Source organism: Piliocolobus tephrosceles, chromosome 7 (assembly GCF_002776525.5).
Source record: "Piliocolobus tephrosceles isolate RC106 chromosome 7, ASM277652v3, whole genome shotgun sequence".
Taxonomy (NCBI): domain Eukaryota; kingdom Metazoa; phylum Chordata; class Mammalia; order Primates; family Cercopithecidae; genus Piliocolobus; species Piliocolobus tephrosceles.
The window spans coordinates 126,750,242-126,820,992 of record NC_045440.1 but is presented as its reverse complement, the minus strand read 5'-3'; the positions used below and the strand labels follow the sequence as shown (position 1 = coordinate 126,820,992).

General features: G+C 43.1%; 3 protein-coding genes, 2 non-coding genes and 1 pseudogene across 10 annotated transcripts in view; 3 read left to right on the top strand and 3 right to left on the bottom strand.

Moving 5' to 3' along the window:
* Nucleotides 1-25,119, top strand: part of ZHX1 (zinc fingers and homeoboxes 1) — a 27,021-nt gene extending 1,902 nt beyond the window's left edge. Inside the window, exons 2-4 of the mRNA XM_023224421.2 lie at nt 5,718-5,830; nt 17,380-20,229; nt 23,252-25,119. Coding sequence (XP_023080189.1) covers nt 17,605-20,226 — 2,622 coding nt within the window. The 5' untranslated portion in view covers nt 5,718-5,830; nt 17,380-17,604 and the 3' untranslated portion in view covers nt 20,227-20,229; nt 23,252-25,119. The remainder of the gene's footprint in view (nt 1-5,717; nt 5,831-17,379; nt 20,230-23,251) is intronic.
* On the top strand, nt 6,357-6,459 carry LOC111551737. The gene has a single exon (XR_002734447.1). It is a non-coding gene; the product is annotated as a small nucleolar RNA U13 (small nucleolar RNA).
* LOC111551689 lies at nt 10,209-10,315 on the bottom strand. The gene has a single exon (XR_002734437.1). It is a non-coding gene; the product is annotated as a U6 spliceosomal RNA (small nuclear RNA).
* Nucleotides 25,120-32,446: 7,327 nt separating the features above from the next.
* On the top strand, nt 32,447-55,770 carry C7H8orf76 (chromosome 7 C8orf76 homolog). 4 transcript variants are annotated; one of them, XM_023224435.1, is made up of 6 exons: nt 32,447-32,609; nt 36,497-36,592; nt 37,716-37,859; nt 43,933-44,390; nt 49,086-49,218; nt 55,442-55,770. In XM_023224435.1, the coding sequence occupies exons 1-6, from the start codon at nt 32,493-32,495 to the stop codon at nt 55,634-55,636; spliced, it is 1,143 nt and encodes a 380-aa protein (XP_023080203.1). In that variant the 5' UTR covers nt 32,447-32,492; the 3' UTR covers nt 55,637-55,770. The 4 variants fall into 4 exon arrangements, with proteins under 4 accessions (XP_023080203.1, XP_023080218.1, XP_023080223.1 ...); XM_023224450.1 differs by lacking the exon at nt 55,442-55,770 and adding an exon at nt 49,361-49,523; XM_023224455.1 differs by lacking the exon at nt 55,442-55,770 and adding an exon at nt 49,300-49,519.
* On the bottom strand, nt 38,370-38,845 carry LOC111550826 (annotated as a pseudogene).
* Nucleotides 55,771-66,295: 10,525 nt separating the features above from the next.
* The window catches only part of FAM83A (family with sequence similarity 83 member A), a 35,141-nt gene continuing 30,685 nt past the window's right edge, over nt 66,296-70,751 (bottom strand). Inside the window, exons 5-6 of one of the 3 annotated variants that reach the window (XM_023224481.1) lie at nt 68,992-69,251; nt 66,296-66,940 (exon numbers count right to left, since the gene is read on the bottom strand). In XM_023224481.1, coding sequence (XP_023080249.1) covers nt 66,861-66,940; nt 68,992-69,251 — 340 coding nt within the window. In that variant the 3' untranslated portion in view covers nt 66,296-66,860. Of the gene's footprint in view, nt 66,941-67,617; nt 69,252-70,751 lie in introns of those variants that run through there. The other 2 variants (XM_023224486.2, XM_023224472.1) reach the window with 2 other exon arrangements.

The window sequence follows — 70,751 nt, the reverse complement described above, 5'->3', positions numbered from 1 at the left end:
ATTGACAGTAATGCGGTAACAGGACGTAAAAGAGAAAGGACTTTCATGAATATTTTTTTTCCTTTTAGTTTTTCTCTCCTTTCTCAAAGCATTTGAGGGCTAAGCAGACTAATTTTATACAAAGTAAAATGTATAATCGTGGACCTTTTCGATACAAAATGATAGCATTTCAGTTACCAGTGAATCTTTTTTGTTGAAGTACCTCTTCAGATTCCTTATTTAACAATCAGGATTAAAATGAGAAATAAAGAGTAATACTTGGGTAACTGATGATAGTGATGATTCATAGAGATTTCTTGAACCATTCTTATAATTTCAAAACAGCTTTAACATCTTCAGTGGAAATGTTTTAAAGATAGAGTTCAAGTATAAACTAGTTTAGAACTTCACATTTGGAACATTGTATGCATGTTTGCTGTTCTTTGGTTTCCTCAGTGTGCAGGTAGCTCTAGATTTATATTCAATTCTGAACAGATTAGGCTGGGTGAACCAGAGAGGCATTAATGCCAGATGGTTTGAAAATATGCTAAAGCCGAAAACATAAATGTGTCTGTGCTAGTGAGCACTCATTAGTACATTTCTTTCCTTTATAGCTAAGCTTATTATTTCACTGGATTTGGGAGGTAGTTCATGCATGATGTAGCAATTATTTCACCTTTAATGATAATTGTAAGTTCTTTTTTTTTTTTCAATAAATGGGGACAAAGTTTTACAGTTATTAGCGAAATTAATAGCATAGGAGAGGTGGTTAATTTTGAGGATTTTTCTCCCTTTTCTATTATTTTATATTAAGATGGAAAGGTTATATTATGATGTATTATATTTCTTATGCTAATTAAGCATAAAATGTGATATTTGAGACTTAGTTTGCTGTAAATTATAACAATACTTAAATGAAAATGCTTTTAAAATTATTAAAATGATCACAAACGTAGCTGAGGAAATAACCCTTTTATTTGTGTTTACAGCTTGTGAATTTGGGCCCAAAAGACTTAAATTAACAGTGTTGAAAGTTCAGCACCTAGTTTTTAATCTAATATCATAGCCAATGCAATTATTCAGAGAGATTTTTAGAATTATCTATTGTACTGTTTATGGTGCTAGCCAGTAATACACATTTTTTAAACCATTGTAAGTATTTATTTATGTTGTGATAAGCACATTTACTGTTAAGACTAAATTTTTTCAACTTAAAATCCTTTTAAATAATCATACATATTTTCAAAAGTAAGTTATATTTCTGTTTTTGAAACTGCTACTGTCTTTAGAATAAGAGTCAATGTTTCTATACTACTACTGATACATTTTATTGTATCCTTGTTGCTCTGATACATTTGTAGTCATGAATAACCAGATTTGCATGACTGAAGTTGCTGACTTAGTCGATTATTAATCAGAATATACATTGAGTTTACATTCTGGAGATCTGCATTTTATACAGGATATTCTTAAAGTAAATAGTAATATGTAAATTTTTATGTAGTTGCCAGGTTTTGATCTTAAAAGATACTTAATCTTGGCATTTTATACAGTTGGTTTCCAATTTAAGAGGTAAGACTGTATACCTTTGGTATAAACAAATATGATCATATACTTTGGAAAATAAGTATACATGAGCAGTGGCCGGGCGCAGTGGCTCACGCCTGTAATCCCAGCATTTTGGGAGGCCGAGGCGGGCGAATCACAAGGTCAGGAGATCGAGACCACGGTGAAACCCCATCTCTACTAAAAATACAAAAAACTAGCCGGGCGCGGTGGTGGGCGCCTGTAGTCCCAGCTACTTGGGAGGCTGAGGCAGGAGAATGGTGTGAACCCGGGAGGCGGAGCTTACAGTGAGCCAAGATCGTGCCACTGCGCTCCAGCCAGGGGGACAGAGCGAGACTCCGTCTCAAAAAAAAATAAAAATAAATAAAAATAAAAGTAAAGTATACATGAGCAGTTTAAGAATGATGTTTAGTCAAGGGAGCCAATTGAATCCTTTTTTTTTTTGAGACAGGGTCTCATTCTGTGGCCCAGGCTGGAATGCAGTGGCATAATCATGGCTCACTGCACCCTCAATGTCCTGTGCTCAAGCAATCCTCTCTCCTCAGCCTCTCGAGTAGCTAGGATTACAGTCGTGTGTCACCCATTCCCGGCTAATTTTTAATTTTTTTTTTTGTAGAGATAAGGCCTTGCTGTGTTGCCCCAGCTGGTCTCAAACTCCTGGCCTCAAGCAGTCCTCCGCCTTGGCCTCCCAAAATACTGGGATTACAGGCGTGAGCCACTGCACTCAGCTAAATAAATAATTTTTAATGCAAGATTTTAATTTTCAGTTCTTAGTTTTAGATTTTAAAAAATAATATCAGAATTTATCTTAACAAAATTAAAATATTGAAGTCATAGCCATATCATGTATTATTGTAAATAAAATAACTCTTTCATTAAATTTTGGTGATTTCCTATTTCTCAAGATTTCTAATCCTTTTTCCCCTTCTTAAAAATCTTTCTTTTCCTTTTTTGTTTTTTAGTGAGAAATGAAAGAAGATAGGAGGTTCTGATATTTCTAAGCACTTAACTCATAATTATGTTTTTCTTCTATCCTAAGTTTATTCTCTTTTACAATCCAATATTCTTAAAAAGAAGTTTGTTAAAACTTTGCTAGACATGGGCTGTACTTGGGAGCGGGGAGGATCATGAGAACAATTTCTGCTCGTTACTTCGTTACTATGATAAAATTACTTATATCAGATGTTTGCTAGTTCTATGAAATACCCCTTAAATATGTGATACAGTAATGATTCATTTTGAAGCTAAGGTCAGAAAATGTTTGTGGGGGAGAGGTTAAATTTGATTGATTAATACCTGCCTATTGAAGCCAACTTGTTCCAGCATGATTTAATATGCTCAAAGGTACGAAATGGCAAATACATTTTGCTGGTTGGTTGTTACCCAGATTCTTAAAGTATTTTATCACTTGTCAACAGTTAGCAAATTTTAAACAAAGATTTCTTTGCTAACATTCATTGTGTTCTAAGCACCAAGAAGTATTCCAGAAACTTTACATGTGTTACCTATTTCAATCCTCACAACAACCCTATTAAGTAAGTAGTATCCTATTAATATTACTAGCCCCATTTGTAGATGACAGGGCTGAGGCACAAAAAGGCTAAGCCATTTGTCTAAAGTCACACAGCTAGTAAGTGGCAGTGCTGGATTTGAACCCAGTCTGTTCCAAATTTTTCAAGCTCTTGGTCTTTTTTTGTAATCCATCTACTACCAGAACAGCTTGTTCTGTTTTATTATATAATGTATATAGCTGAGATGAGCTCTTTAATTTTTGGAATTCACTCATACTAAATTAAGAAAAATACTTTGAATTAGATAGAAATGTTCTGAAGTAATCCCAGTATCAGGAACTTAACATCAAGCAACTAGGATTTTCATTCAAAAGCACCGATGAGCTCATTTTTGCTCCTCTGGTATCCTTGTGCCTTTACATGTCTTGGCAGCTCTTCTTAAGAGACTCATTCGGTAAAATATCTTGCAATTACTGTGTGATTTTAAGAATGGATTGAAATAGGTTACCAGTTTCCTACAGTATTAATAATTCATTTTGGAAAATAACCTTCCCTCTTTGGCAGCTGTTTCCTATCTTCTCTTCTAGTCCACATCCTGTAGATTGATGGCTAACGAGTGGCAGAACAAGGAGATACCAGGAAATGAAACTGTAGAGTCCCAGGCTACAGAGATAACAAGATGCTTCACTGGGCCTACCAGGAAAATGCTCTTTTGCTTTTCATGAGAATAGTGTACTTATTCAACCTAAGTTTTAACTTAATCTAGAGGTATTTTACTAGGGGACTGGTGTATTTACATTATTTCTTGATGTGAGAAGTTTCTTCATAAACCTGTAGTAGTAGCAGGAATCAAAAAATAAGGTTAACTGGGAAAATAATCCTCCTTAATATTTATTCATTATAGTTTACAGAGAATAGTGCTTAAAGAATACAACAAAAGGCCAGTTAGGGATCACGCCTGTAATCCTAGCACTTTGGGAGGCCAAGGCGGGTAGATCACTTGAGCTCAGGAGATCGAGACCATCCTGGCCAACATGGTGAAACCCTGTCTCTACTAAAAATACAAAAATTAGTTGGGCGTGGTGGTGCGTGCCTGTAAACCCAGCTACTCGGGAGGCTGAGGCAGGAGAATCGCTTGAACCAGGGAGTCAGAGGTTGCAGTGAGCCGAGATTACGCCACTGCACTCCAGCCTGGCGACACAGCGAGACTCCGTCTCAAAAAAAAAAAAAAAAAGGGCCGGGCACGGTGGCTCAAGCCTGTAATCCCAGCACTTTGGGAGGCCGAGACGGGCGGATCACGAGGTCAGGAGATCGAGACCATCCTGGCTAACACGGTGAAACCCCGTCTCTACTAAAAAATACAAAAAGTAGCCGGGCGAGGCAGTGGGTGCCTGTAGTCCCAGCTACTTGGGAGGCTGAGGCAGGAGAATGGTGTGAACCCGGGAGGCGGAGCTTGCAGTGAGCTGAGATCCGGCCACTGCACTCCAGCCTGGGGGACAGAGCGAGACTCCGTCTCAAAAAAAAAAAACAAAAAACAAAACAAAACAAAAAAAAAGAATACAACCAAAATGCTTTAACCCTTCAAAAGTGTTATTTATGACTGTTCTAGTAAGAGAAGCAATTGTAGCTTTATTAAACTTTTCTGATTGGTTTAACTGCTCTAGGTTATATACTACAACATATTTGTACAGTAATTGAATTTTCAGAGAATTATTTTCTATTTATTTGATTGCGTGATATTAATGCTTCACAGTGCACTGATTGTAAAGCCATTTGGTAGTAGCTTTCATGCAAAAACGACATGGCTAAACCCCAGTCATTCTGTTAGATAACCCCATGTTTACAGATCAAGTACTACTAGTTTGTTTAACTTGTTTTGGCTTGTGTTGTCAGCATGAATAATCCTCTCCATTCTGATTAACGTAATAAATTAGGATACAAATGTCACTAGGTTTATGTACAAACACATAAACATATACAAGTACTTCCATTTCTTAGTTTAACTAAATTGTCTTCATAACCTTTGTATACTTATTTATTTATTTTGAGTCAGAGTTTCACTCTTGTTGCCCAGACCGGGGTGCAATGGTGCGATCTTGGCTCACTGACACCTCTGCCTCCCCAGTTCAAGTGATTCTCCTGCCTCAGCCTCCTGAGTAGCTGGGATTACAGGCATGCGCCACCATGCCTGGCCAATTTTGTATTTTTAGTAGAGACGGGGTTTCTCCTTGTTGGTCAAGCTGGTCTCGAACTCCCAACCTCAGGTGATCTGCCCGCCTTGGCCTCCCAGAGTGCTGGGATTACAGGCATGAGCCACTGCGCTGGCTTATGTACTCATTTTAAAGAACTCCCAATTTCTACATCTCAATTTTCACTTTACAGATGGCATATATTCACATTTTGAAATTTTATTGAAAATGGTGTAGTGGTTATTTGGTTGTTCTGTATAATACAAATAGAATTTTTTAATGTGTAGTTTTTGTGTTTCCTACCAATATTAGGATTGGTATTTAAATGGTTCTTTTAAAGTTTTGATGAGGGAATAAACTTTTTTTTTTTTTGAAATTACACTTATTTATTAAAAACTAAGCCATAAATTGTAGAAACTTCCTGACTAAGGCTAAATTATATCTAGAATAATAAAATATGAATTTTTTGTAGGAGAAGACAGACAGCTACTTTGGACCTGTTGGTGATGATGGCCTGAGCTAAACATCTAACTAGAAGGGATACCCTTCCATTTCAAGAACAGAATGCTAAGGAAGCTGTGGCAAGTATGTGTTTCATTGTTTTGGTATGGTAAAACTCAGATACTGAATGTACTCACTTTAGATTCCATGATACTATATTTGGCTAAAGTTTTTAAAAGCTTTCCTTAAAAAGCAGCAGACATATGTTAACACTTTTTTTAATATACTTTCAAATTTTAAGAGCTATAACTATAGGACTGCTTTAATTTCAAAAGAGACAGCATCACACTTCATAATAAAGCTTATATGGTATATTTATAATTGATTTTAAAATTAGTATTTGATGAAATCTGCTGTGTCAGGCACTATACCAAGTGCTGTGATAACAGAGGTAAACAAGACAAAATGTACCTTTGGTGTGGGGAAATTTATCTAGAAATTTTGCTATGCTTTTACCTGTATCCAGAAAAATGCTTCAGGATGTTCAAGAACAAATCCTGAAACTATATTTTCAAAACGTAGGCTACTAATAATAGTTAATTATAAGAGTCAGAATATTAAATACTCTTACTTGTATTAACCATACCAAAACTTAAATATTTGAATATTGATCCTTTTGTAGTTCATAAGTGTGATGATTGGGTTTCATGCTCATGTGTGAAATGTGCCTTTCTCAAACCTTGTTACGACACTGGCACATTACCTGTGTGACGTTAAAAAAAAATACATATATATATATATTCGAATATATTTGTATGTAATTACTTTTATATTTTATCTGATTAATTAATTGGCTTTTATAAGAAGCATTTATCCAATTGTTATTTTAGATGATTCCAGAAAATACTAGGAAAGATTTGATAAACATTAATGTGGTAGTTTTCATTTTTAAAAAATTGATAACAGAGTTCTTTTAAGTTGATATTACCAATACTGATTACTATTATCTTTCAAAGTATTTTGAAAAATCTAATTATTATGTCCTCAGTGAAGTGGGTAACAGTTACCTTACTTTTATAAATAGAGAAGATAATGACCAGATGAATGGTTTTTCAGTCTTCAGAGATAATCTCACTTGGAACTGAGAATAGCATTCTTGTGTTAGACTGACTGTAAAAGACTTAACACACCTTCTTGAGAGAAGTAGGGAAAAATTGTTTTCGGCAGAAAATTACTTTTTGATCACATTCACAAACTCTTCACAAGATAAGATATTTCATGATACTGCTAGTTTATATATCACTTTCAATGTATTACATACCTACCTACCTACCTGCCAGCTGTGCAGAGAAAACTAGAATGTTAGTGTCCTAGGGAGAGACCTTTCAAAAAGACATTTCACTCCTCCAGTCTGTGGTTGGAGCTTGCCAGAAAAAATCTGTCCAGTTTGGATTCTTCTTTTAATCTTTAGTGTCATTAAGGTCTGCTTTCTCAGATGGAAAAAACAGGTAGAGAGGATAGGGTTTCCTACCTTTCAGCCTTAATTAGCATTAGCAAAGGTATCCTCTGACATTTGGTTATCTTTGACCACAATTTCTTAGATGCTTTCACTTTTATTATTTTTATTCCTGTTTGTATATTCACTTTAATACTTGATTTTCTGTTGTCTTGAGACTATTTTTTGGCAGTTTTCTTGAGATTTATCTCTCAGATAGTGATTCTAGGTTACCAGCAATCGTTAAGAACATCTGCTGTGGATATAAATTTGTGTTGTCAAATTCCTAATTTAATTTTTTAAGAACTTGATGTTTCTAAATATTTTAACATTTTATTTTTATTTTTACATTTTAACTTTGAAAATACCTTAATTGTGTAAAAGTAACCTTTATTTTTTTTAACACAGTGGGTACCTTTTGTTTTAATCTGACCTCATTCTTTGTTCATACTGTTTAGGCATTCCGTGATTTTTGTGTATTTGTAACTTTTAGTTTAAAACAAACGTGTTAAAGTATTTTCAACTGGCTAAACAGAACTCTTGATTCAGAGAGAGAGAAGTGACACTAAATAGAATACAGAGTCCTAAACATTCTCAGTATATATACAAATGCAGATTCCGAGGGATTCTCCATGTGCATATTTTTGCTACCTAAGAACAGTTTTAGTTTTGATGCTACATCAAAATTAACATGATCCCTAAAAACTATAGTATCTTCTAAATGCTCTTTTTTTTTTTTTTTTTGAGACAGAGTTTTGCTCTTCGTAATTACCCAGGATGGAGTGTAATGGCATGATCTCGGCTCACTGCAACCTTCTTCTCCCAGGTTCAAGTGATTCTCCTGCCTCAACCTCCCGAGTAGCTGGGATTACAAGTGCATGCCACGATGCCTGGCTGATTTTTGTATTTTTAGTAGAGACAGGGTCTCACCATGTTGGCCAGGCTGGTCTTGAACTCCTGACCTCAGGTGATCCACCCGCCTTGGCCTCCCAAAGTGCTGGGATAACATGCATGAGCCGCCTCGCCCAGCTCTGAATGCTCTTATTTGACCCAGAATTGGTATAAAAAACAAAGTTAGTGGCCAGGCACAGTGGCTCACGCCTGCAATTCCAGCACTTTGGGAGGCCGAGGCCGGCGGATAACGATGTCAGGAGTTCAAGACCAGCATGGCCAACATGGTGAAACCCCATCTCTACTAAAAAAATACAAAAATTAGCCAGGAGTGGTGGCAGTCACCTGTAATCCCAACTACTTGGGAGGCTGAGGCAGAGAATTGCTTGAACCTGGGAGGCAGAGGTTGCAGTGAGCCAAGATCGCAACACTGCACTCCAGCCTGGGCAACAGAGTGAGACTCCGTCTCAAGAAAAAAAAAAAAAAGTTTGTTTTTATTCGCATAAAATCTTACCAAATAACATGCTTTTGTGGCTAACTAGGCCAACATACTGTTATCTGTTAATCATTTAATTTGAAGTCCAAGACAGCCAGAAAAACCAGAAGCTTGCAAATTCAGTGCAGTTGTGGCTCTGCTTAATTATAAAATATTTTAGACTTTTTTTAGTAGTAGTAAGCATAGAATTTGAAACAGTCCACTAACTTCTTAGTGTATTACATTGAGGACTTTTTAATTTTTTTAACAATGTAGTAGAAGACTATTAAAGTATAGTTTTCTCATAAAACAGAGAAGTAATGATTCTAAGTACAAATTTGCGTTTGCTGTCTTTATAGTAACTATACGCTTTTCTCCTGAATTTCACTGCCAAAATCATTCTTTGAATATTTGCTCTCCCTTGTTTTACTCTTAAGTAATCCATAAATTTAAATATACTCAATTTGTATATAAAACTGATGTATTACAATAACATTTTAGATGTTAGTAAATGTTTATTAAATGTTCATTGCTGTACTTTAATAGAATGTTTTAGATTCAAGGATGTTTTAATATTCTTGACTAAGGCAATTTTTATTAAGAATTTTACCATCGGAAGTAATCTATGGTAAATCAAGCACAATTGTTTTTATAGCTCTTCTATAAATGAGTGTTTAATGAAGTAAAATGTATGTAATAATACATAGTATAGCTATATTTACATTTTTTTTTTTTTTTGAGATGGAGTCTCGCTCTGTCACCCAGACTGGAGTACAGTGGAGCGATCTCGGCTCACTGTAACCTCTGCCTCCCGGGTTCAAGTGATTCTCCTGCCTCAGCCTCCCAAGTAGCTGGGATTACAGGCACCCATCACCACACTCTGCTAATTTTTGTATTTTTTTAGTAGAGACGGGGTTTCACCATGTTGACCAAGTTGGTCTCGAACTCCTGACCTCAATTAATCTGCCCACTTTGGCCTCCCCAAGTGCTGGGATTACAGAGGTGAGCCACCACGCCTGGCCTAAAGATATTTTTTTAGCAAACATTATTGGGGTCCTAGTAAATATTTTGTTGGGCCCTGGGAATATAGTAGATAGCTAAATAGATATTCTTTCTGATCTAAAAGAAGAACTTGGATAAGAACTCTCAAACTTTTTAGATTGTGATGAAACACATTTTGCTTTACTAAAATGCTTTTCTGTAGAGAAATATTAATTGTAAAATTGTACAAATTTTAATTGTTTTGATGAGTTCAGAATCATAAGTTGATTGAAGGGTATCCTACCCTCAGGAGAAGATCCAGTATACAGATAGATATATGGTAACTGGCTAGTCTAGATCTACACCCTGGAGATTGTGTTTGGGTGGTCTTGAGGGCTCTTAGAGCCAGTCTGACTTCTCAGAGCTCCAAAAACTATACCTGAATGCTACATACTGAGGGATTCCTGCTTCCCTGGAAAATCCTTTTTTTTTTTTTTTTTTTTTTGTTGTTTCCTTCCTTTCTCCCCTCCCTTCCCCTCTCTTCCCCTCCCTTCCCCTCCCCTCCTCTCACCTCCCCTCCCCTGTCCTTCCCTTCTCTTCCTTCTCTTCCTTGTCTTTCTTTCTTCCTTTCTTCCTTCCTCCCTTCTTTCCTCTCTTCCTCCCTCCCTCCCTCCCTTTTCTTTTTTTTAATTTTTTTAAACAAATTTGCTGTCATCCTTGCCCAAGGGCCATGCTAATCTTCTCTGCATGGTTCCAATTTTAGTATTTGTGCTGTGGAAGCCAGCACTGGAAAATCCTTTATGTAGCCATGTTTTTTGCCTTAATAATAGAAAAGAAACTTTCTTTCCAGCTTGACCATAGAAATATTGGTCATACATTGGCCATAGAAATATTTTAGTCTATTTGCATTTTTAGGGTCTTGAAAGTATTGTTTATGGTACTTTATAATAAAGCAATGTGCTAACAATATTAAAGAAAATGTGTAGGCTAGGCAGGGTAGCTCATGCCTGTAATCCCAACACAGGGAGGCAGAGGTGGGAGGATTACTTGAACCCAAGAGTTCAAGACCAGCCTGGGCAACATAACAGGAGTCTGTTCTCCACAAAAAGGAAAAAAACACAAAAGAAAAAGAAAGCTTGTGAATATCACACATAAAATTGTCACCCATAATCTCATGTGAAATTTTCATTTTTTAAATATTCTCATCTCATCTTTGTTCACCTGCATACATATTTCCTCACAGTTATTATAATTAATATGCAAATTTTCTGAGTTTTAAAAAATTTAATAGTAAATGGGTAATTTTTTCCATATTCCTTACTCTTAAGATTATCGATTTTAGTGGCAGTATAGCAATTAATTAATTTGATCAATTTTCTAAAAACACTTCCCCTACTAAAAAGTTAACTGAAAGCAGTTTTGTAAAGTAATTACATTCACAGTGCTGGATGCATTTACAGCATACTTTTTTTTATTGGCAGACTTAATTTTAATTGTGTTTTAATTGCAGAGTCACCTAGCTACTGAGTTGTGCAACTGACCTGTAACCTCTTTTTATAGGTAAATAGTGCAAGCTTCCCCAAATTGATTTTGAGCCCTGTTTTTAGTTGACCTTCAAATAGAGAATGTGATGCCTTCAGCTAATAGTGATTTCTATACAGCAATTTTCCTGTCCCAGTCCCATTGCACTTTAATGATAAAGGGAGATGAATAGGAACAACATCCTAGAAATTCTTATTCTGTATTTTTACTCCTACTTTTTCATCCAATTTTTGTGCATTTTCAGCTGATTAAGTTGCTTAAAAAAAAGGTGAGAGAACTTATAATATTAAATAAATGGTGTTTCTTTTTTTCCCGGAAATAATTTTTCAGGGACTCAAGATAGCAACAATTAGGCACCTACTTTGTGTCAAAGTAAGTGAAGGAAGCATTTTTACTTCCTCTGATGTGGATACTACTATTTCTGTTTCCCCCAGGGAGGCCTTCTCTGCTTCTTTTCTAGAAGCCTCCTGCAGTGTGCTCATATAGTTCCTGATACTTCCTGTCTTACTGCACTAATCATAGTTATTCTCAGCTTGCTTTCCTTGCTTCACTGCTAGTACCTGAAAAACCAGAGACTGCCTGTCTTGTCACCATTGCATCATTACTGCCTAACACAGTACCTTTCACATGGTTGACATTCAACAAATAGTTGTTGAATAGAATTTGTTGAATTGAAGAATCTTGGTTTTATACGTGAGAAAATTGAGGTTGAATTGAATAGCTTTTCCAGGCACCTAACTGCTAATTGACAAAGGTAACTGCAAAACCTGTGGTTTTACCCTATCCACAATGCCTTTATGGATTAATTACTCTGGGCTTGGGATTCTTCTTCCATAAAAATGGGGCAGTTGTACTAAGATCCTTGTTTCCTCCAAACTTATGACTTTATAATAAGAATTCCAAGGATACCTTTGTTTGCTCTTTGGTCTATTTTTAGACTATAACACATTATGCGGAATTGAGCTTTTGGACCAAATCTTGAAACTCTTTTGGGACTTCTCAGTCTCTTTTTAGAAATACATTAAATAATACATTGACCTTACTTTTGTTAGCAAAATCATGGGGGTCTGACAGTAGATTATAGCAAGGAAATAGTCTTTTTTTTCTTTTTTTTTTGTTTTGAGATAGAGTCTCTCTCTGACGCCCGGGCTGGAATGCAGTGGTGCAACCTTGGCTCACTGCATCCTCCACCTCGCGGATTCAAGTGATTCTCGTGCCTCAGCTTCCCAAGTAGCTGGGATTACAGGCGCCCACTACCACGCCCAGCTAATTTTTGTATTTTTAGTAGAGATGGGGTTTCAACATGTTGGCCAGGCTAGTCTCGAACCCCTGACCTCAAGTGACCCAGCCCCCCCCCCCCGCCCCCAGCCTCCCTAAGTGCTAGGGTTACAGGCATGAGCCACTGCACCTGGCCTCTCTAGATGAGTTTTTGAATTTCATGGCTGAGCAATGGCTCAATGAGAGGAGGATTTTTGATGAAACTGATATATTGTCTTGATATATATATATGTATACATACACACACACACACACACACACATATATATATATATTTTTTTTGTGAGATGGAGTGTGGCTCTATCGCCCAGGCTGGAGTGCAATGTCTGGATCTTGGCTCACTGCAACCTCCACCTCCTGAGTTCAAGTGATTCTCCTGCCTCAGCCTCCCAAGTAGCAGGATTACAGGTGTACACCACCACACCCAGCTAACTTTTATATTTTCAGTAGAGATGGGGTTTCACCATGTTGGCAAGGCTGGTCTCAAACTCCTGACCTCAAGTGATCCGTCCTCCTCAGCCTCCCAAAGTGCTGGGATTACAGGTGCACCCAGCCAGTATGTTTTAAGTTTTAAGCCAAAGGCTTTTATTTATTTTAATTAATTAATTAATTAATTAATTAACTTTTTGAGACGGAGTCTTGCTCTGTCGCCCGGGCTGGAGTGCAGTGGTGTGATCTCAGCTCACTGCAAGCTCTGCCTCCCAAGTTCACGCAATTCTCCTGCCTCAGCCTCCCAAGTAGCTGGGACTACAGGCTCCTGCCACCATGCCCGGCTAGTTTTTTGTATTTTTAGTAGAGGCAGGGTTTCACCATGTTAGCCAGGATGGTCTCGATCTCCTGCCCTCGAGTTCCACCCGCGTCGGCCTTCCAAAGTGCTGGGATTATGGAAGTGAGCCACCGCTCCCGGCCAAGCCAAAGGCTTTTAAACACAGCTCAGGATCCCTGAAAGGTGGAAGTGGGGATTGTAAGATTCATGGAATTTGGTCAGAGAGTAGTTTAACCTCTGCCTCCTCCAACCAGATAGCTCCTCTTTTTTCTTTTCTTTTTTTTGAGACAGAGTCTCGCTCTGTCACCCAGGCTGGAGTGCAGTGGTGCAATCTCGGCTCACTGCAACCTCCACCTCCCGAGTTCAAGTGATTCTCCTGCCTCAGCCTCCTGAGTAGCTGGGATATTACAGGTGCACGCCACCACGCCTGGCTAATTTCTGTATTTTTAGTAGAGACAGGGTTTCAGTGTTGGCTAGGATGATTGATCTTCTGACCCTGTGATCCGCAGGCCTCAGCCTCCCAAAGTGCTGGGATTGCAGAAGTGAGCCACCGCACCTGGCTGATGGCTCCTCTTTTATGTTTTGACCTGGGATTTCTCATAGCATTTTGTTTGAAGAAAGGGCTCCCTTGCTTAAAACAAAAAGTTTGAAAACCACCACTTTGAGGAAAAAGTTTCAGAAAGAAACCCTCTTGCCTTCCAACTATTATTATATCCCAATTAAATATAGTCTCTCTCAGATTCCAGGAAAGTAACAGTCACAAAATAGCTTACTCCTCTGCCTTTCAACAATTCTCTTTACTGTTCAAAATACGAGTGCTGCTCATTTATTACTCTTCCACTTACAATTTTTTTAGAAACAGTATCTTCCCATGTTGCCCAGTCTTGAACTCGTAGACTCAAGGAATCTTCCTGCCTTGGCTTCTTGAATAGCTGGATTACAGATGTGTACCACCATGTCTGGACCACTTATTTAGAGCCATTTAAGGAATTCCCTGTTTCTAATGAGAAAAAGTGATCAAACATCTGTGTTGATACTTGAAAAAAAATAATGGCAACCCCTATTTGATTAAAAGATAACATTGGCTTAGTTTATAACATGTGGTTAAGAAATAGTTGTAAATATTAGTGATTTCTTTATAATATCTTAGAAATCAAGAATGTTTTAAAGAAGAAAAGAATGACACTGTTGAGAGTAGGGATCTGGATTATTAATACCACTATTATTTTTAAACTGATGCTCTTTATTTGGTAATATGGGAAATTAGGGAACAAAGGACATTTAGTCCAACTTTCCTTCTGCTGCTTGGACGTGTAGTCTGTATTTGAATAATTCCAATGAGGAGGATTTTTACCATCCTTCAAAATCGGGGTATTCTCTCTTGGGACTGCTCTCTTTCCTAAAGATGTCTCTCCATTTACTGACTAGATGTATTGTCTCATGGGGACCTGGTTTTGCTTTATAATTTTTGAAGCAGTCTCTTCTCTTCCATTTAGCTAGTGTGCCAGTAAATTAAAAATAGCTCTAATTTGTGGTGGAGAATAAATGAAATTACTTACCCATTTCATTCATTTTCATTTGGATTAGACTTCAGAAATGCAAACTTTAGCATTAAACTTTTTATTTTACAAATTTTAGGTATAAAATTTATTTAAATATATTTGTATGATCCTAATTCATGTTTTCTTGATGATTTAGTTATTGTGAATTTCAGATACTGTTCTCTATGGTGGTGCCTCCTGCAGGTCTTGTTGAGTTTTGTAGGACTATTTTCCTGTTCGTTCTAGTGAATTTAATAAACATTGTGTGATTACCTCCTTGAATTCAGGCTTCTTGTATGCACTTGGGAATGCAACATTAATGAGATGTCAGCCAAAATAGCTCAGCTGGGAGAGCATTAGGTTGAAGATACAAAGTTTCTTGGCTCAATCCAGAGTTTTAGGGACTTTGTTTTATCTCAAAAAAATTGTGTCTCAGTCTCTTCGTGTTCCTATAAAGGAATACCCAGAGCTAGGTACTTTAGAAAGATGAAGGGTTTATTTGTTTCACAGTTCTGCAGACTGTTCAAGAAGCATGGCTCCAGCATCTGCTTCTGGTGATGGCCTCAGGCAGCTTCCACTCATGACAGAAGATGATGGGGAATCCATGTGTGCAGAGATCACATGGCAAGAAAGGAAGCAAGAGAGACAGGGGAGCGGTGCCAGGCTTTTCCTAACAATCAGCTCTTGTAGGAACTGATAGAGTGAGAACCACATGGACAGCACCACACTGTTCACGAGGGATCTGACCCCATGACCCAGACACCTTCTGTTAGGCTCTACCTCCAACATTGGGGATTGAGTTTCAACATGAGATTTGGAGGGATCAAACATCCAAATTATAGCAAGCTGTTATTTAAAAAAAGAGAGAGACACAATATCTATAGTAAGGAGACCACAGATAGGGATGGGGGTGCAGGGACAGAAATGTAATATTACTCTGCCATGTACAGTATGGTAAGTACTAGACTAGAAAGTAAACAGGGGAGGAAATGAGATCAAGTGAAAGGGAGAAAGAAGGTGGTCTTTAGTAGGGCTCCCCAACCCCTGTACCACGGACCAGTACCAATCCATGACCTGTTAGGAACTGGGCCGCACAGCAGAAAGTGAGAGGTAGGCAAGCAAGCATTACTGCCTGAACTCTGCCTTCTGTTAGATGAGTGGCGGCATTAGATTCTCATAGAAGCACAACCCTATTGTGACTGCACATGCGAGGGCTCTAGGTTGCACACTCCCTGTGAGAATCTAATGCCTGATCTGAGGTGGAACAGTTTCATCCCAAAACCATCTCATCCCCCGGCAGTGTGGTATGTGGAAAAATGGTCTTCCATGAAACCGGTCCCTGGTGCCAAAAAGGTTGGGGACTGCTGTCCTGGAGGGCACAGAGAGAGATCAATGCATCCAGTGTCCTAACCTAAGGAAGCACCTGAGCAAGGGTCTGAAAGTGCATTGAATGTCTGTGAATTGTCAGTCATTTCTAGTGTACCTAAAGCATAAGGAAATAGGAGGAAGGAAAGCGAGGTTAGACTAGGTTGTGAAAGGGATTATATGTCCCACAAGGAGTTTGAACTTTATTCTTTCAACATTGGGGACCTGCATCAGGAGACTGATGTGATTGGATATGCTTTATAACTTTTGGTAGCATTGTGGCAAGTGCTAAGAATAATGTTTCTGGTAGACCAGGCACGGTGGCTCATGCCTGTAATCCTAGCACTTTTGGAGGCCAAAGTGGACAGATTACCTGAGGTCAGGAGTTCGAGTCCAGCCTGGCCAATGTGGTGAAACCCTGTCCCTACTAAAACTACAAAAATTAGCCAGGCATGGTGGCAGGCACCTGTAATCCCAGCTACTCTGGAGGCTGAGGTAAGAGAATCGTTTGAACCCAGGAGGTAGAGGTTGCAGTGAGCCGAGATTGCGCCACTGCACTCCAGCCTGGGTGGCAGAGTGAGACTCTGTCTTAAAAAAAAAGAAAAGAAAAAGAATAATGTTTCTGAAACTTTGATTATTCATCCTCCATCTTTGCTATTTTTGCCATACTTGAAGCATGCTTTTGGCTGATGAGTTACACCAGTAGGAAGAAGAGGACATACTAATGAACTAATGGATTAAATTTCTTGTCTTTTTTTTTTTTGAAACGGAGTCTCACTCTGTTGCCCAGGCTGGAATGTAGTGGCGTGATCTTGGCTTACAGCAATTTCTGCCTCCTGGGTTCAAGTGATTCTCCTACCTCAGCCTCCGGACAAGCTGGGACTACAGGCACCTGCCACTGCAACTGGCTAATTTTTGTATTTTTAGTAGAGATGGAGTTTCACTATGTTGGCCAGGCTGAATTTCTTACACACTTAATGGCCATAATATTTTAGTAGCTGTGAATGTTTTTTATAGTGTTAAAGTTCCTCCCTTGTTAACATTGCCATTTCACATTAATAATAGTGTGCTTGCCAAAGCAGGCCCTTTCCCCCTTGTCTTCTAATATATAGCTGGCTAAAAAATTCAAATGAATAAGCTTGTGTCTGACCCAAGGTAAAGTACTTAACGTTCAGTAAGTTAGTTGGCTTGGAGACATTTATTTTGATCTTCAGAGGATATTTTTTCTGATTCTTATCTTATTCTAGATCTTTATAACTGAGCTATCCAGCCACTTCATATAAGCGAACTATAACTATAATTTGTTTAAAAGATCATAGTTACTTGTTTTTAAACATGTTTAAATTTATTTTAATGTAGGTGATTGGAGTTGTGCTTCAAAAATTTCAGAAATTCAACAGTATTTTATCTGCCAACAATAAGCTCTTTACTTGATTGCACCATGAGAAAGCTGCTAATGAGACTTGTTGAGCACAAAAATGGACTTGAAGAACGAAAAGCCATTATTTTCAAATGAAGAACACTGAACAGTTTTAAGCCTCGATGCTTTTTAATCACCACTGAGCTTTTCCTCGTAACATCAGAATGGCAAGCAGGCGAAAATCAACAACACCTTGCATGGTCCTTGCCAGTGAACAAGATCCAGACCTTGAGTTGATATCAGATTTGGATGAAGGTCCTCCTGTACTTACACCTGTAGAAAACACCAGAGCAGAGAGTATCTCAAGTGATGAAGAAGTTAATGAATCTGTGGATTCAGACAATCAGCAAAATAAAAAAGTTGAAGGTGGATATGAATGTAAATATTGTACTTTTCAAACTCCAGATCTAAATATGTTTACTTTTCATGTGGATTCAGAACATCCCAATGTAGTGCTAAATTCATCCTATGTTTGTGTCGAATGCAATTTTCTTACCAAAAGGTATGATGCACTTTCTGAGCATAATCTGAAATATCACCCAGGAGAAGAGAATTTTAAGTTGACTATGGTGAAACGTAATAACCAGACAATCTTTGAACAAACAATAAATGATCTGACTTTTGATGGTAGTTTTGTTAAAGAGGAGAATTTAGAGCAAGCAGAACCTACAGAAGTTTCTTCTTCAGGAATATCTATCAGTAAAACTCCTATCATGAAAATGATGAAAAATAAAGTGGAAAACAAACGGATTGCAGTTCATCATAACTCAGTTGAGGACGTTCCTGAAGAGAAAGAGAATGAAATCAAACCAGACCGTGAAGAAATTGTAGAAAACCCAAGTTCTTCAGCTTCTGAATCTAATACAAGTACTTCCATTGTAAACAGAATACATCCAAGTACTGCCAGCACGGTAGTGACACCGGCAGCAGTTCTTCCTGGATTGGCACAGGTGATAACTGCTGTATCTGCTCAGCAGAATTCTAATTTGATTCCCAAAGTCTTAATCCCTGTTAATAGCATTCCCACCTACAATGCTGCATTGGATAACAATCCCCTTTTACTTAACACCTACAACAAATTCCCTTATCCAACAATGTCAGAAATTACAGTTCTTTCTGCTCAAGCAAAATATACAGAGGAACAGATCAAGATATGGTTTTCAGCCCAACGTTTAAAACATGGTGTTAGTTGGACTCCCGAGGAAGTAGAGGAGGCAAGAAGGAAACAATTCAATGGAACAGTGCATACTGTACCTCAGACCATAACTGTTATTCCTACACACATTTCCACAGGGAGTAATGGTTTACCATCTATTTTACAGACATGCCAAATAGTTGGTCAGCCTGGTCTGGTCCTTACTCAAGTAGCTGGCACAAACAGCTTGCCAGTTACAGCACCTATAGCCTTGACAGTGGCAGGCGTTCCAAGTCAAAATAATGTACAGAAAAGTCAGGTACCTGCTGCTCAGCCTACTGCAGAAACAAAGCCAGCAACAGCAGCAGTTCCAGCTTCTCAAAGTGTCAAACATGAAACTGCATTGGTAAACCCTGATTCATTTGGCATTCGGGCAAAAAAGACAAAAGAGCAACTGGCAGAATTAAAAGTTAGCTACCTTAAAAATCAGTTTCCCCATGATTCAGAAATTATCAGACTTATGAAAATAACAGGCCTGACAAAAGGAGAGATTAAAAAATGGTTTAGTGACACAAGGTACAACCAGAGAAATTCAAAGAGTAATCAGTGCTTACATCTCAACAATGATTCCTCTACCACCATTATTATAGACTCCAGTGATGAAACCACAGAATCCCCATCTGTTGGTACTGCACAGCCTAAGCAATCCTGGAATCCTTTTCCTGACTTTACTCCCCAAAAATTTAAAGAGAAAACTGCAGAGCAGCTTCGTGTCCTTCAGGCAAGTTTTCTCAACAGCTCTGTACTTACAGATGAAGAATTAAATAGGTTAAGGGCACAAACCAAACTTACCAGAAGAGAAATCGATGCTTGGTTTACAGAGAAGAAGAAATCAAAAGCTTTAAAGGAAGAGAAAATGGAGATAGATGAAAGTAATGCAGGTAGTTCCAAAGAAGAAGCTGGAGAAACTTCTCCTGGAGATGAATCTGGTGCACCTAAGTCAGGGAGTACAGGCAAGATATGTAAAAAAACACCTGAGCAGCTGCACATGCTTAAGAGTGCATTTGTCCGGACACAGTGGCCATCACCAGAAGAATATGACAAGTTGGCCAAAGAAAGCGGGCTTGCTAGAACAGACATAGTTAGTTGGTTTGGGGACACCCGTTATGCTTGGAAGAATGGAAACTTGAAATGGTACTACTACTATCAGAGCGCCAATTCAAGTAGTATGAATGGTCTGTCTTCCCTTAGGAAAAGAGGGAGAGGGAGACCCAAAGGACGGGGAAGAGGAAGACCGCGTGGGCGGCCTAGAGGAAGCAAAAGAATTAACAACTGGGACAGGGGACCATCACTCATAAAATTTAAAACTGGAACTGCAATACTTAAGGATTATTACCTGAAGCACAAGTTTCTTAATGAGCAAGACCTTGATGAACTTGTTAACAAATCACATATGGGCTATGAGCAGGTCAGAGAGTGGTTTGCAGAAAGACAGAGAAGATCAGAATTAGGTATAGAATTATTTGAGGAAAATGAGGAGGAAGATGAAGTTATTGATGACCAGGAAGAGGATGAAGAAGAAACAGATGATAGTGACACTTGGGAACCTCCACGACATGTGAAACGGAAGCTTTCTAAATCAGATGACTGAAATGTAAGTTATGTAAATTTTTAATCTGTGTATATGTTCATCAGCCACATACATTTTGAACAGTCACCTTGTTGTATCAGTCATCTTCATTTTTGACAGTTTTTTCTGAAGTAGTTTTTCTTTTCCCTAATAAGTCTAGGTACCACTAGTATAGCCAAGAGATAAATGATTATCATGTGTAGTTTTATTATTATTATGTAGAGTTTAATGTCTTAATTATTAGTTTTCATATGAATTGGGGTTTTTTTACTTTGTTTTGAAGGAAAGTTACCCAGTCTCTATGAAGGGAGACTGGCGGGCGGGTTGAGGGGATTCACAAACAAATACTAAAGATAACTAAAATGTATTTATTGCAACGCCCCCTTCACTAAAGCTTCATTTTTTGCCTATTTAAGGAAAGAATTCAAAAATGAAAACTAAAAGGAAGGGGAAAAGTACACCAAAGGAAAGACTTATCACAGGGTTGAGGATTGCACAGTTTTAGGAAACTAGGTGAAAATTGGTATCTTTTTTTCTTCATTGCATTGCTCTCAAAACTTTATTAGATTTTTAACTAGAGTTTAAAATGTTTTATGTATTTATGAAATTACTTGGTATCTTTTTAGTAATTTATAGAATTACTCAATATCTTTTTCTGTTAAAAGTCAAAGGTCTGTTTTAGGCCATATATAAATTCATGTTTGCTTAGGTAGCATCTGTCTTTGAAAACTGTGGTATAAATTATTTCTGTTTTAGAAATCAAAAGGCAAATAACAGATTTGATATTAACCCCATTGCTTAAAATATCTTTTCATTCTTTGGTATAAAACAAACCTGCTACCAGCACTAACATTGTATTTGATTTAAAGTATATCTCTGTAGTCTTAAAAATGCAAATAAATATGGCTTAAATTTGAAAGGTTTTGGCATGTTCCTTAAATCTTAGTTATTTTATAAATTGGATTAATTAAAGTTGTACTGTAGTTGCAAATCAGATACCTGCTTTGGAGTTAGGAATTGAATTCTTAATACTTCTGGAATTTAATAACATAGTTTTATTCTTCGCTATTCTTTGTTTTGGAGTGTTCCAGGGTAAAAGTACACTGTTTTGAAAACAATGCAGTTGTCATGAAATGTTTGTGTATGTCTGTCAGTAGTCCAGATAGCATCTTGCTATCAGAAATGACTGCAGTGTTCTCAAACAGTAAGAAAGGAAATGAGATGTTGACCCTCATTATTATTTTACACGTGAGCATGCTTGCTTATTTCCTTGGCTTTTTGCATCGATATCCCATCCCCTAATTCTCTGCTCTCTTATTCTGTGCAGTTTTTCCTTAATTCCCTTATATCTTCTCTCTGGTTTTATTTATTTTAACAATTATTTATAGAGAGCTTAATGTGTGCCAGGCACTATTCTTACTATCTGGCAATCCTTTCTCAGGTTTTCTCCTTGTTAATATTTTTTAAGGGATAACAGATGAAACTAAAAATATACCTATTTTAATAAGCAGTATAAATATCATTCCAGGTTATAGGGTATAATGTAATCATTTTAAGTTATAAGAATTTAAACAGTTTCGTACAGCTTTATCCTGAAGTGCAGCCCTCCATTTCCTAATGTCAGAAATCTTCAGAGCAGGCTTTCTTCTGACCTAGATACATAAAATATTTTTAACGGCCTTTTTTTTTTTTTATTGCTAAACACAAGAATGTGCACTCAGCCAAGATTAAATCAACAAATTTGTTGCAGCAGTAAATGTTGTTGTTGTAACCTCTGCAATGATTTTTTTGGGGACTTGCAGTCTTTCAAAAATAATGCAGATTTTTTAGTACAATTTAGTTTGACCTTTAAGTTTGTGTAGATAATTCTTACGTTATATATTAACACTGTAATGGATACTAATTCTGGTCAGAAAATTCACCTAAAGCTACAGTTTTCAAAAAATGATATGATGTATGCTATACATGCACAGTATTAGTCCATTTTCACACTGCTATAAAAAACTACCTGAGACTGGGTAATTTATGAAGAAAAGAGGTTTAGTTGACTCACAGTTCTGCCAGCTTAACAAGAAGCATGACTGGGAGGCCCCAAGAAACTTACAATCATGGCAGAAGGCGAAGGGGAAGAAGGGTAAGCAAGCACATCTCACCATGACCGAACAGGAGAGAGAGCAAAAGGGGATGTTCCATACAACTTTCAAACAGCCAGATCTCATGAGAACTCACTCACTATCATGAGAACAGCCAGAGGGGAAGTCTGCCCCCATGATTCAGTCACCTCCCACCAGGCTCCCTCCCCCGACACTCCCTGAGTAGAAGTTATGTATGGGCTTATACAATTTCAAATGTAAAAACAGCCTGTTTACATATGTTGAAACAATAAGATTTTGTGGTATCACTGTCCCTTAATAATTACAATTCAAGGTAAGATTTGGGTGGGGACCCCGAGCCAAACTATATTATATACGTTTGTGGTGGCATAGAAGCATGCCTTGCTTTTAAAATAACGCAAAAGTCTAAATTTATAAAACATCAAGTTATCATTGGCTTAGTAAAATAATTTTTCAGTTATAAGAGGATTCACCATAGCCTTCTCGAAACAGTTATTTCTTCATTTAAATATTCTTCAGTTTACGAAAAAAGTTACCAAAACCTTCCCAAAATAGTTATTACAGGAAGTGAGGTACATATATCTTTTGTACCTTATATAGAAATAGAAAAAAGTACAAGTCTTTAGATTTCATAGTCTGCTTATTACAGATACTGACAATGAAATATATACTCCCTGCTAATACAATTTTAAATCAATTATTACATAAAGGTGATAAATGTTTATCAGCAAATCTAGCATATGAAGAACATATACATAGATGAGTTGCACACAAAGTCTAGTGTATTGTGTGAGACATGTGGCAGGTGATTTCAAGAGAATACAAAAGATGTATTTTCATGCATAATTGATACTTTTATTTCTAAAAGTAGTAAAAATTAAAATACGGTTTTCTTTAAATTTTCAGTTTTTTATGATGTTTTTCTTTTATAGCTGCCTAAAACGTTGAAGGAGAATCAATTCTTCAACTCAAGATGTCTGATTTACTGTGAATTGGCCCAATCTTTGATGACATTGAAAACGTTTTGGGGCATACACACTCAAAACACAGGATCCAATACCCAAAAGAAATGGAACTTAATGTTGTGCCAAAGTTAAACTACTGCAGTTGGTGGAAGTTCTGCAATGTAAATAGAACACTAATTAAAAAACAACTTGTAAAAATTCAATTTAAATTTTAATACAGTACATTTTTATTCTAATATGATGGAGACATTCTGAATCTTAGACTTTCTGAGGGGGTTTAATGACCACTAGAGCTTGTCCTCATATTCAGTCCAGCTTAATACTGTGTGTCTAGTAAGATGGGCTATATTGCCTCTATTCTTTGAGATGTGATTAAGCTTAGAACTTTGACCAAAAATTTTACAGTAAAAATTGTTAGGAATGGGTAAAAAAACCAAACCCTGATTTATTACTATGTCTTATTTATCAGACCCTGCACTAAGATTAAAAGTTGTGCATGGGCTTATACAATTTCAAATGTAAAAACAGCCTATTTATATATGTTGAAACAATAAGATTTTATGGCTTCACTGGCCCTTAATAATTGGATCCTTCATTAAACACATTCATGGATACCACTGTTTCTACTGTTACTTGTTCCATTAGAAACTGATTTTCTTTTCTTAAACTGAAGGTAATTAATTCTGAAGAAGGAAAAGAAACTGGCATAATTTTGGATAGGGAGAAACTTTGAAATAAATACTGCACCAAAAAATGTGGAAAATAATCATGTAGTAAATATATACTTAGTGTTTTCTTACAATCGTGGGAATCAGAAATGTTTATACAGGTGTCAGATCAGAATTTTTAAGAGTTATCTTTCAGTGAAATTCTACTTTTATAACAATTTCAGTGAATAGAGAAAAAATTCTGAACTGATCATAATGAGTTAAAAGTTAGCTTTTCACTTACGAATCATGGGAGTGTTAACTGTTAACTCTTGCCGTATCAGGAGACTGAAAGTTCATACTAACTTACAAACTTTGTAAAGACTGGTGCTGTTCATTCATGTTGGGAAGAACCCTTTCTTTTGTGACCATAGGACCATTTTTCAAAACCCGCTTTCTTCATAGAAGAAATGTTCAGTTTAAATTAGCTTTGGATTTTAACATGTTTTTCTGAATGACCAGATGTAGGCTTGGCCAGTTTATTTTCTCTAATTTAATGAATAATAAATATTAAGCTCTTGGTTAAATGTTTTTCAGCCATTGAAAATGTTATGAAAAAGCCTTGAATATGCATGCTGCTTTCATTTTTATAAACTTTTTATTTTTTAACTATAGCTTTATTAGTAATTCCAAAATGCTGCAATGTAGCTGATTTCCTCACTCAGACAGCTGGCTTTGTGGGTGGCTTTTTTCATACTATTGTTAACTTTTTTAAAAAAGAAGCAATGTAAAGACTGTAATGCACTAAGCTTTTTTTCTTTTACACGTTTAAAACTTCTTAAAGCACTCTGTAATATAATGATTAAATTGCTCCCTTTTATAAACCATTGCTAATGTGGTCTGAGTTTTGTTTGACAATAATTTTAATGTTCTCAAAATTTGAAATGTCAAGTATTAGAAATGAAGCCTTTGAATATATTTGTTTCCCTTGCAATATGTTAACTCCGTGTAGCTGTAAATAACTATTAATAAATTTCCCTCATCTCTTTTATAGGCCTGATAAAAGTCTTCTCTGACGTTTGCTAGCTTTTAAATATATTTATTTGACAGAGCAAAAGAACCCTCTTCTGGTTGATTGTGACCTTGAATACAAAATAAAAGTTAGTAGTGATTAGTAGTTTACAGTGACCTTTTTTTCATTTTATTAACGAAGTCAATTTTTAAAACATTGTGGTAAAGCATATATCACATACTATTTGCCATTATACCAGTTTTTAAGTATAAATTCAATGGCATTAATTATATTCACAATGCTGTACCACCTTCACCACTATTTCCAAAAGTTTTTCATCACTCCAAACAGAAACTCGGAACCATTAAGCAATAACTCCCCATTCCTCCCAGCCCCTGGTAACCTCTGATCTACTTTTTGTCTCTATGAATTTGTGTACTCTTGATATTTCAAAGAAGTAGAATCCTACAATATTTGCCCTTTTTTGTCTGGCTTATTTCACTTACAGTGTTTTCAAGGTTCATCCATGTTGTAGCATATATCAAGACTTTGTTTCTTTTCATGGCTGAATTATGTTTTATTATGTGTGTGTGTGTGTGTGTGTGTGTGTCTATACACATGTGCACTTCCCCCCACACACATTTTGTTTATACATGTATCTGTTGATGGAAACTTGTTTTTTTCCCACCTTTTGGCAATTGTGAATAATGCTGCAGTGAACATTGGCATACAAGGATCTGAGTACCCGTTTTCAGTTCTTTTGAGTATATCAAGGAGTAGTATTCCTGAATCATGTGGTATTCTGTGTTTAATTTGTTGAGGAACCACCAAACTCTTCCACAGTGCCAGAATGTTCTCTGAAGCGTCTGTACCATTTTACATTCCACTAGCAATATACAAGCATTCCAGTTTCTCCACATTTTTGCCAACACCTTTCATTTTCAGTTTTAAAAAGTCATTATAAGCCCAGTGTGATGGTCTGTGTCTGTAGTCCCAGCTACCAGGGAGGCTGAGGTGGGAGGATCACTTGAGCCTAGGTGTTTGAGGCCAGTGAGAGCAATATAGTGAGACCCCATTTCTAAAAATAAAAAAATAAAAATTATAGCCATCCTAGTAAGTATGAAGTAGTGTCTCACTGTAGTTTTGATTTGCATTTCCCTAATGATGAGTGATAATGTCATTAGGAAAATGCAAATCAAAACCACATCTTTTCACATAATTATTTATATATCTTCCTTTGAATATATTGAAAGTCTGTTCAATCCTTTGCCCAGTTTTTAATTGGGTTGCCTTTTTGTCGTTCAGTTTTAGTTCTTTATATGTTCTGGATGTTACAGCTTTATCAGATACAGATGCTTCTTGACTTAGAATGGAGTTCGTCCTGATAAACCCATTGTAAGTTAAAATTTTTGTAAGTTGAAAATGCACTTAATACCCTGATGAACTCACCATAAACTTGAACTGTCATAAATTATTATTATTTTTTGAGACGGAGTCTCACTCTGTCAGCCAGGCTGGAGTGCAACCTCTGCCTCCTGGTTTCAAGCGATTCTCATGCCTCAGCCTCCCAAGTATCTGGGATTACAGGTGCCTGCCACCATGCCCAGCTAATTTTTATATTTTCAGTAGTGACGGGGTTTCACCATGTTGGCCAGACTGGTCTCAAACTCCTGACCTCAGGTAATCCACCTTGGCCTCCCAAAGTGCTGGGATTACAAGCATGAGCCACTGCACCCAGCCACAATCATAAATTATAAATCCACGTGTTCCTCAGTTTACCATGGGGTTAGGTTACCATGGGATTATGTGTTAGTAAATCCATCTTAGGTTCATCATCATTTGGGGACTGTCTGTATTACGATTTGCAAATAAGTTGATCTGCATTATGGATTCTGTATATGCAAATTTGCCTACACATTAAAATGTATTTGTAACCCCCAAATTAGTACTCATAGTACTTTCTTGGTCATTCCTGCACATATACAGAATGGAAAAAAAAAAAAATTGTGTTGCTCAGTGCACATGTTCCCAGCAAAGGTCAACCAAAGAGATGCTTTGCCTTGTTTCAGGTCTCATACTGTAGAGACCTGAGTGTGTGTGTGTGTACATAGGAATGAAAAAGCATCCTTTTTGTAGTCTATTTATTGCTGTGTTTTCCATATTTTTCTGCTTTCTGCAGTTTAAAATGGTCCCAAGTGTAGTGCTGAAGTGCTGTCAGTGTTTCTAAATATCAGAAGGCTGTCATGTGCCCTATGGAGAAAATATGTGTTAGATAAGCTTCATTCAGGCATGAGTTACAGTGCTGTTGGTCATGAGTTCAGTGTTAATGAATCAACAGTATTAAATAAGGTGTCTTTAGGCTGGGCGCGGTGGCTTATGCCTGTAATCCCAGCACTTTGGGAGGCCGAGGCAGGTGGATCACAAGGTCAGGAGATCAAGACCATCCTGGCTAACACGGTGAAACCCCGTCTCTACTAAAAAGTTACAAAAAAATTAGCTGGGCGTGGTGGTGGGCACCTGTAGTCCCAGCTACTGGGGAGGCTGAGGCAGGAGAATGGCAAGAAACCAGGAGGCAGAGCTTTCAGTGAGCCAAGATCGAGCCACTGCACTCCAGCTTGGGCAACAGAGCGAGACTCTGTCTCAAAAAAAAAATAAAAGGTGTCTTTAAACAGAAAAATACAAAACATGGTGATGTTTTGATTGTTTGATAAATATATTGTGACCAGAGGCTCACAGGACCCTAACCCTCGGAGCGTGTATTCAGGATTTGCTAATTCAGTGTGACTTTATAGAATGTAATAACTGAATAATGAGAATTAACTATTTTTCCCATTCTGTAGGCTGTATTTTCACTTTCTTGATAATGTCCTTTGATACACAAAAAGTTTTAAGTTTTCTGGAGCCCAGTTTATCTATTTTTGTTGTAGTTGCTTGTGCTTTTGGTGTCCTATCTAAGAATCTATTACCAGGCTGGGCACGGTGGCTCACACCTATAGTCCCAACGCTTTGGGAGGCCAAGGCAGGTGGATCACCTGAGGTCAGGAGTTCAAGACCAGCCTGGCCAACATGGCAAAACCCCATCTCTACAAATATAAAAAAATTAGCTGGGTGTGATGGCACACTCCTGTAATCCCAGATACTCAGTAGGCTAAGGCAGGAGAAACACTTGAACCCAGGAGGTAGAGGTTGCAGTGAGCTGAGATCACCACTGCACTCCAGCCTGGGTGATAAACCGAGACTCTGTATCAGAAAAAAATAAAAAATTTTTTAAAAAAGAGTCTATTACCAAATTCAAGGTCATGAATAATTTTCTTCTAAGGGTTTTATGATTTTAGCTCTTATATTTAGGTCATTAATCCATTTTGAGTTAATTTCTTAATATGGTGTGAGGCAGGGGTCCAACTTCATTCTTTCGCATGTGGTAATCCAGTCGTCCCAGCATCATCTGTTGAAGCAATTATTCTTTCCCCCATTGAATGGACTTGGGACCGTTGTCAAAAACCAATTGGCTATAAATGTGTGAAGGTTTACCTCTGAACTCTTAGTTCTTTTCCATTGGTTGATATTTCTATCCTTATGCCAGTACCACATTGTTTTAATTAATGTAGCTCTATGGTAAGCCCAAGCTGAAGAGGCCGTGTTTGGGACGTGTACAAACAAGGCAGAGAAAGTCACTCTGCCTAGACACACAGAAGAAATGAGAGTACCTAAGGCGCTAGAATATGGGGCAGGCAGAACCAGCCAGTGACAGACATGGTTCTCCACGTCTTCATGAAGCTCTGCCATTTTGTTTTCAGGGGATATTTAACAACATGTCAAATAAAGTTGACTTTGAACTGATCTACTCACTACCTGGGACTTTGGACAAGTTACTGCTCAGATCCTATTAATATTTCCTTATCTGTAAAAATGGGAATAATAACATCTAAACTCAGAGAGATTATGAGAATAAATAAAAATAATAGGGTGCCCATAGCATGACCTCATTATAGATGCTCAATAAATGTTGGTTCTTTCCCTCCCCTACTTGTAGATAGGACATGAACATCTGATTTAGAACTGAGAAGTGCTCCTCTGCTCCTTTTGCCATTTCCTGGTTCTCGCTCTCTCTTTTTTTGAGACATAGTTTCGCTCTTGTTTCCTAGGCTGGAGTGCAATGGTGCGATCTCAGCTCACCACAACCTCCACCTCCCGGGTTCAAGCGATTATCTGCCTAAGCCTCCCAAGAAGCTGGGATTACAGGCATGCGCCACCACACCTGGCTAATTTTGTATTTTTAGTAGAGACAAGGTTTCTCCATGTTGGTTACACTGGTCTCGAACTCCCTATCTCAGGTGATTCGCCCACCTCAGCCACCCAAAAAGTGCTGGCATTACAGGCATGAGCCACCTTTCCCAGCTCCTTTTATTTACCCATTCACCCATCCATTCAACAGGATTTGGATCTCCATAAATCAAACACATTTATTGTAGTGGTCTGAGCTAATCCCTGACTGGGGGCTGAGTTGACAAGATTGAAAAAGATACCACCTCTAACCTCCAACAGTCCACAGAGTGCTAAATGCCACCGTGGATAGATAGAAGCATGGAAGAATTACAGGAAAGAAGGATGGCTGCCTGGAGGAGCTGGTCGTTACCTTGTGATAGGGAACTCAGTCACCTCAATAAAAAATCAGATTTTTATAGATCAAAGTCTACAGAAACAGGTTTTAATCACAACCACACAATTTTAGATACTTGCAGAAATCTAGTTTCCTAACACTGCCTAACACTTGGCATTTCCTTAGTGTATAAGGTGGATTTAACCGTTACAGAGCATATAATGCCCTTCTATTTTATTGGTTTACTTTTTTAAAATGACATTACCCTAGCGCCTCTCTATCAAATGAGGCAATGTTGTGTAACTTGGGGTCCCAGACCCCGGGTCCTCAGTAGTGATAGGAGTCTTTGAAGTGTTTTCATTATTGCCAGAGGTCCGATGCTAATCATATCTTACCTTTCTTCAGGCTTACCAGGGCCCCAACAGCTGCTGCTTTGCTTTCAAGTGGAATTCTAATGTACAATGAGGCAATGCTGGTAGACTTAGGCTGGATAGAAGTTTGGATTGGCTGTTATATAGGATCTGGATTCTATTTTTTAAAGGAAAAATAAAACAATTATTAGTTAATAAATGCAGTTTTATACAGAAATCCTCCACAACTTTCAGGGAGAAACTGAAAGGGTCATTAGTGATAAAAAGGCTGGAAACACCCGAGCCCAGGAATCCTGAGTCTAAAGGACAAAGAACTACCTTTTATCCGTAAGCACCCTAACACTTCCTGTTTCAGCAGAAATATTTTTTTTTTTCTTTGTATTTGAGACAGAGTTTCGCTCTGGTTGCCCAGGCTGGAGTGCAATGGTGTGATCTCGGCTCACCGCAATTTCAACCCCCCCGAGTTCAAGGGATTCTCCTGCCTCAGCCTTCCAAATAGCTGGGATTACAGGCATGCGCCACCACACCCTGCAAATTTTGTATTTTTAGTAGAGAAGGGGTTTCTCCACGTTGGCCAGGCTGGTCTCGAACTCCCGACCTCAGGTGATACGCCAGCCTCAGCCTCCCAAAGTGCTGGGATTACAGGCATGAGCCACCACTCCCGGCCAGAAAAAATTTTTAAATGGATCTTGATGAATTAATTCATCAGTAGCTAATGCCTGGAGGCTGTTCAGGTGTGGAGCCTCCCACCCCAGGCTGCTGGATAAATGAGCTGGTTTTAGGTTTTGGCAATAATTAGCAGAGAGATGGATTCTGACACCTGGGGGAGTGGATTAGGTGAGTTTGTGGAGGAAAAAGTTGGGTTGAAGAAAGAAGGATGGACCTGGTCAACATGAAAGAACCTCTCTCTACTGAAAATACAAAAAAGTAGCCGGGTGTGGTGGCCTGCGGGAGGCTGAGGTGGGAGGATGGCTTGAGCCCAGGAGGTTGAGGATGTAGTGAGCCGAAATTGCGCTTCTGCACTCCAGCGTGGGCGACAGAACAAGGCCCTGTCTCAGAAATAAATAAACAAATAAAATAAAAAATTAAAAAAGAACCCTGAAAGACAGATAAATGGTGGAAGAGAGACTGGTGAGAGTGAAGAGGAATAGGAAAAAAATAGGGGAAAACCTGTGTGTTTATTACTTACCGTGTAATATGGCACAATATTGTGCTGTACGATACTGGCCAGTATTTTGTCAACAATCTCTGCCTTCTAGAGTCAAAAGTATAAGAATTGTAGTAAATTGTCGTAAATGTTAGTCTTAGAATTTTGAGATTTGGTGTTCTCCAGGGTCGAATGAATGCTCCCTGATCTAGCCTCCCACGGTATATTTCTGTGTTTTTTCTTTCATAAATGCATGAATGACTCCGGTCTTTGTTATTGGTGGTAGTGTCGCTTGTCCGGAAGCACGGAGAGTACGAACTCATTTCTGTATTTCCCAACTTTCAGCCGCGTAATGACTGAAACTTAACAAGTTACTTAACCTCTCCAAACTCCAGTATCTTCAAAATAGGATTTGCAAAATGGGAATCACTGTGGCTTTCATAAGGTGGTCGTTAGCCGAAAAGAGAAAATGTGCTTAACACAGTGCCAGGAATGCACAGTAGTTAAAAATTGGTACTTGCACCCGGCGCAGTGGCTCACTCCTGTAATCCCAGCACTTTGGGAGGACGAGGTGGGCGGATCGCTTTAGATGAGGAGTTGAAGACCATCCTGGGCAACGTAATGAAACCCAGTCTCCACAAAAAGTACAAAAGTTAGCCAGGCGTGGTGGCGCGCGCCTGTAGCCCCAGCTACTTAAGGGACTGAGGCGGGATGATCGGTTGAGCCCGGGAGTTCGAGGCTGCAGTGAGCCATGATCTCGCCATTGCACTCCAACCTGGGTGACAGAGTGAGACCCTGTCTCAAAATTGTTTTATTTTATTTTATTTTTTATTTTGAGACAGAGTTTCACTCTTGTTGCCCAGGCTGGAGTGCAATGATGCAATCTCGGCCCACCGCAATCTCCGCCTCCCGGGTTCAAGCGATTCTCTTGCCTCAGCCTCCCAAGTAGCTTGGATTACAGGCACGCGCCACCATGCCCGGCTACTTTTTGTATTTTCAGTAGAGCCTGGGTTACTCCATGTTGGTCAGGCTGGTCTCGAACTCCCGACCTCAGGTGATCCGCCCACCTTGGCCTCCCAAAGTGCTGGGATTACAGGCGTGAGCCACTGCGCCCGGCCTTTTGTATTAATTTTTAAAAAGGTACCTGCGAGTTTTAAACAGCTACTCTGGGGCCAGCGTGCTTTTTGAGGCGTGCCGGTAAGGATCGTTCTGTCCATCTCCTGACAAGAAGTCAAAATCTCCGTCCTGGGGTTCGGTCAGTTAGTGGGTCAGATAATCATCTCAGCTCAACCACTACTCCCAGCCAGTAGCGGCCACGTCCCCGCGTCGCCCTCAAAGACTACAAGTCCCAGCGTGCCGCGCTCTGGGCCGTGGAAGCCCCGCCTTTTCCGGCGGGCCCCGCCTCCTCGTTGCCCCGGCCGCGGGCGCGCGATGGATACCGGGTGCTGGTTATTCGGCGGCGAGTTCGAGGACTCGGTGTTCGAGGAGAGGCGGGAGCGGCGGTCAGGACCGCCCGCGTCCTACTGCGCCAAGCTCTGTGAGCCGCAGGTGAGAAGCTGGGGCCTCTTTGACTCATCCCGCACCCCAGGCCTCGCCCTCCGGGGGGCCCCGGCCCCTCCGCCCGCGCGAACGCAAACCCTGGCCCGCTCCAGCGCCCGCCGCCTCCCCCGCCGTCCCTCACCCTCCACGGGGAAGCGGACTTCCCAGCCCCCATTCCGGGTCCATGGGCGAGAATCCCCGCGTTGTCGGCAGCTTGACTCCCACCTGGCATTTGGCCGGCCTGGCTGCTGCCGGCTGGACTCACGCCCCTGCCCTGAAATCTCCGGTACCTTCCATTTGCCTTCACTACTCCTACAGCCGGGGCGGTCAGGCTCCCCAAAACGGTGACGTCCGGCAGACCCACTCGCCCCTCCCTCTTCAGCGAGCTCCCCCTGCCCATACCAACCCCGCGCTATTTCATTCGTTTTTCAAGGCACATCTTAAATGTCACCTCCTCCAGAAAGTCTTTTCCGATTTCGTCTTCCAGCCAAATATTTTTGTCTTTGGCTCCCTTCCCTCTATTTAGCTTCTACTTAAAGCACTTGTCAGTATTCTCATACAGTCCTGAGACCCGGAGTGCTAAATGATCGCACCAGCATGGGTTCTTGATGCCCTTGGCAGTGCCTAACAGTTTTTATTCATAATAGGGACTCCGCGAATATTTTTGAATTAGTAGAGTATTACTTCCTATTCTTTCATGAGTGTAAATAGTTCATCAGTCAAAACTAATGTTTATGGAAAATACGGAAGTGTTCCGGGCACAGTGGTGGGTTCCTGCGCATATATTGTCTCATTCGCTCCTCACAATTGTACTGACAAGATGCCAGGCCCTCGATAATTACCGAATTATCTTTTTGGTTATTTCAGTTACATTTTCTCCTTATCACATACGTTCTTTCAAAGTTACCTTCAGCCCTGGATCATGTAGACTCAAAACCGGGAATGGGCTTGGAAATCACGTGGCAGAACTTTATTAAAAAACTGGTTATGAGATAGGACTCTTGAATTCCAGTATTGGCTTTATCACTTGCCTTGAAGGTGTCGGCTCCTTATTTGTCCCTTCAGAAAAATAATACATGCTGCCTCACAGAGTTATTGTGAGAATGGAATGAGACGATGTATATGAAAATACTTTTGTCAGGTCTGATGTGCTGTACAGGTGCATAGAATTTAACACAAATTCTAAAGTCAAGTGATTTTTTTCTTTTTTCTTTCTTTTTTTTTTTTTTTTGAGGCGGAGTTTGTCGCCCAGGCTGGAGTGCAATGGCGCGATCTTGGCTCACCGCAACCTGCGCCTCCCGGGTTCAAGCGATTCTCCTGCCTCAGCCTCGGAACTAGCTGGGATTACAGACGTGTGCCACCATGCTGGCCTAATTTTGTATTTTTAGTAGAGACAGGGTTTCTCTACTGTTGTTAGCCAGGCTGGTCTTGAACTCCTAACCTCAAGTGATCTGCCCGCCTCGGCCTCCCAGAGTGCTGAGATTATAGGTGTAAGCCACTGCCTTTACGTATATTATTTATTCAATAGTCAAACAATCTCAGTCTCACTTTCCTTTTTATCCATAGGATTTAAATCAGTAGAAAAGCAAATAAAGGCTGGGCGCGGTGCCTCAAGCCTGTAATCCCAGCACTTTGGGAGGCGGAGATGGGCGGATCACGAGGTCAGGAGATGGAGACCATCCTGGCTAACACGGTGAAACCCCGTCTCTACTAAAAAATACAAAAAACTAGGCGGGCGAGGTGGCGGGTGCCTGTAGTCCCAGCTACTCGGAAGGCTGAGGCAGGAGAATGCCGTAAACCCGGGAGCTTGCAGTGAGCTGAGATCGGGCCACTGCACTCCAACCTGGGTGACAGAGCGAGACTCCGTCTCAAAAAGAAAAGCAAATAAAGTATCCCAGATGGGCATTTCCTCAGACTTCTCTCCTACAGGTTTTTGGTATTTCGTTGCATTGGAGCCTCCGTCTAGCCTTAATTTCTGTCTCCTTTGCTGAAATTCTAGTTTTTGGCCATTATGACATTTTCATAATTGCACCATATCTATAATTCTTCTTTCCTATGTCCTTTCAGTAAAGAATTGTCAATCCCTATTCCAGTCACACTAAAATTTCTCCACAAGAAAGCATGTCTCATTTTATTTTTTTTTTATTTTTTTATTTTTTATTTATTTATTTATTTTTGAGACGGAGTCTTGCTCTGTCGCCCAGGCTGGAGTGCAGTGGCTGGATCTCAGCTCACTGCAAGCTCCGCCTCCCGGGTTCACGCCATTCTCCTGCCTCAGCCTCCCGAGTAGCTGGGACCACAGGCGCCGGCCACCTCGCCCGGCTAATTTTTTTTTTTTTTTTTGTATTTTTAGTAGAGACGGGGTTTCACCGTGTTAGCCAGGATGGTCTCCATCTCCTGACCTCGTGATCCGCCCGTCTCGGCCTCCCAAAGTGCTGGGATTACAGGCTTGAGCCACCGCGCCCGGCCATGTCTCATTTTAAAGAACCAATGTGGCCTGGATGCGGTGGCTCACACACTTTGGAAGGCCAAGGTGGGCTGGATCACTTGTGCTCACAAGTTCGAGACCAACCTGGCCAACATGGTGAAACCCTATCTCTACAAAAATAAAAATACAAAAATTAACTGGGTGTGGTGGCACGCACCTGTAATACCAGCTACTTGGGAGGCCCAGGCATGAGAATTGCTTGAACCCAGGAAGTAGAAGTTGAGCTGAGATCGTACCACTGCACTCCAGCCTGGGCAACAGGGTGAGACTCTCTCAAAAAAGTAAATACATAAATAAAGTAAAGAACTAGTGTGAAGTATGCTAGATAAATGTAGGTTCCCAGGCACCACAGCCCTATGTATTGAAAATGCTGTAGATAAAACCATACAGTTGTGTGCTGCTTTTCTAGAGAGGTATCATATTATTGTTGCACTTATTACCTGTGATAATTTTTTTTTTTTACTTATTAAATATATTTTTAATTGAGACAAGGTCTCATTCTGTTGCCCTGGCTGGAGTGCTGTGACCTGAACACAGCTTACCATAGTCTCCGAGTCCCAGACTCCCATGCAGTTCTCCCACCTCAGCCTCCCAAGCAACCACATCCCACATCCGGCTCCTTCTTTTTTTTTTTTTTTTTTTTTTTTTGTAGAAATGAGGTCTCCCTCTGTTGCCCAGGCTGGTCTTAGACTCCTGGACTCAAGCAATCCTCCCACCTCAGCTTCCCGAGCAGCTGGGACTACAGGTGCATGCCACCATGCCCAGCTAATTGTTTTTTTTTTTTTTTTTTTTTTAGACAGTCTTGCTCTGTCACCTAAGCTGGGGTATAGTGGGATGATTTCTGCTCACCGCAACCTCCACCTCCCAGGTTCAAGCAATTCTCCTGCCTCAGCCTCCCAAGTAGCTGGGATTACAGGTGTGTGCCACCACGCCTAGCTAATTTTTGTATTTGCAGTAGAGACAGGGTTTTGCCATGTCCATGCTGGTCTTGAACTCCTGGGCTTAAGCTATCCACCAGCCTCGCCCTCCAAAAGCGCTAGGATTATAGGTGTGAGCCACTGTACCTGGCCTACCCAGCTAATTTTTAAATATTTTGTAGAGATAGGGTCTTTCTCTCGCTATGTTGCCCAGACTGGTGTCAGACTCCTGGCATCAAGCAGCCTACCCACCTGGGCCTCCCAAAGTGCTAGGATTGCAGGTGTAAGCCACTGCACCTGAGCAGCTTGTGATCATTTTAATAAAAATGGAGCCCTAATTAAAATGTTCATTCTTTGTCAGCGTGTTTCTCCTGAGTCTCATCTTGAAGAAGTCTTTGAGGTTTAATCAATTATATTATGGGAAATTGCTTCTGATATGAGGTGGAAAAGCATAGCTTCACTCCCTAATAGACTGTTTTCATGATTTCAAGTGGTTTTATGAAGAAACAGAAAGTAGTGATGATGTTGAAGTGCTGACTCTCAAGAAATTCAAAGGCGACCTGGCCTACAGACGACGAGAGTATCAGGTAGAATTCAACATATAGAAGATGGCGGTGCTTGAAGTAGGCTCTTGTTTGATTGATTATGGCATATGCAAATAACAGTGTGCCAAGTTAGTGTGGTGTTTATGAAGATGAATTTAACCTTTTGTGATGTGTGTTTGTAATCTGAGGTGCACAAGTTTCTGTCCTTTTCTGCTTGGCTCTGTATGATTTGTTTCCTGTAACTCCAACAAAAGGATCTATTTTGGGTCCTTGTAGGTTTATTCCCCAAGGTTTTGTATCTCCTCATTACTTAGGACCCTCTAGCACAGATATTTCACAGTGCCACAGGAGCAAATCACCCCAAGATGTGTAGGAAAAAGGAAGAACTAACAACTAGATGTTAGATTGCGTTACACATGTATCTCATTTCATCTTCATGAGAATCCTGTTTTTATTTTGCTCATGAAAAGGTTATAAAGTAAGTTAGTGGCAAAACCAGAATTCAAAGCCTGGTATATTTGGTCTCAGAATGTTCTTTCCACTATGTCATGATTCTTTCCATAGTAGTAGTGATTATTTTCTCTAGCAATTCCTTCTCTACCTTTTAGGAAAATAGGATTGACTAGATGTATTAGTCCATTTTCATTCTGCTGTGAAGAAATACCCAAGACTAGGTAATTTATTTAAAAAAAAAAAAAGAGAGATTTAATGCACTCACAGTTCCACATGGCTGAGGAGGCCTCACAATCATGGCAGAAGGTGAAGGAGGAGCAAAGTCATGTCTTACATGGCAGCAGGCAAAGAGAGCATGTGCAGGGGAACTGCCTTGCATAAAACCATCAGATCTCTTGAGACTTACTAACTACCATGAGAACAGCATGGGAAAAACCCACCCCATGATTCAGTTACCTCCTACCAGGTCCCTCCCACGACATGTGGGAACGGTTATGGGAGCTGCAATTTAAGATGAGATTTGGGTGGGGACACAGCCAAACCATATCACTAGAATGCTGAAATCTTCTTTCATTCATTGAAATATTCATTTAATTCATTGGTCAGTTATAACATTACTTTCCACCTACGAAAAAAAATCACCCCTATTCTGAATCCTTTTTTCTGTTGTGTTTTCCTCCTTTCATTCCTTTATTTAACAAATAATTTCCAGAAAGCACTGCAGGAGTATTCCAGTATCTCTGAAAAATTGTCACCAACCAATTTTGCCATGAAAAGGGATGTCCAGGAAGGTCAGGCTCGGTGTCTGGCTCACCTGGGTAGGCATATGGAAGCGCTGGAGATTGCTGCAAACTTGGTGAGTGATTTTATTGCTGATTTTCACACATATTTCTATAAGGGTAGTCGAATGGTGTATTTTTTGAAAACAAAACAAACTTCTTGCTAGTAGCAAAATCTATGGGTTTGGATAAGCAGAAGAAAATTGTCAGGGGTGTGAGAGTTTTATTATGATGACCAGCTTGGAACCTAGGCATAATCATTTTCTTGTAATACTTTTCTTGTGTCATTCTCAAAATTCTTTATTGCCTGAAAATCTCCTTTGCAGAGGTTTTTCTCTTGTTAGGAGCAACATTCAGTGTGGAAGGACTATGAGTGATCTGTTTTCTTCATTAGATTGTTTTTAGACTTTGTTCTCCAAAATTTCTACAATGAACATATATTTTTCTAAGCACAAAAAAGGTCCCCCCTACAAAAATGACTAAATACTCATACCAAGCCACACTTAATAGTCCTTTTTATTTTTAAGTGGAATTTGCAGAATTTTTTTTTTTCTTTTTTCTTTTCCCCAATCAACAAAAGGGACACTTTATTGAGGCCCCAGGGCCATGGGGCCTGGGCAGGAAGCTGCTGTTTGGGGGAAAGAAGAGCCTTCTTTGGCCTTCTTCTTGGGGCACAGGTTGTTGGTTTGGCTGCCCTTCTTGTGGCAGTTGACAGCACAGCGGGGTGCAGGCGGGCACAGCACTCGTGGCAGATCATGTTGTTGCGGTTGTATTTCTGGGCGAACTGGCGGAGGGAAGGCTCAGTAATGCCACCTTGCAGGTGCAGCACCAGGTGCAGAGTGGACTCTTTCTGGATGGCGTAGTCTGAGAGAGTGCAGCCATCCTCCAGCTGTTTGCCCGCAAGTATCAGATGCTGCTGGTCAAGTGGGATGCCCTCCTTGTCTTGAATGTTAGCGTTGACATTCTCAGTGGTGTCACTGGGCTCGACCTCAAAGGTCTTGCCTGTGAGGGTCTTCACAAAGGTCTGCATCTCTGCGTCTGGAGCTTGGCAGCTTCGCTGAAGAAAAAGAGCGAATTTTCTTTCTTTTTTATTGATTTTTTTGAGGCAGAGCCTCACTCTGTTGCCCAGGCTGGAGTGCAGTGGCGCGATCTTGGCTCACCACAACCTCCGCCTCCTGATTAAGGCAATTCTCCTGCCTCAGCCTCCTGAGTAGCTGGGATTACAGGCACCCGCCACCACGCCTAGCTAATTTTTGTATTTTTAGTAGAGAAGGGGTTTCACCATGTTAGGCTGGTCTCGAACTCCTGATCTTGTGATCCGCCCGCCTCGGCCTCCCAAAGTGCTGGGATTATAGGTGTGAGCCACTGCACTCGGCATTTTTTTTTTCTTTAAAAAAAGTTTTATTGCCTTTTTCCACACGTTCTGAAGTGGAATTTTCTTTTTAAGGGATAAAGAAAGGCAGTTCTTTCCAATTCTAGATTCTATTGCTTTTGTTTCTAGGTTAAGGCATTATTTGTATTGATTTTTGTGTAAATTTTATATGGGAATTAGTCTAAATGGACTAGTTTTCTTCCTCGGAGGGAATTAAGGAGACACTGTGGCACTGATTTTGAGCTCTGTGGATGTACCGCCCAGCGATCAACCTAACATATGCACACAATTGAGCTGACATCTGCCGTCTCATTAACTAAGAGAAATCCCTAACCTTTGCTTGCTTAGGGCTGCACAGCATAGGACCTCAGCCTCTTGCAAGGAAACTTTGGCAGTAATTGTTCTAAGAACAAGGGAAACAGCTGTGTTTTGTTCTTCCTTTTCTGTTCTCTACTAATTGGGGGTTAATGCTTAAGCTGAAAGATACATCACTTGTTAAGGAAGCATTTGCATGAGCAGTTAACTTGATGGGATTTAACTGTGTTCATTTCTAGTCTCCCCAGTCTGCAAATTAACAGTGCTCTTGGCCTTCCCGGTGCCTTTCTCTAGCCTTCATTACTGTCCTGCTCTCTCCGCTTTCTTGCACGTCACTGTTGTGTTTCCTTCTCTTTGCCTTGATCTGAAGGTAGTGGCAGCTGGATTCCTGGCAGGGGTTGAGTCATCTCTGGTTCCTTCTAGCTTAGGGAATCTGTTTTGGTGGCTCAGAGAAGGATCTGTTGCCAGTCAGCCGATGCCAGGTCTCCGGTGCTGGGGATGGTTACTAGACAGGAGAAACACCAGTCAGAGAATCCTGGACTTTCAGAACTGTGCATCAGGCGTCCCAGCAATCTAGTTGGCAGGACTGTCAGGTGGAAAGTGGGCTCCTGGGGTTCGCCCCTTTCTGTGGGCTTTTCACATGATCTCAGTGGACCCTGCCTGTCTGCATGGCATTCTCATTTTCTGGTAAGCTGTGTTTTGTTTTGTTTTTTCAAATTTCTTCTCTACGTGAGGACCCTTGCCTTTTGTTATTAGCTCTGACCCATATCTGTTTTTTGTGACAGTAGTTACTGTCTTTTCACATTCTGTAGGGGACCTGTCACAGTATGTAACATTGAACAAAATAGTCCCAAGGTGCCCATCAAGATACAAACATTTTCTGTTCACAATTTCTGCTGAAATTCATTCACCTCTTTTCATGATTTTTGGATAAAATTTATAATAGGACTTATTTCTTAAATACTTAGAACATTTTCTTATAGTGGTTGGTATGCTTACGTGGTAACTGTGGTAAGAAAACGGCTTTCTGGTAGTAAGTGACTCCTTTTCATTTATCCGCTCAGCACTCAACAAACATTTCAGTCCTGTTTTCCTGGTTCTGGGTTCGATGCTAAGGAGACAAACAATACATCGTGTACATGCAGTGCTCATGCAGTGTCTGGTGGGTTTACCAGCGCACGTATATATATCAGCTCTTTTTTTTTCTTTCTGAGATGGAGTCTTGCTCTGTTGCCCAGGCTGGAGCGCAGTGGTACGATCTTGGCTCACTGCAGCCTCCACCTCCTGGGTTCAAGCAGTTCTCCCGTCTCAGCCTCCCAAGTAGCTGGGATTACAGGCACGTGTCACCACGCCCAGCTAATTTTTTTTGTTGTTTTTTTAGATGGAGTCTCCCGCTGTCAGCCAGGCTGGAGTGCAGTGACGTGATCTCAGCTCACTGCAACCTCCGTCTTCTGGGTTCAAGCTATTCCCTGTCTCAGCCTCCCAAGTAGCTGGGATTACAGGTGCCCGCTACCATGCCTGGCTAATTTTTTTTATTTTAGTAGAGACGGGGTTTCACCATATTGCCCAGGCTGGTCTCGAACTCCTGAACTCAGGCAGTCCACCCGCCTCAGCCTCCCAAAGTACTAGGATTATAGGCATGAGCCACTGTGCCCGGCCTTTTTTGTATTTTTAATAGAGACGGGGTTTCACTATGTTGGCCAGGCTGGTCTCAAACTCCTGACCTCAAGTGATCTGCCCACCTCAGCTTCCCAAAGTGCTAGGATTACAGGCGTGAGCCACCTTGCCCGGTCATATCACCTCTTCTTAAGTACCTTTTGTTCCTTGACTTTTAGTATAACTGACTGTAGCTCTCCTGCTTACCAGCCATATTATGCCAGGCAAGTTATCTAACCTCTCTGTGACCCAGTTGCCTTATCTATAACATAAGGAAAATTATTGAATCTATTTTAAAGAATTGTCAGGAGGATTAAATGAGGGAAACACTTAGAATAGTGCCTGGCACTGGGTAAGCACTCAGTAAATGTTAACCGTCATCATCATGTTATTGTTACAGAAGGAGTTGCAGTATTCTGGAAAATCACTCAAACTCATTTAAATATATGTATGTATGTATGTATGTGTGTGTGTGTGTATATATATATATATATATATTTTTTTTTTTTTTTGAGATGGAGTCTCGCTCTGTCACCAAGGCTGGAATGCAGTGGCACGATCGCAGCTCACTGCAGGCTCCGCTTCCTGGGTTCATGCCATTCTCCTGCCTCAGCTTCCCAAGTAGCTGGGACTACAGGTGCCCGCCACCACACCTGGCTAATTTTTTGTATTTTTAGTAGAGATGGGGTTTCACCATATTAGCCAGGATGGTCTTGATCTCCTGACCTCGTGATCCGCCCGCCTCGGCCTCCCAAAGTGCTGGGATTATAGGCGTGAGCCACCGTGCCCAGCCTAAATATAATTTAATTTCCAGAAAGGAGTTTACTAATCCAGCTCTCAAAACCATACCATTTTTAATACAGGGCATGGTGGCTCACGCCTGTATTCCCAGCACTTTGGGAGGCTGAGGTGGGTAGAGGTCTAGAGTTCGAGACCAGCCTGGCCAACATGGTAAAACCCCATCCGTAATGACAATTTTAAGAAACTTGCTGGGCCTGGTGGTGGGCGCCTGTAGTCCCAGCTACTTGGGAGGCTGAGGTGGGAGGACTGCTTGAACCTGGGAGGCGGAGGTTGCAGTGAGTCGAGATCACGCCACTGCACTCTAGCCTGGGCAAAAGAACAAGACTCCATCTCAAACAGACAGACAGACAAAGAAACAAAAACCCTGTCATCAGAGTCATAGTTTGTGAGTAACAGCCTCCACCTTAACATATGCTTGCTTTCCCAGTATTAAAATGTGTTTGAGGCTGGGCACAGTGGTTCATGCCTGTAACCCCAGCACTTTCGGAGACCGAGGCGGATGGATCACTTGAGGTTAGGCGTTTGAGACCAGCCTGGCCAACATGGCAAAACTCTATCTCTACTTTATGCAAAAATTAGCCGGTGTGGTGGCAGCCGCCCGTCATCCCAGCTACTCCAGAGACTGAGGCAGGAGGATTGCTTGAACCAGGGAGGCAGAGGTTGCAGTGAGCCGAGATCGCACCATTGCACTGCAGCCTGGGCGATGAGAGCGAAACTCTGTTTCAAAAAAAAAAAAAAAAAAGTTTCTGAACAATATAAAGCCCTATAGACTGATTACAGAAGAAGGGTAGCATTTGTTACAGCTGTAGTCTATACACGTTGTTTTCCTTATAAATAAAAGACATGATTTGACTTTAGAAAAGCCATTACTCAAACGTGATTTAACATCTGTGATGGCCGAGGAGCTGTGCTCTGTACTAGGAATTTACATTGAACAAAAGCTCTTATGGAGCTAAATGGTCTGTTGGGAAGGACAGATGCTAAACAGTAGTAACAATAAAACGAGATGTGTTCTGTCTTTGGGAAGGTACAGTGTCACCACATCAGTTGTATGGGGCTTTATCTCCTATCTTTTCACTCAGTGTGGGAATATTTAGAGCTGCCCACAGGCCTTCACTTGCTGGTGTATAGTTTCCAGGGCCGTACACCAGGTAGTTTTGCTCATGTTTCATGCTCAGTGTGATTCTATGAGGGAGCCTGATCTGGACGCTCGCAGGCCAGGCTTTCCTTAGACCTCACATCAACTTGAAGGTAATTTGAGTCTGCCATCTGCTCTCCGCAAACTTTAACTTACAAAAAGCAGACCTGGTTTTACTAACCCAGAGGACATTTGCCATATGGCAGGTTAGGCAAGAGATGGTGGTGCTGGTTAAGGAGATTTGAAAAGGATTTTCTGATCAGAAGGAAACTAAGCAACCCCTTTTGGCCAAAAATAATTGACCTTGGTAATGGTTACCAGGGAAGGCATTTGGATTCCATTAGAATGCGTCATGAAGCGTGGAGAGCTTCAGGGCTATCCTGTTTAAAATGTCTAAGCCAAATAAAATTTGGAAGTGGAATTTGTTCAAATCCTCAAGGAAATTACCATTTGAATTTTTAGAAAGCCTTGAATATTACAATGGAATCATTAGGCCAGGATCTAAGAAAATTGGCTGGGTCTTTCAGATATCTGGCTGAAGACAGTAAAGATTATAATAAAAATAGGACATAAATGGATATTTATGTTTTTGATGCCGAACTTTTGGCAGGCCACCATATATGAATTGTTAAGTTATTATGACATTAGGATGTTTGAGAATGGCTGGCGACTATTTCTCTAGATAGCATGTATCTCTCTAGGTTTATGGTTTCAAACATGAGGTGTATTGAAATATATTTAGGTCACTCGTATAGCTACTGAAAGATAACTGATTTATAACATATACAACTTGGGTTTTTAGGCATTCTCATTTTATATGCAAAATGCTTTGAAGTTTAAACTTTTTAACCTTTTTTTTTCTCCTTAGGAAAATAAAGCAACCAACACAGACCATTTAACCACGGTACTCTACCTCCAGCTTGCTATTTTTTCAAGTTTGCAGAACTTGGAGAAAACAATTTTCTGCCTGCAGAAACTGATTTCTTTGCATCCTTTTAATCCTTGGAACTGGGGCAAATTGGCCGAGGCTTACCTGAATCTGGGGCCAGCTCTTTCAGCAGCACTTGCGTCATCTCAGAAACAGCGCAGTTTCACCTCAAGTGACAAAACTATCAAATCCTCCTTTCCACACGCAGGAAAAGACTGTCTTTTGAATTTTCCTGAAACCTTGCCTGAGAGCTCTTTATTTCCTGTGGAAGCAAATAGCAGTAATAGCCAGAAAAATGAGAAAGCTATTACAAACATCCAAAACTGTATGGCAGAAAAGACAGAAACAGTGTTAATAGAGACTCAGCTGAAAGCGTGTGCCTCTTTTATACGAACGAGGTAAGCTGAGAGTCACTTAAGCACCACTTGGCAATGAGCTCAGAGTAAAGGTTTTATTTTCTAATTTTAAGCTTCAAAAAGTTCTAGGCTAGACGTTTGGTGTATATTTTTGAATTTTTCCTATGGTTGTGTTGAACATTTGTCGTTCTAGTATGTAATACTTGGAAACAAAACTACATTTGTTTAAGAATACAACCTGTGGTGGCTGGGTGTGGTAGCACATGCCTGTAATCCCAGCATTTTGGGAGGCTGAGGCAGGTGGATCATTTGAGCTCAGGAATTTGAGACCAGCCTGAGCAACATGGTGAAATCCCATTTCTACAAAAAAAATTTTTTTAAAAGTTAACTATGCGGGCTAGGCGCAGTGGCTCACGACTGTAATCCCAGCACTTTGGGAGGGCGAGGTGGGCAGATCACAAGATCAGGAGATCGAGACCAGCCTGGCCAACATGGTGAAACCCTGTCTCTACTAAAATACAAAAAAATTAGCTGGGCGTGGTGGCGCATGCCTGTAATCCCAGCTACTCAGGAGGCTGAGGCAGGGGAATCGCTGAACCTGGGAGGCGGAGGTTGCAGTGAACTGAGATTGCACCACTGCATTCCAACCTGGCGAAAGGGCAAGACTCCGTCTCAAAAAAAAAAAAAAAAAAAGTAACCAGGCATGGTGGTGCATGCCTGTAGTCCCAGTTACTCGGGAGGCTGAGATGGAAAGATTGCTTGAGCCTGGGAGGCCAAGGCTGCAGTGAGCTGAGATCACACCACAGCACTCCAGCCTGGGCAACAGAGTGAGACTCTGTCTCAGAAACAAAAAGCAGTATAACCTGTGTCATTGCCCAAGATGGAATGTTAAGATTAGAAAACATTAAAAATTAGGAAAATAAAAATGCATAAAACACTGAAAAAGGGAGAGGAGATATTTTAAAGAAGGAATTTTCTGTTTATATGTTCCACAAAAATCTAAAGAAGAAAATCAGCTCTTGTGTTTGCATTGCTGATAATGGGAGTAGATGATGCTTAATTCATTCTCTAGAGAATTCCTATGGTTTGTGCCTAGGGATACCAAGTACTTTTCATCCTTAAAGTTTAGAGTTTGAGGGAAGGGTGGGGAGAATACACTTGACCAGTTCTATAAATGATGAGAGAAGAAGCAGATTCTCTCATGTTTCAAATGGTACCAAAGAATGTACAGATTTTTCAACTCAGGAGGATTCAAGAAGTATTAACAGGCTTACTGGGAAGTGGTATCTATTTGGCAAATTTTATTTTATTATTATTTTTTTGAGATGGAGTTTTGCTCTTATTGCCCAGGCTGGAGTGCAGTGGCGCGATCTCAGCTCACTGCAACCTCTGTCTCCAGGTTCAAGCAGCTCTCCTGCCTCAGCCTCCTGAGTAGCTGGGATTACAGCTGTGCACCACCACACCTGGCTAATTTTTGTATTTTTAATAGAGACGGGGTTTCACCATGTTGGCCAGGCTGGTCTCGAACTCCTGACCTCAGGTGATCCACCTGCCTCGGCTTCCCAAAGTGCTGGGATTACAGGAGTGAGCCACTGTTTCCATCCCTATTTGGCAAATTTTAAAATGTATTCAGTGGATGCTTGTTTAGCATTGACCATGTCACTAATTCAGAGGCACATTGAATGACAACTGTGTGCCAGACATATGCTTGGTGCTAGGATCACAAAGATCATTTAAAAAGCAGTCCCTTTCCTTATGCCACTCACTGACTTAGGGAAATGGTATGTCTAGCCAGTAACTGCCAGCACAGGTGCTAAATAGTGTATCAGTGCTGTGAGCAGAATTCTGGGGGGACCAATGTCAGGGAGCTCTTGGCGTGGCCAAAAGAAGGAAGCCTTTGCAGAGGGGATGATTCCTCTGCTGAATGAGCCCGGGAGGAACCCTTGTCAGTTGACCACTGAGTGCTAGATGCTGTATATCCATTATTTCATTTTAATCCTCATGACTCTGGGGCACCTATTGGGATCCCACTTGATGGACCAGAAAACTATTAAAATCATTCCCAAAGTAGTGCAGCTATGAAGTGCAGGGCCAGGATTTGGAGCTGGTCTCCGATTCCCCACCCTGTATTCTTCCAGCTTTTCTTGCTCACTCCAGGTTAATATTCCCCATGTGGAAAGAGGCGTGCTAGGTAAAAAGAAAGCAAGCACCACCCGGAGGGCAGAGGATCCGTTCTAGAACAGGTTTGTCACATTGTCTGGTGGTAAGAGCAGTGCTAGTGGTAAGGGCTTGAGGTAGGCTGTGGCCACAGTGCCAGGGTGGCAGAGGAAGTAGGAAGTAGGACTTTGGCGTCAGAACTGGTTTTGAAGAACTTAGTAAATTGCTGATGCTAAGTGGATGAGCCTGGACTCTTGCCAGCAGTCTGACCTTGCACACATTCCTTCAACTCTGCTCTCTAGTTGCTTAATCTTGACAGATGGAGAAATGGGGAAAATGCTGCTTCCTGGGGTTGTAGAATTAAAGTCTTGAAAGTACTTATTGTCCTGCATTGTATGTAGTAGGCGCTCGGTAAACGTTAGATTAGTACTTTTATTTTTGTTGTTTTTATTGTTAGCACAAGATGTTCGATGTCACAGGGTTTGGTCCTTGTGCTGAAGGCCTGAAGAGTATTTGCACTTTTAAAATATGGGAGCATGTGATAAGACCTGTGTGTGTGTGTTTGGTTTTTTTTTTTTTTTTGAGACGGAGTTTCACCCGTTGCCCAGGCTGGAGTACAGTGGCGCAATTTCGGCTCACCGCAACCTCTGCCTCTTGGGTTCAGGTGATTCTCCTGCCTCAGCCTCCCGAGTAGCTGGGATTACAGGCAATGCACCATCACGCCCGGCTAATTTTGTGTTTTTAGTGGAGATGGGATTTCTCCATGTTGGTCAGGCTGGTCTCGAACTCCTGACCCCAGGTGATCCACCAGCCTCGGTCTCCCAAAGTGCTGGGATTACATGTGTGAGCCACCGCGCCTGGCCAAAACCTGTGATTTAGAGAGCTCTGGTGACTGCGATGCTGGATTAGAAGGAGGAGCTAAGGACTAGAGGTTGTGGACTAATTAGTGGAAGATGATGAGGGCCTGACCTAGGCTGGTGCAGTGGTAATAAAAAAAAGAAATGGATATCACTGCATGATAGAATAGACAGGACTTGGTGACCAGCGGAGTGTGTGGGAAGGATGAGTGTGGGAGAATGGAAGAGTCTCTGCAGAGTCTCTCGGGGATGCACAGGTGGATGGCGGTGCCTTTCGCCGAGATAGGACACCTGGGAAGATAAGCAGAGCCGAATTGGGATGGAAGGCAATCATTTTAGGCTTGAAGTACTGAGAGTCAGGTGCGTGGAGGATATCCAGAGGGCGGAAAGCAAGTTACATGAAAGGGATCACAAAGGTGAATGCTTCCCGAGGCCAGGTAGGTGATGTCAACGGGTCAGACTAAAGCAGACAGATGATCATTTCACCTGTGAGTCAGGTCAGGCTCCTTTCTGAAACGCCCCGGTGGCTTCCCATTGCACTTACATCAGTTCCACATTGCTTGCCACAGCCTGCAAGGTCTGATTTGAATTGGCTCTGCCTTTTTTCCCCCACCTCATTTACTACACATTTTTCTCTCTGACTGTGTTCCAGCCACAGTGATCTTAATGATTTTCAAGCATGTCAAGTTTGTTCCTGTGTCAGAGCCCCCTTCTCCCTGGCCAAGCCCTCGCCCCCAGATGTTCTCACAGTAGGTTCCTCGTCAGGTAGCTCGTAGCTTGCCTGGTATCTCAGGAAAGCCTTCCTGCCTACACCACCGCATCTGAAGAGGACACTGTGTCCACCCTGTCTTGGGTTTTTTGCATAGCACTTGTCATCACTACCTGAAATGCTTATGTGCTGTCTCCCTCCTTCCATTCCATGAGGCCTCAAATGTGTTTTGCTCATCAATATCTCTCAATGCCTAGCATAGTGTCGGGCACGTTCCACAGTATGGAGAGTCGAGTGCTTCTGGGCATTGCAGTAGGTACCAGTGAGAAAATGGGGAGGATCTGCATATTGAGTATTTTTAAAAAAAAAAAAAAAACAGAAGGAGCCAAATGAGCCAAATGAGGAAGACAGGAGGAAGTTAAATGAGAGAGGAGACCAGCTATGGTCATGACGGGGAAGTCAGTGGTAAGGTATCGCAGAGTGGTTGTCAGAGGGTCATCAAAGATTTAGCCCTGCTTGGGGTAATTGAAGTGTGCTAGCGAATCTAATTAGTCCTTGCGGTCAAGTTGCTGTGGGATCAGCGAGATGGAAGGGTCACAGAACACTGGCTTCAAAGGAGCAAATCCGGAGGGCCTGTGTGAGAGGAGTCTGATTGGGAGGCTCGTTCCTTTCACTCCAAATTACTCATCCTTTCAATCCCTTGACTTCCACAGGAGGCTCTTTTGAGGCCGGAAGCTCTTTTCACGTGTTGCTCTCTAAAGATTTCTTTGAGCAGTTTTAGTCTTTATCTTTTAGAAAAGATGAATCTCCAATGTAAAGTTGGGCAATTGATTCTGAGTCGGAAGCTTTAGGGATTGAAATGATAGTTCTAGTGAGGGTGGGTACCTGCTTTTTAACCTGGTGGGACTCGCAGCCGACTCAATACCTGGGCTCTCTGAACGTTTCCTCGCGGCTTTCCTTTATCTGGAAGCGTTGGGACTTTTCGCCACGCATTGGGACTTTTCGGTTTTTCAGGCTTCTGCTTCAGTTTACCCAACCTCAGCAAACATCGTTTGCTTTGGAGAGGAACTTAAGGACTCAGCAGGAAATTGAAGATAAAATGAAAGGGTTCAGCTTCAAAGAAGACACTTTGCTGTTGATAGCTGAGGTGAGTGTATCCCTCGGGTTTATGTGAAATGAGGCATCATAGATATTTTCCCTGGTTCTGATAGCATTTTTTAAAAAGCAGGGCCAAATCTCATCCACTGAAGGACTTATCTCCCTCCTTTGTGTGCCTTTTGATCACTCAGCAATCACCAAGGCGGCCTCTTGATCGGCATTCCCCTGCAGCGTGTGGGACGGCAGGGACTGTGTTTCATGTACTTGTCAGCGCTTGTTAGCACCTGCCTGTCTGAACATCGTCAATGCCCAATAATTGTTTCAGTGCTGAATAAACGAATGAATGAATGCTTACATTTGTGCAGCAGTTCTATTTTTTTTCCTCCATTCATCATAACAGCTTGTGAAGATGAGTAGAGCTAGAATTGAGGCTCAGAGAGCTTGTGACTCTCCTTCTGGTCAGATTTTCAGTGGCAGAGCAGGTCGGGAGCTTGTGTTTGCCAGCTGCAAGTCCATTTTATCTCTGCCCCACCCTGTTACTACTTTGATGGTTGCATAGAAATTCAAAGGTCAGTTTTTTAAACTAACATTTAAACCTTCCTTGGCTTTTTTTTTTTTTTTTTTTGAGTCAGAGTCTTGCTCTGTCACCCATGCTGGAATGCAGTGGCACGATCTCAGCTCACTGCAACCTCTACCTCTTGGGTTCAAGTGATTCTCATGTCTCAGCCTCCCAAGTAGCTGGGGTCACAGGCGTGCGCCACCACGCCCTGCTAATTTTTGTATTTTTAGTAGAGACAGGGTTCACCATGTTGGCCAGTCTGTCTTGAACTCCTGGCCTCAAGCAATCTACCCACCTCAGCCTCCCAAAGTGCTGGGATTACAGGCCTGGGCCACCATGCCCCATCTCTTCCTTTTACTTCTGAGAGGCTACACTAGTCTGTTTTTCTCCTGTGTTTCTTAACGTTCCTCTGCCTCTTGGGACTCAGCTGGTTTCTTCTGTAGCATAAGTAATGGCATACTAAGGATTCCCTTGGCCTCTGTCTTCCGCTTTCTCTCACAGAAATCATCACCACACCCCTAGGTTCCATTGTCCCCTCTGGGTTGATTACTCTCCAGTCTTTATCTCTAGTCTCATCTCTGGGACATGTGTCTCATGTCAGATTAATTGCCTATAGGTGGTTAACCTGGGATAATTATTGATGACTCTTCTGTCACTTCAAGTGCAAAATGTCTAAAATGGAACTACTCATCAAAACACTTCCTGTAATCCCATCACTTTGGGAGGCCAAGGTGGGCGGATCACTTGAGGTCAGGAGCTCAAGACTAGCCTGGTCAACACGGTGAAACCCCATCTCTACTAAAAATACAAAAAACTAGCCGGGTGTGGTGGCGGGCACCTGTAATCCCAGCTACTCGGGAGGCTGAGGCGGAAGAATTGCTTGAACCCGGGAGGTGGAGGTTGCAGTGAGCCGAGATTGTACCACTGCACTCCAGCCTGGGCAACAGAAGGAGACTCTGCCTCAAAAAACAAAACACAAAAAAAACGCTGCTGGTCAGTCTTTTACTTCCCCCAAGTTCTACATCTTCCAGGAAGCTTTTCTGGAATACTCTGTTCTGTTGTAATCTCCCCTTCCTCTGAGTTCAGATGGTGATTGCTTGAATAGATAGCTCTTTGGGCCCTAAAAGGACATGAGAATGTGTCTTATGTTTTCATCTAGATGTTAGGTTCCTTATAAGTAATAGTATGTTTTGAGCATCTTTGTATTCTTCACTATGCTCAATAAATCTGTTGGTTGTGTGGAAGAGTAGTTTCCTATGTGGACAATGCATGTGATATACCAGTGGAGCTTTTTAAAAAGATGGAAGATGTCTGGGCCCTCGTTAGGATTGTAATTAGGATTATAATGTACGTTTTGTTTTGTGCTTGTTTTTATTTTTTAAAAGATAAGGTCTCATTCTGTCACTCAGGCTGGGCTGCAGTACATAATCTTAGCTCACTACAGCCTGAAATTCCTGGGCTCAAGTGGTCCTTTCACCTCAGCCTCCCAAGTTCATAGGATTACAGGCACCCACCACCATGTCCAGCTAGTTTTAAAATTTTTTGTAGAGGCAGGGTCTCACTATGTTGCCCAGTCTGGTCCCAAACTCCTGGCCTCAAATGATCGTCCCACCTTGGCCTTCCTAAGTGCTAGAATTACAGGTGTGAACCACCATGCCGGCCTTTATTTTGTGCTTTTAATTTTAGTTGACTTGTGATAACGTAACCCCATATCCTTAAATATTCTTTGATCATATGCTTTTTTTTCCTGTTTATAATTCTTGTATTTGAATTAGGATCCAAATAAGGTCTAAATACTATATGTGGTCCTTTTGTCTCATATGTGTTTTTTATTCTATAACAACTGCTCTTCTCCCTCTTTTTTACTCTGATAAAATACATAACTTAAATTTGCCATCTTAATCATTTTTAAATGTACAATTCAGTGGTATTAAGTACATATACAGTGTTGTGCCACTTTGACCACTATTTCCAAAAATTTTCATCACCCCAAACGGAAACTCTACCCATTAAGCAATAGCTCCCTATTCCTTTCTCTCTCTACCTACTAGATCTTCTAATCTACTGTTTTGCTCTATGAATTTATCTATTCTAGATATTTCATATAAGTGGAATCATACCATATGTGTCCTTTTGTATCTGCTTTATTTCACTTAGCATGTTTTCAAGGTTTATCCATATTATAGCATTTATCAAAACTTCATACCTTCTTATGGCTAAATAATATTCATATATATGTACATATCTCATTTTATTTATCCACTCATCTGTTGATGGATACTTGAGTTGTTTCTACCTTTTGGATATTGTGAATAATGCTGCTGTGAACATTAGCATATAAGTATGTTTGAGTCTCTGTTTTTTTGTTTGTTTGTTTTGTCTGAGACGGAGTCTTGCTCTGTCACCCAGGCAGGAGTGCAGTGGCACTATCTCGGCTCACTGCAGCCTCCACTTCCCAGGTTCAAGCAATTCTCCTATCTCAACCTTCCAAGTAGCTGGGGCTACAGGCGTGTGCCACCATGCCCGGCTAATTTTTATATTTTTAGTAGAGACAGGCTTTCACCATATTGGCCAGGCTGGTCTCGAACTCCTGATCTCAAGTGGTCTGCCTGCCTTGGCCTCTCAAAGTGCTGGGATTACAGGCGTGAGCCACTGCACCCAGCTAAGTCTCTGTTTTTAATTATTTTGGGTATATACCTAGGAAGGTAATTACTGGGTCATATATTAGCTTTGTTTAACTTTTTTAGGAACTGCCAAACTGTACATTTTATTTTCTGATATTTACCTAACATTATGACATGGGCATGACCCTATATCCTAAATATTATATTTGAGTACATAATTTTTAATGACTGGATAGTAGTCAGTTTTTGGACAAACTATAATTTACTTAGTTCTCTGTGTTGAACATTTAACAAATACTCAGTACCTAATAAATCCTTGCAAGAAAATTAATGTGTGCATTTTTACCTTTTGGAACAGATTATTAGAAATAGAATCACTGGATTTAAATATATGAGCGTTTTAAAGACTTAAAGCACATTTCCAAATTGTCATTTCCAAAAAGCACCTTTCCAAATTCTCATTTAGAAAGGGTTAGTTCAATTTATATATCCTCCAGCAATATGTGAAAGCATTGTTTTTTTCTACCCTGATCCTGACTATTAGATTGGACCATGTGAAATCAATCATTTTGGCCTCTTAAATCAACTATTTTACATAATTTAACTTAATATTACTTTAAAAATTGGTAGCTTGGTAGTTAAAAATGTAATATTTTTAGCATTAATGTTTATTTATTTACTATTAAGTTGAACAATTCTTTCATATGTTTATTGACCATTTGTATCATGTCAAATGGCTAGTCTTGATTTTGCTTCATTATTCTTTCTATTTTTCGTAGCAATTTTAAGAGTTCTGTCTATATTACACTTAAGTATCTTTCTATATGTTACTATATTTTCTGAAGTTTATGATTCTTTTTTGGCATATGGAAGTTTAAAATGTTTATGTGGCTGACTGTTTTGGCAGATTTTTGGACATCTGTAAATATTGTGCCTGCCTATCCCTCTTTGGGAAATAGTGTGTTTGGGTCTTACTGTTACTCATTTATCTTTTTTTATTTTTCAGAAAGGCATTTTTGGTGTTTTATCCCAGATTTTAAAATACTACATTTCATTGAATGTAGGAAATCATCAGTTGTAAGACGTATCATTTGATGTGTCACTAAAAGAAAAATAAGATGTTGGCTGGGCGCGGTGGCTCACACCTGTAATCCCAACACTTTGGGAGGCCGAAGCCTTTGGATCACGAGGTCAGGAAATCAAGACCATCTTGGCTAACACGGTGAAACCCTGTCTCTACTAAAAATATAAAAATTAACCAGGCCCGGTGGCGCATGCCTGTCATCCCAGCTACTCGGGAAGCTGAGGCAGAACAGCTTGAACCTAGGAGGCAGAGGTTGCAGTGAGCCAAGATCGTGCCACTGCACTCCAGCCTGGGCGACAGAGCGAGACTGTCTCAAAAAAAAAAGAAAAGAAAAAGAAGATGCCATTTACAGTATCACATAAAGCCTCACTCCAGCAGTTATCAAATACATTTTTTTTTTTTTTTTTTTGAGGTGGCGTCTCACTCTATCTCCCAGGCTGAAGTACAGTGGCACAGTCATAGCTCATTGCAGCCTGCAACTCCTGGGCTCATGGCATTTTCCCACCCTCAACCTCCCAAGTAGCTGCTGGGACCATACCCGGCTAATTTTTAAAAAATTTTTTGGCCAAGCACAGTGGTTCATTCACATCTATAATCCCAGTACTTTGGGAGGCTAAGCTGGGTGGATCACTTGAGATCAGGAGCTCAAGACCAGCCTGGCCAACATGATGAAACCCAGTCTCTACTAAAAATATAAAAATTAGCTGGGCGTGGTGGTACTTAGTCCCAGCTACTTTGGAGGCTGAGGTGGGAGAATTGCTTGAACCCAGAAGACAGAGGTCGCAGCGAACCAAGATTGTGCCACTGCACTCCAGCCTGGGCTACAGAGCGAGCCTCTGACTCAAAAAAATGATAATAATAATTTTTTTTTTGTAGGGACAGGATCTTGCTCTGTTGCTCTGGCCGCCTTCTCTAACTCCTGGCCTTTAGCGACCATCCTGCCCTCCGCCTTCCAAAGTGTTAGGGTTACAGGTGTGAACCACCACACCTGGCTCAGCTACATCTTGATTTTAGAGATGTTAAAATACAAAAACAAAAAGGTATCTTAGAACTGGTGACATACCAGGCTTTAGTAAATACTGACTGTTGCCTAGTGAAACTTGGCTCTCATTGGCAATTTCCTCAAACAATATGTAATCTTTGAAGATTTAAACCCAGTCCTCGAAACCATTCTTTGAGCTTGCTTCTTAATTCATTGTAGTTTGAGTTTTCACGAACACATTCCATATCCGAGTTTGCAGGAACCTTGGAGATTATCTAATGCAAATCTATGTGGAACTTAAATTCCCTCCACAACATCCCTGCTCCATGGCTACCTACATAAGCTTTCATGCCAGATAGTATGAAATGTTTTGGAACTTAATTTTAGTTCATTGTCATTACTCAAGGTCAGACTGCTTACTTAGTGGGTTCAGGTACAAGCTTTCTACAACCTAACTTTGTGATGTCTTCTCAAAGAAACTAACCCAGAATCTTGGGACATGACCCTGTGTTCATCTGGGCCTGATTCTGACCAATAGGGGGCAGTATTGTACCTTCATTGGTAACGTGCTCCTTAAATCCCTAAGATTGCTTTGGTTATAGAGGGATTAGAGTCCTTTTGGGTCAGGAAAAGGTGGGCCCAGCTACATGCCACAGTTGCATTCTCACCAACAGAATATGCCCTTTGAAACAAAAAGGGTAACTCAGTACTCCTGGTAAGCCAAATAATACTGCTGCCACAGCAGTACCGAAGTGATTCTTTCACTTGGGGAGAATGAGAGTAGAAATGTGGGATATTTTACTTGTCCTTGGATAACTACTTCTGAGATCAGATGAGATCGGGCACGTCAGGGTGGTATGGCGGCAGACGGATAACTGCTTCCGAACAAACATCTTTTCAATGGGTTGGGAATGTCCCCTGGCTGCTATTTTCTGCCTTTGAGTGAAAGCCTTTACAGTTGATAACTAGCATTCCATGTCTGCTGCTTCTTATTGGAACAGTTTTTCCCCCCTCGTGTTACAGGTTATGGGAGAAGATATCCCAGAAAAAATAAAAGATGAAGTTCACCCAGAGGCGAAGTGTGTTGGCTCCGTAGCCCTGACTGCCTTGGTGACTGCATCCTCAGAAGAATTTGAAGACAAGTGGTTCAGAAAGATCAAAGACCATTTCTGTCCATTTGAAAATCAGTTCCATACAGAGATACAAATCTTGGCTTAGTGGGTCATAAAAAACAAAACCACAAACATCTTGTACTGTATTAGTTGTCCTTGTTTACTTCAGACAGGATCCATTGCTAATCATGGAGTATAAATGATTATTTATGTTTTATAAAACTGGCTTCTGTCTCAAATAATTTCTACTGCATTCAGTTTATGTTTTGTTTTCTTTTTGGATTTTTCCTATCCTGTTATAAGTACTGTATCTTAGGCCTACTACCCCTGTAGAAGGTAATCTGTTGGGGAAGTGTATCAAGGAGGCTTTTAGATTTGTGGTCTTTTAAAAACAGTTACGATATTATAGCCAGCACCATAAGAATCCACGTTGTTTAGGTAAATTCATTGGGAATGACCAAGAATGTTGAGATACGAAACGAAGCTATTCCTAAGAAGGGTGTGCCAAGCACTGTGAAGGGTTGGAGATCTTACCCTGTGAAGGGTCTGAGATCTTACCCTACTTGTAAGCTAACAGGTTAGCCTCTCCCACTTTTCATGGATGCTGGCAGAAAGGAGACTCCTGGATCAGAGACAAAGGATTTTTATGACCCATGGCCCAGCAGGCAGTATAAACTTCAGTGTATTTGCATCAGTTTCTCTTGCCTCCAAGTCCCAAGGGCACATAATGGACACAGAAGGAATGCCTACGTTCACATACGATGAATGTGCGTTACCATGTCTTGTGATGCACACAGGAGAGGAGTGCTGAGTTTGGGAAACTCTAATCTTTGATAATGGGCAGTGAGCATGCTTGCCCTTTGCTCCAGAGGTAGATGCTGTCTCCTTTTTAAGGCTGTTCGCCCTGCGAACATCTTGGAGAAGATAGACTGGAACAAAGAGCACTGAGTGCCTCTTTCACAAGTCGCACAGAAACACAAGAGAGCTGTGGAGCTTTGTCTGCTAGGTTGATCATCCTGTCCTTTTTCAGCCACATGAATTTTAATCACAGCCTATAACATCATCTTAAATACAAAGGGCCATTACCTTACTCAGTGAATTACCTTACTCAGTGAATTAGCTCCCTGATAAGGAATTTAATAATAAATCAAAAACTTCAGCAAATGTCCTGCACAGCTTTTTCTTTTGTTTTGTTTTTGAGACAGAGTCTCGCTCTGTCGCCAGGCTGGAGTGCAGTGGCGTGATCTCGGCTCACTGCAACCTCTGCCTCCCGGGTTCAAGCGATCCTCCTGCCTCAGCCTCCCGAGTAGCTAGGATTAGAGGCATGCACCAACATGCCTGGCTCATTTTTGTCTTCGTGTCCTGCACAGCTTTTATTTGATCTTTCTCAGCAAAGGAAGAGAATTCCAGCTGTGGGCTAAAAGGTGTAGTTATCAGGGTTTCCCTTCCACACTCCTCCCTCTCGCTCGCCCTTTCTAGTACCCTCCTCGAAATAGGCAAGGAACTGCTCTTACATTTTGAACAACGCTTTTTCTTTTTTTTTTTTTTTCCTTTTGAGATGGAGTCTCCCTCTGTTGCCCAGGCTGGAGTGCAGTGGCACGATCTCGGCTCACTGCTGCAGCCTCTGCCTCCCAGATTCAAGCAATTCTCCAGCCTCAGCCTCCTGAGTAGCTGGGATTACAGGCGTGCACCGCCATGCCTGGCTAATTTATGTAGTTTTAGTAGAGATGGGGTTTCACCATGTTGGCCAGGCTGGTCTCGAACTCCTGACCTCGTGATCCGCCTGCCTTGGTTTCCCAAAGTGCTGGGATTACGGGCGTGAGCCACTGCATCCGGCCGAACAATTCTTTTAGTGACTTCGATAGCATGACCAGCAATTGCACGTTTAGTCTTTAATCTCTAATGTGAAGCCAAAGACTTTGTATAATTAGTAGACATTTCAATTTTAGGAATTAAAAATTGTGCAAATCCTTCCACAGCACCTCATTGCTGTCCCTCTGTGCATTTGGTCTTTACCTATCACGTATTGAGCTATGATGTGTCATGCGTTGTGTGGTTGCTGGGGAGACACTGGTTATCGTGGAGTTTGTGGTCTAGTTGTGGATTGCCCTCGGGATGGGGCATTAACTCTAGCATGGCTTGCCAAGCCCTTCATGGTATAGCTCTGGCTACCTAGAGCCCCATCCTTCACTGCTCCTTGCCTTTAAATGGACTGTGACCTTCACCTCAACCCATCCCCCCACCATCCAATGGCTAGTTCACATTCATTTTTCAGGGCTGGTTTACGTGCAGCTTCCTGGAAGTCTTCCTGACCTGCCAATGGTGGCAGGTTTCCCACTTCTGTGCTCCCTTACTGCTCATTCACTCCTATACTGACCCTTCTTCCTGTGTTTTGTATTCCATGTTTGCCTGATGGTTCGCCACGATAGACTAAATTTTTTAAAGTCAGGGACTATGACTGTTTTGTTTATATTTGTATCCCCAAGGCAGAATAATCTGGCATCTCACTAAATATTTGTTGGAAGAATTGCTGAATGAATTGGCCAGCATCTTAATTTGTGCAAAAGGTTAATACCCTGCAGATGTGATACTGTGCTGAGGCAGTCCTAGCACCCTGCCTGTTTCTGTCTGTAGCTAAACCTCTTCCTTCTGTCCATCTGACCTCCCTAGAAAGGCCCCATTTTTTCCCCTAACCCCTCTCGGCTTCTGGTCTCTATCCTAGCCCACTTGCCAACCTGGCCCGTGCTTTGAGCGTTTCGTCTTCTGGCTTTCCTCCCAGACCTGCTGTCTGCCCCGTCCTGAATGCCCAAGTGGTCTTCACAGATCCTGCTCACACCTCACTTCCGCCCCACCTCGCCTTCCTGGCAGCAATGTGTTGACGCTGTTGACGCAAGTGAGAACTTGGCCTCCTGAACTCTGACGCCTCTGCTGTAATAAAGGGTGAGAAAGGACACCCAGAAATACTGGGCATCTCTGGGTGTCATCACACAAAGTCATCACGATCATTTCCAGCACAGATGGTGAAGGTAATTGAGCAATGATTACACTAAAGAAAAGCCTTCAGGCCTGCCAATTCTGACATCACTATCCGCGACAGTGAGTGAGTCACTTAGAAGGTGAGCAAATGTGTGCCACAGATGTGACTGCACTCCAGGTGCATGGGGTGGGACCTAAGGGAAATATCTTGCCTCTTCCACTCTCAAAAGGCCTGTCTTCAACATTTGCTCCATGCTGGGTGTCTGAGCTGAGCTGATAAGAGTCTTCTTAAGAGTCTTCTTTTTTTTTTTTTTTTTTTTTTTTTGGAGGTAGAGTCTTGCTCTGTCAGCCAGGCTGGAGTACAATGGCACGATCTTGGCCTACAACCTGCCCCTCCCGGGTTCAAGTGATTCTCGTGCCTCAGCCTCCCAAGTAGCTGGGATTACAGGCTTGCGCCACCCCACCCAGCTAATTTTTGAGTTTGTAGTAGAGATGGAGTTTTGCCATGTTGGCCAGGCTGGTCTTGAACTCCTGGACTCAGGTGATCTGCCCGCCCCAGTCTCCCAAAGTGCTGGGATTACAGGTGTGAGCCACTGCGCCCAGCCATCTTTTGTCCTTTATATTCTCACACTCCTACCATCTTCACACTGGAGCCAGAGAGATCTTAGAAAGATCATTCTCACAGTCCTGGCTGGGCACAGTGGCTCATGCCTGTAATCCCAGCACTTTGGGAGGCCGAGGTGGGTGGATCACGAGGTCAGGAGTTCAAGACCAGCCTAGCCAAGATGGTGAAACCCTGTCTCTACTAAAAACACAAAAATTAGCTGGGCATGGTGGCAGTGGTGGCAGGCACCTGTAATCCCAGTTACTCTGGAGGCTGAGGCAGAGAATTGCTTGAACCTGGGAGGCGGAGGTTACAGTGAGCCAAGATCACGCCACTGCACTCCAGCCTGTGCGACAGTGTGAGACTCCATCTCATGAAAACAAACAGCACATCATTCTCCTTCATGAGGCCTGTGAGGCCTGTGAGGCCCCACATGGCCTGGCCCTGACCCACTCCAGCCCAGCTCGCTCTGCTCCCCTTGGTACTGTACTCACCCTGGTTTCCTCTCTTGTTCTTGGACTCCTCAAGCTTGCCCTTGCTCAAGCCTTTGCCCATCCAGTCACCTCCACTTTGAACATTCTCCCCTGCAATCCCCCAGCCCAGCCTTAAATGTCCCCTTCCTATGGATCTCCACCCAAAGGTCACTCTCAGACAAGATGTTCCCGATCCCCAGACTGGCTCACGTTCCCCATCAAATGTCATTAGATGCCCTGTGCTTTCTTTTTTTTTTTTTTTTAAACAAAGGGCTTATTGGAATTGTAATTAATTTATTGTATAATTCCTCCTGGCCAGATCACAAGCTCTAGGGTGCTGTCTCCGGTTTGCCTTCTGTGGTGGAGCTCAGCTCCGGGGACATGTGGTGGCTTCTGCCATTGCTGCCTTCCTGGAGCTCAGGCCCTTGCAGAGGCAGTCTGAGGCATGGCAAGCCACAAGCACACAGCCCGTCCCACCGAGCCCCACTACCAGTGCCAGAGGTGGCCCTGTCCCCTGCACAGTACCATGTTTCCAAAAAATGTGCTTCCTTTTAGGAAAACCTTGGGTAAAAAATCTTTGTCACCCAGGCTGGAGTGCAGTGGCGCAATCTCGGCTCACTGCAAGCTCTGCCTCCTGGGTTCACGCCATTCTCCTGCCTCAGCTTCCCGAGTAGCTGGGACTACAGGCACCCGCCACCACGCCCGGCTAATTTTTTTGTATTTTTAGTAGAGACGGGGTTTCACCGTGTTAGCCAGGATGGTCTCGATCTCCTGACCTCGTGATCCTCGTGATTTGGGAGGCTCACCCACCTCAGCCTCCCAAAGTGCTGGGATTACAGGCGTGAGCCACCGCACCTGGCCTAAAAGATGGTTTTAAAGGGCAGCTTTATAGTGCTTTTGAACTTGAATCTAGGTAGTCTGTTTACACCCTGATTTCCAGGGGCTTAATCAAAACAACAAAACAATGAGCAAGCAAACAGAGAGGGATGTGCAGAAGAGCGCAGAACTCTGCCAGTGTGGCTGCACACGCAGTGAAGTCGGACTCGGTCATCCACGCACGCTCGCTTTCTCCGTGCCTGGCCCTGTGCTGTAGGGTCAGGAGCTGAAGAGAATGCCCCCCGCCCCCCAACCTGCAGAGGAACAGTCCGAAGAGTGACAGCTCCAGTTCCGTGTTCCCAGTCAAAATGTGTCCATCGGGAGATTTTGCTAAAGAAGTTGGGAGAGGAAAGGCGTTTGTCCTCCTTGTCCTTTTCTCCCCTCTTCGCACAGAGTGGCTTCATCGCCTCGCGCTTTGGTGTTGCATCTGCCCAGTTTCTGAGCTAACCACCACCCCTGCCCCCTCCCTGGGAACTGGCCCCTCCTTCACAGGGGCGAGTACGTAGCAATCGTGTTTGCACTCAACGACCTTAACTGATGGGGGAGTCGGGGGGTGTACCTGACCCAAGCTGTACCTGGCCAGTCAGATTCTCTCCCAGAGGTTCAGAAATGATTCTTCTCATGGGTCTGACCCTAACAAGCTCAAAAGCAGGGGGTGGCTGTGTTCTGCCAAGGTGACTGAGGAATAGACAGGGCAGCTCTGCAGAGAAGCAAAATGAAGGAGATGCCCCAAAGGGCCAGAGGGACAGTTCTCTGCTTTGCTACTTTCTTTTTTCTTTTCTTTTCTTTTCTTTTTTTTTTTTTTGAGACAGAGTTTTACTCCTGTTGCCCAGGCTGGAGTGCAATGGCGTGATCTTGGCTCACCACAACCTCAGCCTCCCGGGATCAAGTGATTCTTCTGTCTCAGCCTCCCAAGTAGCACGCACCACCATGCCTGGCTAATTGTGTATTTTTAGTAGAGACAAAGTTTCTCCACATTGGTCAGGCTGGTCTTGAACTCTCGACCTCAGGTGATCTGCCTGCCTTGGCGTCCCAAAGTGCTGGGATTATAGGTATGAGCCACCACCCCTGCGTGCTTTACTACTTCCGATTCCAGGCTCTTCCTGGTCTCTAAGGCCTGAGGCCTCCATGAGAACCCTGGAGTGTGGTCGGCAGAAGAAGGTCCTCTTCCCAAAGGTGCCCACATCCTAATCCCCAGAACCTATGAATACATTAGGTTACACGGCAAAGGGGAATTGAGGTTGCTAATCAGCTGACTAAAATAGGGAAATTATCCTGCGTTATCCAAGTGGGCCCAATGTCATCGCTGAGATCTTTAAAAATGGAAGGTCGAGGCGGAGAGAATCAGAGTCGGAAAGATGCTATGGCACTAACTTAAAGATGGAGGAAGGAGCTATGAGCCAAGAAATTTGGGTAGAAAAGGCAAGGAAACATTCTCTCCTATAGTGTGTCCAGGAAAGAGCACAGCCCTGTAGAAACCTTGATTTGAGCCCAGTGAGACCCGTCTGAGAGTCGGAATGAGAGAGCTGTAGATGAAAACGTTGTGTTACTCTAAGCCACTGTGCGTGTGGTCATTTCTTACAGCAGCAGTAGGAAACCAACACACCAGGTAACCCAATCCTTGCAACTCAGGAATCCTAATGTGGGCCACTTGAATCCTTTTAACCTTGGCTTTAGAATAACACTGTATCTCAGAAGGCTCTTTATAAATGACATACTTTTGCTCATTGGCTTAATGGTAAACCTTTATTTAGCATTGTTGTAGGCAATATCAACGATCAGAGGCCACACCAGCTTTTAGGCAGCTCCCATCTACTAGAGGTTCAGGACATCCACAGAAATGGAACTGTTTTTTTGTTTTGTTTTGTTTTTGAGATGGAGTTTTGCTCTTGTTGCCCAGGCTGGAGTGCAATGGTGCGGTTTCGGCTCACTGCAACCTCTGCCTCCCAGGTTCAAGCAATTCTCCTGCCTCAGACTCCCAAGTAGCTGGGATTACAGGCGCCCACCACCACGCCGGGCCAATTTTTGTATTTTTAGTAGAGATGGGGTTTCACCATGTTGGCCAGGCTGGTCTCGAACTCCTGACCTCAGGTGATCCGCCTGCCTCGGCCTCCCAAAAATGCTGGGATTATAGGCGTGAGCCACCACGCCCGGCCAGAAGTGGAACTTAAGAGGGGGTAGGAGGGAGGGAGACCTGGATAGTGCAGCATGCAGACAAGGGTTAGGGCTCTCAAAGAAGCTTCAGGAAGGAGGTAACATCTGAGTTGGACCTCAGGAGAGGGGAAGGTTTGCAGCAGGCTTGGTGGAGAATGAGAAGGTACCGTGTCAGAGTCCTCAGCTGAGGGATAAGGAGAGCAAAGGCAGAGAGGAAGTGGAGGTTGGTGGGCCAGGTGAGTGGCAGGAAGGGAGGTGGCAGGGAATGGGGCTGGCAGGTGAGCCAGCGCTGAATCACGAGGCCCCATTGATGCCCTGGTGAGCAGCTTGGCTGTAGTCAGGTGGAAAACTTGTGAACAGGGGAATGGCTGGTATTGGGCTGTGCTTTAAATGGCAAATCTGATTTTACTTTCTAAATGTTAAACTACCTTTAAGCTTCAAGCAATATGTGTTTTCTGGGAGAGCCCCACGTATAAGTGCTCACCTGGAGGGTGGAGGTGAACTCAAGACACCCAAGAAGAGGCCCTTGGGGATCCATACTGGTGGAAAGGGCGTCACTCTCAGCAGCTCCCTTTCCAGGTTGAACAGAGCCAAGCTCTTCCCCAAGGCTCTGCCCTCTGGCTGGCATGCCTTGCCTGCCTTTGTGTGGCTGGCTCCTTCTCCCTTCCAGGTCTCAGCACTGATGTCTCCCCTCATACAGACCTTCCCTGGCCCCTGTCGCTGCTCCATATCATTTTCTCTCAGTCCAACAAACCACAGATCAGGGCAGTGCAAACCCCAGAGGCAGGGAGGCTCCGGACACCTTCATGTGAGCTGAGTGCCAGCACTATTCTCTTTCCCCTGGCACGTTGTAGGCCATAACTCTGATGAAATACACGACTGCAGGTCCCTTTGAAGTGGAACTCAAGGCTGGCCTCCCCAAGCCCAGACCTCCAGGACTCTATACCCCCTTTTTAATTGCAAATCCAGGATTTGGAATAGGATATTCAGCAGGGAAACCACTGCATGAGTCCCATCCAGATTAGGAAGGATAATCTGTTTTACTCCATCTACAAAGTCAGGTGTTAGTATCATCCAGAAACACCCTCGCAGAAACATCTAGAAGAATGTTTGTCCAAATATCTGGATGCTCCATAACCAAGTCGAAACATGAAATTAACCATCGTAGGTCCGCCTGGCATCTGTGCACAGCTCCTTAAACTCTTAATCCAATTGACTGGTGTCCTTATAAGAAAAGGAAATTGGAGACACAGGGAGACCCCAGGGGCGCAGGCACACAGAGTGATGGCCACGTGAAGGGGCAGCAAAAGAAAGGAGAAAGGCTGTGAGCCAAGGAGAGCGACCACAGAGGAATCTAGCTCTGTGGACACCTTGGTCTTGGACATCCAGCCTCCAGAACTGTGAGAGAATACATTTCTGTTGTTGAAGCTGCCCATTGTGTGGTGTTTATGTTCCAGCAGCCCTAGGAACCCACTGCCCTTCCAAACACAAACAGGGAAAGCCCTGTTGGAATTTTCTTACTCCTCAGAGGATTTTCTTACTCCTCCTTTTCCTCTGGGCTGCTTTGTGTGCTTTGTCGGTAGCATCTTCCTTACCTCCAGGGTTTGCGTTTCTTATTCCTCCACGTTCCTGAAAATCAAGGGAAAGTCCTGCTTGTATTTTCCAGGGAGGCTGGTAAGATAGGGCTCAACGAGCTTGGCGGTTCTTCACTCACCACCATGTCAGTGGGAGAATCTGGAAATCTCTGTTCTCAAGTCAAGGCCACTAGCCTAGAAAGTGTCTTCGTGTCTTCTCAAGTCAAGGCCACTAGCCTAGAAAGCATCCTTGCCTGACTCAGGGAGTGGACAGTAGGGGAAGGGGCCCTTGGCAAGCATAGCTATGGTGGACTTCAGCCTCCCCTGCGTGCCGCCGCCGCCGTCTGCCGGGGCCTCTCCATCCACTCCGTGTGCTGCATCATGGTTTCATATTCTCCTTCACCACACACTACAGAGGAAAGAAGGATGGAGCACCCTAGGAAGCAATGCCTGGGTCAATGAAATATGGTGAATAACAGCAAGAGGAGTTTGTGTTTCTGTTTGCACATGTGTCTGCGATATTTATGTCCTCTAATAACAGTTGTTCCAACACACAGACCATCTTCAGGAGGAAGCTAGGAAAGTGAGTGACAGTTTCTCTGTGTCCATCGGCTTCTTGGATCAAGTTCAGAAAGTGAAATATTTGGGCCGGACGCGGTGGCTCAAGCCTGTAACCCCAGCACCTTGGGAGGCTGAGGTGGGTGGATCACCTGAGGTCGGGAGTTTGAGACCAGCCTGGCCAACACAGCAAAACCCTGTCTCTACAAAAAATACAAAAATTAGTTGATGTGGTGGTGGGTGCCTGTAATCCCAGCTACTTGGGAGGCTCAGGCAGGAGAATCGCTTGAACCTGGAAGGCAGTGGTTGCAGTGAGCTGAGATCGCGCCACTCCAGCCTAGGCAATAGAGCAACACTGTCTCAGAAAAAAAAAAAAGAAAGGAAGAAAGAAAAGGAAAAGAAAAAATAAAAAAAGAAAGAAAAAGAAAGAAAGAAAGAAAGAAAGAAAGAAAGAAAGAAAGAAAGAAAGAGGAGGGAAGGCGGGAGGGAGGGAGGGAGGAAGGAAGGAAGGAAGAAAGACAAGTGAAATATTTGGAAGGTGCTTTGGCATTTCATGACAGGCCAGCAGGGCTAGCAGGAAGACTAAGTGAATGGGGGCAGCCCTTCCTCCCCTGCATTCTGGAGGGGCAGACAGTGAAGGTGGTCTCGGGGTATCTGAGTATTCATCTCCCCTGTGGGAGCAAAGCTCCTCACCAGTGTTCAACCAGGGAGGACTGACTGTGCCCTTGGACTGTGGCACCGTTGTGGCATCCTGTGGGTCCAGAGAGATACCTTTGGTCTCTGGGCTCCTATGATGTAGATGGAGAGACAGGAGAGCAGGATCTGATGAGGACCAAGTGCAGGTAACAGATTGTTCCGAGGAGAGAGGGGCTCTGAGGAGCAGGGTTGATCATTAGCAGCTCACACCTCAGTCCGTGCTGGCTGACAGTCCTGGAGACAGGTCCTGTGATCCTAAGTCCCTGGTTTGGGGGATGCGTTTGACCCTAGGTGAGGTACCTCAGGACGTGAAGATCACAGTATTTCTTTCATTCTCTCATGTTCTTCATGGTGGCTGTTCACATGCAGGTCCCTCCCAGTCCTCTCTGTGCCCTGGGAATTCTTTGAGGCTGATAGATGTGCGTCCCGGAGCTGACATGGTGCCTGGCACATGGGAGATGCTAAGCTGCGGCTGTTGAAATTCACACTGTAGTTGAAATTCACAGTGTAGTAGAGACTCCGTATGTTTAAAGATACAGAGTGACACAGAGTGGCAAGAGGCCCCAGCGAGGGAGGTGCAGGTGTGATCATAAGCCAGAGCAGACTTAAAGATGGAACGTGACCTGGTTTTGTAGGATTTGAAAGTTGGATAAAGACTTGTTCTGGCTTTCAGATGCACAATTGCCAGGTGTGTAAAACCACCCCTAATCCTCTGGTGGAAACAGTGTGTGTGGTGGGGGGTCTCGGGAATCCAGAGCAATGGCCCAGCCTGGAGTTGGGGGATCTCAGAGGCTGTATCACTCGGGCAAAGCTAGATCATGGTGCAGGAAGAAACAACCGCCAAATCTCAGCGCCTTAAACAACAAAGGTTTATTTCTTGCTCACTACATATCCATTGCGGGTTGGTGGGTGGGAGTGGGGATTCTGTTCATCGCTTAGGACCCCAGGCTGGCAGAGGAGGGCTTCAACCGGAGAGCTGCTTCTATGTGGCAACCTGTACCCAGGCTCTCAAAGCTTCTGCCCGGAAGTGACCCTCAGCCGTTCTGCTCATGCTCCACTCGCCAGGGCAGCCCCGACCTAACCTCCCAGCAGGCAGCACATCACACGTTACAGGTGCCCAGGAGAGGAGAAACTGCATCTTTGCCAATAAAGATGACCACGGAGGGGAGACTGCTGATGGGGGGTGGTCAGGAGTAGGGGGGCTTGTTCCTGCCTGCAGGTTCTCCCCTATCTCCCAGGACTGAGCTCGACACAGGCACAGCCTGAGGCCTTTGGAAAGCTGGGCTTGGGGGCTTCTATGACCTGGCAAGCATTACCTTCCTGAAACTTTCTCAGCAGATGGTGAAATCCAATTTGGAATGCTCAGCCGGGCCCGGCCATTCTAACCTCATCTCAGCCGTCAGCTGTGAAACCACAGGGTCAGGGCTGGGGTTGAGAAAGCCACCAGGAACCAAAGCATTGTTGTTTTGTTTTTGTTTTGTTTTGTTTACTTTCAGGAACTAAGGAGAAGAAAAGTGAAGGACAGGAATACAATAATTAATAATAATAATAATAATAAAAGAAACTGGAAGCCAAGATGCCCCTGACCATGCTGGGAGCAGTGGAGAATGGGAACAGAAGGATGGATGGGCAGAGGGGACTGGGGAGGATGCCACAAGCCATCAGGGGTCAGAGGCCACCAGGAGGAAGAGTGCTGTGCTCTCGGCCCTCCACAGCGAAGGCTGAGCTTCCCAGCCAAAAACTGACAAAGGAGGAGAGGGCCTAGAAACAGGAGAAGGATGTAGAGTTGGCATCTGCTTCCCTCTGGCTGCCCAGCCTGGATCACATACCACTGACCCCGCTATCACACCTAAGGTGCAGGGTTAACTGTTACTTTCTCTGGGAAGTGTCCCTGATATCCCACTCACCACAGGGCTGGCCACCCCTCCTCTATGCTCTCTCTCTTTTTTTTTTTTTTACCCTGTGATGGAGTCGTGCTTTGTTGCTCAGGCTGGAGTGCAGTGGCACAATCTCAGCTCATTGCAACCTCCACTTCCTGGGTTCAAGCAATTCTCCTGTCTCAGCCTCCCGAGTAGGGGGGGACTACAGGTGCATGCCACTATGCCCAGCTAATTTTTGTATTTTTAGTAGAGATGGGGTATCACCATATTGGTTCAGGCTGGTCTCGAGACCAGGTAATCCACCTGACCTCAGGTAATCCACCCATCTTGGCCTCCCAAAGTTCTGGGATTACAGGCATGAGCCACCATGCCTGGCCCCTCCTTTATGCTTTCTAAGCATCCTATATTTATTTGCCCTCAGCTAGGCTGTGCCCTTAGGACCTAGTACCACCGCAGGAACAAAGACGGGCGCTGTGAATTGAGAAGGAATGAATGCTGGGGTTTGTGAGGTTCAGCATTTATTCCTCAGGAGGTGACCAGGCTGGTCAGAGGCACCTGGATCTGGGGACAACTGAGCCCTCCCTGCTGCTCAAGACTGGCCTGGGAACTGCGGTGAGGCAGTCCTGGTCCCTGACAACTCAAGCTCCTAGGTCCAGCCTAGACTCCAGGGACCTCCAGGCCAGCCCAAGGCTCTTTGAAGCAAGCATCTGTGTCTACTAAACTGTCTTGTCCCACTGGACCCCCCAGACTCCTCAGCTAGCTCCATCCCTGGTGGCTACAGCTTCAGATGGCCCCCCATACAACTCACAGATACGGGTTACAGGGCCTCACCCCTAACTCATCAGGCCCAGGGCTACCCTAGTATTAGCCTTTCCTAGGAGAAGGAGTTTGCCCAACTTTCCCGAAACATCCAGAACGTTCCCACACCTTCTCCTCAGTCTTGCTTTCCTGCATCTCTTGGGAGTGGACCATTCCTAGGCACTGGGAACCAGAAGTACCAACCTACCATCTACCTCTCAGTGCCTCGGATTACCCATTTGTAAAACTTGGGCTGCATTTCACGCTTCTTACAGAGTTTAGGGGGCCATTAATATTAAAGGCCTGGATGATCTCTGGAAGACAGCGGCTCCATTTTCATGCTTTTGTCCTCTAGCTGCCCCACAACCTCCCTGGAACCTTCTGGAATGTGCTGCACAGGTCAAACTAGAGCAGGGAACCCAAGGACTGGTGGGCGCCGGCAAGTGGATGGCCTGGGGCCTGGGAACATTGAACCATGGCAATGACTGTGAGTTTCTTTTCAAAGGGAAGTGGCTCAATGCCACTCACCTTGTAGTGGGTCTTTGGGCCCCAGGGAGTGCCGAGCCCTGGGCCTGCGGAGGGCAGCAGGGGAAGGGACCTTCAGAAGTGAGGGGAGGCCTGCAGGAAGGGCCTCCAGGTGGGACTCAGCCTCGGCACCAGGCCCAGCTGCTCCAGCTGCAGCCGAGTGGGCCTGTAGGCCCCCAGGTTGCTGTAGACGGCGGCGGGCAGGCCGTCGTGGGGCCGCGGGGAGAAGTGGGCCTGGGGACTCGGAGCTCCCCAAGGGCCGTGGTGGGGCTGGAACCGGGGCGGTGGAGGCGGGTGTGGGACCCCGGGGCTGCCGGGCCCCGAAGACGCTGACACACTTCGGGTGCGGGGGTGGCTGCCAGCCGAGAGGCCGCTGAAGGGGTTGGAGGACGTGCGGTCACTGGCAGAGCCGCTGCTGCTGCTGAGGCGACCATTGGCGGGGGCTGCTCCGGTCGGGACGGGGGCGACCAGCCGCGGGGACTTCAGGCCCATCACGGGCTTGGAGGAGGCGTAGAGGTGGCGGAACTCCTCGTCAAACGGCTCCACCGCCTGGCCTGTGAACTTGGAGAGGATGTTCCGGTGCACGTGTCCGCAGAGCCAGGTGAAGCTGGAGGGGAAGAGGAGACAGTGAGGCAGGAGGGGGGGGGGGGGAGGGGGGGGGGGGAAAACGGAGGAGGGGGGGGGGGGAGGGAGGGGGGGGAGGAAGAGGAGGGGGGGGGGGTGTGGGACGGGGAAGAGGAGGAGGGGAGGAGGAGGAGGACGGATAGGAGGCTTCGCCGGCCCAGGCCCCAATACCCTCCCGGGTGACCAGTCTGGGAGTTGTGGGACCCCCGGGGCAGGGACGGAAGGGGACCAACCCCCATGCCCACCCTCCCCTCCTGGCGGGCTCGTTTCATCCAGGCAGAAACCCTGGGAGGCAGACATTGCAACGCCTCTCTTACAGATGACAAAACTGAGGCTCAGGGGCCAGAATGTGTTTGCAGGTGAATAATTAAGATGCCAGAGCGAATCCCTGGCCTCAAGGCTCCCTCCTGGCGCTCAGATTGCAGCCCCTTAGAGGCTCCCTGAGGAGGCAGAAGGGGCCTGAGTCCCAGGCTCCCGGACTCTGCGCTCAGGGGAGTCACCCAGCAGCCAAGGCCTTCTGGTCTCCACCTGTGGAATGTGGAGCGCCAGCTCCTTTAACCACACAGGGGTCGGGAAAGCCCCTGCAAAGGGCAGCTGCTCTTGGGAAGCCGGGCTGTGTTTTCATGAAAATCTAAAGCATTCCTGAAAGAGGATTCGGCTCCATTTTCAGACACAGGGACCCAGCTGGGATGAGCAGAGGAGGAGCGCGTGCGTCCCCGGAGACACGGGGTGGAGGGGATGGGGGGGTGGGGAGACACCCTCAAGGAGAGGCCTGGGGCCACCACTTACAGGTTTTAGGGAAAAACCAAATGCCTAAGGCAGTTATTACTCTGTATATACTTTGTATACCAGATTTTTTTTTTTTTTTTTGAGTTTGCCTCTGTCACCCAGGCTGGAGTGCAATGGCACCATCAAGTCCCACCGCAACCTCCGCGTCCCGGGTTCAAACGATTATCCTGCCTAAACCACTCGAATAGCTGGGATTACGGGCGCCCGCCACCACGCCCAGCTAGTTTTTGTATTTTTAGTAGAAGCAGGGGTTCACCATATTGGCTAGGCTGGTCTCGAACTCCTGACCTCCTGATCCGCCTGCCTCGGCCTCCCGAAGTGCCGGGATTACAGGCGTGAGCCACCGCGCCCGGCCTGATTCCCAGATTTAACCCAAAATCTTTTCTGTTTCCGATGGAAAACTCCTTTCGTTCCCCCCCCCCCCCCCCCCCCCCCACTCCCACCCTTCCCCCCCCCCACGCAATGCTTGAAACTCTGGTAACAGCATAGATCTCCCAAAAGCACCAGGCTAGAGGATCCTGGGCTCCTGCACAGGTGAACTTGAAGCAAGGGGAGAGGCGTGGTCGGGGGAATGGTCGATGGTCGCCGAGCCGGGACAGCGCCAGAGCTGAGCAGAAACGGGCCCACCAAGGATGGGGTCGCAGCCCCCAGCCCCCAGCCCACCTGTCTTGCCACCCAAAGGCCTGGCCTCAGC

Excerpts from the sequence above, each read along its gene's own strand:
- C7H8orf76 (XM_023224435.1), top strand. The coding sequence starts at position 32,493 with ATGGATACCGGGTGCTGGTTATTCGGCGGCGAGTTCGAGGACTCGGTG. Across the intron at positions 32,610-36,496 it reads CCAAGCTCTGTGAGCCGCAG|TGGTTTTATGAAGAAACAGA; the intron begins GTGAGAAGCTGG and ends CATGATTTCAAG. Across the intron at positions 44,391-49,085 it reads GCCTCTTTTATACGAACGAG|GCTTCTGCTTCAGTTTACCC; the intron begins GTAAGCTGAGAG and ends TCGGTTTTTCAG.